The sequence below is a fragment of the Loxodonta africana genome, chromosome 17 (assembly GCF_030014295.1).
Source record: "Loxodonta africana isolate mLoxAfr1 chromosome 17, mLoxAfr1.hap2, whole genome shotgun sequence".
Lineage (NCBI taxonomy): Eukaryota > Metazoa > Chordata > Mammalia > Proboscidea > Elephantidae > Loxodonta > Loxodonta africana.
This window is the reverse complement of record NC_087358.1, coordinates 470,439-542,527: the sequence shown is the minus strand read 5'-3', so window position 1 is coordinate 542,527 and position 72,089 is coordinate 470,439. Positions and strand designations below refer to the sequence as shown.

General features: G+C 42.3%; 1 protein-coding gene across 1 annotated transcript; it reads left to right on the top strand.

Annotated features, from left to right (window-relative positions):
* The first annotated feature begins 48,488 nt into the window (after nucleotides 1–48,488).
* CCNA1 (cyclin A1) lies at nucleotides 48,489–61,366 on the top strand. The gene is made up of 8 exons (XM_010589354.2): nucleotides 48,489–48,756; nucleotides 53,290–53,536; nucleotides 53,697–53,821; nucleotides 54,758–54,981; nucleotides 56,644–56,848; nucleotides 58,455–58,568; nucleotides 60,651–60,784; nucleotides 61,315–61,366. The coding sequence occupies exons 1-8, from the start codon at nucleotides 48,592–48,594 to the stop codon at nucleotides 61,364–61,366; spliced, it is 1,266 nt and encodes a 421-aa protein (XP_010587656.1). The 5' UTR covers nucleotides 48,489–48,591.
* Nucleotides 61,367–72,089: the final 10,723 nt, after the last annotated feature.

Below are 72,089 nucleotides of genomic sequence, written 5' to 3'. Positions count from 1 at the left end.
GGCGGCTGCATCCACCTCCAGTGCAGCTGTGTGAAACAGGACAGTACCTGCTGGAAATAAGATTTTAGAGCAGCAGGATCTCCAGGACCTACTGAGCCTGTCCACTTGAAATCTTCTTAAAAAATCGTTTTAAGAAGTCGTTTAATCAACCTCAGGACAGGCATGCTCATAAGCCAAGGAGTAACCGAAAAGTTGTCCGAGCCCAGAGAGGTTGTGTACCTAGACAACTGAAAAAGTAAAACTTCCGTCTGTAGCCGTGAACTTGGAAAAAGGATTTCTCGGCCACATAATTTTGCCAAGGCTCTTGCCTCCTCTTAAACCCCAAAACCAAACCCAGTGCCCTCGAGTCGATTCGGACTCATAGCGACCCTATAGGACAGAGCGGAACTGCCCCGTAGAGTTTCCAAGGAGCGCCTGGCAGATTCAAACTGCCAACCCTTTGGTTAGCAGCCGTAGCACTTAACCACCGCGCCACCAGGGTTTCCTGCTTCCTCTTAGAAGAGTACAATTTATTAGAAGACCTACCTCACTACGGGGAATCTTTGAAAGAATATTGATCTACACACAGCCTTGATTCCTGTAGCATTGTAGTGAATTTTTATTATTTTCTTCCTTTTGTTTTCTCCGAGTTTAGTTTCATTTTCTTTTTCTGGTTTCATCAGGTGGAAGGTTATGCTATTGATTTGAGATGTTTCTTCATTTGTAATACAGGTGTTTAAAACTCTAGATTTTCATTTACATGTGTCTTTAGTTGAGTCCTAAACACTTTGATATTTTGTGTTTTTGTTTTAATTCAGTTCAAAGTATTTTCTAATTTGCCTTGTAATTTCTTCTTTGAACAATGGATTATTTAGAAGCGTATTGTTTAATTTCCAAATATTAGAAACAATAAGACTTTGACAATTAAAGAGATCAACTATTAAGAGTGAGAGAGAATGAGCGATTTGCAAACGGGCAGTCAGTTCTGGAGAGACTTCAGCAAATATCGCAAATGGGTTTTTTTGCTTCTATGCTATTCACAATCTCGAGATAAAAGAAAGAATGGCTGGTTGCTTCTTTGAGGTAGTACAGTCAGTCCTGCAGAAGAAGTCACATGGAATATGCAAAACCCTAGAGATACAGGTCTTGGGAAAGAAACTTTTAGGTTAAACATCTACCGTCTGCTACTTCAAGGTGAGTAAGATTCTTGGGAAACAAGGGGCATTCCTGAGGGATTATGGGAAACAAGGGGCATTCCTAAGGGATTAATGAGGGTGGTTTGCAGGCGTAAGTTTAACGATAAGATCCTGAGAAGTCTCAGAGCGTTGTCCAGGCTTCTGGGGAGCTGTTTAATTTTAACCAAATATTTGGGGATTCCCCAAATTTCTTTCTGATGTTGATTTCTAATTTAATTCCCTTGGGGTTAGAGAATATACTTTGTGTGAGTTCAGTCTTTTTAGATATTTTGAGACTTGTTTTCTAACCCATAACATGGCCTATCCTGGTAAACGTTCTGTATGTAGGTGAGAAGAACATGTATTCTGCAGCTGCTTCCTGCTGGGCTCCCTCAGAACTCTATCCTGTAGGTGTCCTGGTGACTTTGCCCACATCTGTGTAGGCCACCTTGAACAGGCCTGAGTCTTGGCAGAACGCCTGGTTACTCTCCCTGTGAGGTGTGGGTCCAGGTTGGTCTCTCACTCTGCTCCCTGCCCAGGAGGCTGTCATGCTGATATGTTCAAATATCCCAGGACAACTGTGGTTCTCAGCGTTTCAATATGGCAACCATTGTAAAATTAGCAGCAGCTGACCCAGTTTGAAAGTCTGAGTGTAGACGTAACAGAGTGGGGCAAAGGGCGTGAAGGTAAGTGAGGGAGCCTTGGAAATTGTGTGTGGGCTGGGAAGAAGTTAAAGAGTATGGACCAGACCAACTCTGCAGCTGATGGTTGCTAATTAATGCGGTATCTGTGAAATAAGAAAAGAAAGAATGTAAGAGGAAGGATGTTAGTGATTATTCTAGGAAAAAAGACTATTACTGGTAAGATTATTTGTTTTACGTATAGGTTATTACAGAATCATACTCATTAACAACTTTAAAAAAATAACAAGATTCGTGAACAGTCTGAAGCTGGTCTTGGGAAACCCTGGTGACATAGTGGTTAAGAGCTACGGCTACCAACCAAAAGCTCAGCAGTTTGAATCCACCAGGCACTCCTTGGAAACTCTGTGGGGCAGTTCTACTCTGTCCTATAGGGTTGCTATCAATGGGTTTTGGCTTTTTTTTTTTTTTAATAGATCTTGAAGCCCTGGTGGTGCAGTGGTTAAGTGTTCCGCTGCTAACCAAAAGGTTGGCAGTTCGAATTTGCCAGCTGCTCCTCAGAAACCCTATGGGGTGGTTCTACTCTGTCCCATAGGGTCGCTATGAGTCAGAATCGGCTCGACAAGCAACAGGTTTGGTTTATAGAGATCTTGTAATATAAGTGAAAAGAAGTGTGGAGTTAGCTATAGAAATGTAATTACATACAAAGGTTACAACTTCTTTTGGGAGATTGACTGATGGGCTTTGAAATGCTTCCAATTAGTTTTTTAAAATCTGCTTTTTGATACAATATGAGACTTTCAGAATATTTAAAATTAAATATTTAAGTTTTTGAAAGTATAAACCCATTGCTGTGAGTCAATTCCAACTCATAGTGACCCTATAGGACAGAGCAGAACTGCCCCAAAGGGTTTCCAAGGAGTGGCTGGTGGATTTGAACTGGCGACCTTTTGGTTTGCCGTGTAGCTCTTAACCACTGCACCATCATGGTTCCTTTGAAAGTATAGGTCAATGGAAATTTCAAAACTGCTTCGTAAACATTCTGTTGAAATCTACTGACTGCTAAGTTACACTGTCTCAGACAATGACTAGTGAATAGAGATTATGGAGGTGAACCTGGTTCTAATTTATTTTAAAAAAGCCCTCAGCTCAAATCTGTTATCTGTAAAAAGCTCCTAGTGAGTAACAAAACATAGACATTGGTTGGTTGGGGAAAACAACTAGCTGTTCAACCAATCAGAATTTGAGCACAAAACTTCAGGTGTAGATGTTCAAAGATCTACCACTTAGCTCTTTTTGTTGCATTGTTAGGTACACAGCCTGGAGGACCTCAGATTAGTCAAGCTGTTTCCGAGGATAGTTAGATGAGCAATGCCAAGGAGACATTCAATGGCAGGTGGGCATTGTCTTCGATGAAACCACAGTGTAGGATTTGGTCTCAGCTTTGTTAGGCTCAGAAAAAAAATATTACCAGTTCATCTGAAATTGATGAAATTCTGTGGGCTGATTTATTCAAACCAAGTGAGATAGTAATTAACAAACCAGAAAATCAATTTACTAATTTATAATGCTGGCAAAAACTGGAAAAATAATTTGGTATCTGCCATTTGCTTGGGCACTCTGTCCTGGAATTTGCTCAGAAGGCTCCATCACAAGCCAAGCCGAGTCAGAATCTAGGGAGAGAGATGTTGATCAATGGTGAATCTTCTGGAAGCATACTAACCTAAACCCACTGCTGTTGATTCCCACTCAGGAGACCTGTGTGTTGCAGAATAGTACAGTGCCCCATAGGGTTTTCTTGGCTGTAATGTTTTTTTTTTTTTTTTTTAATAATTTTTATTTTGCTTTAAGTGAAAGTTTACAAATCAAGTCAGTCTCTCACACAAAACCCCATATACACCTTGCTACACACTCCCAGTTACTCTCCCCCTAATGAGACAGTCTGCTCTCACCCTCCACTCTCTCTTTTTGTCCTTTTCGCCAGCTTCTAGCCCTCTCTGCCCTCTCATCTCCCCTCCAGGGAGGAGATACCAACATAGTCTCAAGTGTCCTCCTGATCCAAGAAGCTCACTCCTCACCAGCATCCCTCTCCAACCCATTGTCCAGTCCAATCTATGTCTGAAGAGTTGGCTTTGGGAATGGTTCCTGTCCTGGGCCAACAGAAGGCCTGGGGGCCATGACCACCGGGGTCCTTTCAGTCTCAGTCAGACCATTAAATCTGGTCTTATGAGAATTTGGGATCTGCATCCCACTGCTCTCCTGCTCCCTCAGGGGTTCTCTGTTGTGTTCCCTGTCAGGGCAGTCATCGGTTGTAGCCAGGCACCATCTAGTTCTTCTGGTCTCAGGATGATGTAGTCTCTGGTTCATGTGGTCCTTTCTGTCTCTTGGGCTCGTAATCGCCATGTGTGTCCTTGGTGTTCTTCATTCTCCTTTGATCCAGGTGGGTTGAGACCAATTGATGCATCTTAGATGGCTGCTTGCTAGCATTTAAGACCCCAGACACCACTCTTCAAAGTGGGATGCAGAATGTTTTGTTACTAGATTTTATTATGCCAGTTGACTTAGATGTCCCCTGAAACCATGGTCCCCAGACCCCTGCCCCTGCTACGATGGCCTTCGAAGCATTCAGTTTATTCAGGAAACTTCTTTGCTTTTAGTTTAGTCCAATTATGCTGACCTCCCCTGTATTGTGTGCTGTCTTTTCCTTCACCTAAAGTAGTTCTTATCTACTATCTAATTAGTGAATACACCTTTCTCACCCTTCCTTCCCTCCCCCTCCATAACCACAAAAGAATGTTTTCTTCTCAGTTTAAACTATTTCTCAAGTTCGTATAATAGTGGTCTCATACAATATTTGTCCTTTTGCAACTGACGAATTTCACTCAGCATCATGCCTTCCAGGTTTCTCCATGTTATGAAATGTTTCACAGATTCCTCACTGTTCTTTATTGATGCGTAGTATTCCATTGTGTGAATACACCATAATTTATCCATTCATCCATTGATGGGCACCTTGGTTGCTTCCATCTTTTTGCTATTGTAAACAGTGCTGCAATAAACATGGGTGTGCATATATCTGTTCGTGTAAAGGCTCTTGTTTCTCTAGGATATATTCCAAGGAGTGGGATTGCTGGATCAAATGGTAGTTCTATTTCTAGCTTTTTAAGGAAGAGCCAAATTGATTTCCAAAGTGGTTGTACCATTTGACATTCCCACCAGCAGTGTATAAGTGTTCCAATCTCTCCACAGCCTCTCTAGCATTTATTATTTTGTGTTTTTTGGATTAATGCCAGCCTTGTTGGAGTGAGATGAAATCTCATTGTACTTTTGATCTGCATTTCTCTAATGGCTAATGGTCATGAACATTTCCTCATGTATCTGTTAGCTACCTGAATGTCTTCTTTAGTGAAGTGTCTATTCATATCTTTTGCCCATTTTTTAATTAGGTTATTTGTCTTTTTATAGTTGTTTTTGCAGTATCATGTAGATTTTAGAGATCAGGCGCTGATCAGAAATGTCATAGCTAAAAACTTTTTCCCAGTCTGTAGGTAGTCTTTTTACTGTTTTGGTGAAATCTTTGGATGAGCATAAGTGTTCGATTTTTAGGAGCTCCCAGTTATCTGGTTTTTCTTCTACGTTCTTTATAATGTTTTGTATACTGTTTATGCCATGTATTAGGGCTCCTAACGTTGTCCCTTTTTTTTCTTCCATGATCTTAATCGTTTTAGATTTTATATTTAGGTCTTTGATCCATTTCGAGTTAGTTTTTGTGCATGGAGTGAGGTATGGGTCTTGTTTCATTTTTTTGCAGATGGTTATCCAGTTATGCCAGCATCATTTGTTAAAAAAGACTGTCTTTTCCCCATTTAACTGTTTTGGGGCCTTTGTCGAATATCAACTGCTCATATGTGGATGGATTTATATCTGGATTCACAATTCTGTTCCATTGGTCCATGTAACTGTTGTTGTACCAGTACCAGGCTGTTTTGACTACTGTGGTGGTATAATAGGTTCTAAAATCAGGTGAAGTAAGACTCCCACTTTGTTCTTCTTTTTCAGTAATGCCTTATTTATCCGGGGCCTCTTTCCCTTCCATATGAAATTGGTGATTTGTTTCTCCATCTCTTTAAAGAACGTCCTTGGGATTTGGATCGGAATTGCATTAAATGTGTAGATCGCTTTTGGTAGAATAGACATTTCTGTAATGTTAAGTCTTCCTATCCATGAGCAAGGTATGTTCTTCCACTTATGTAAGTCTCTTTTGGTTTCTTGCAGAAGTGTACTGTAGTTTTCTTTGTATAAGTCTTTTACATCTCTGGTAAGATTTATTCCTAAGTATTTTGTCTTCTTGGGGGCTACTGTAAATGGCATTGATTTGGTGATTTCCTCTTTGATGTTCTTTTTGTTGGTGTAGAGGAATCCAACTGATTTTTATATGGTTATCTTGTATCCCGGTACTCTGCTGAACTCTTCTATTAGTTTCAGTAGTTTTCTGAAGGATTCCTTAGGGTTTTCTGTGTATAAGATCATGTTATCTGCAAATAGAGATACTTTTACTTCTTCCTTGCCAATATGGATGCCCTTTATTTCTTTATCTAGCCTAATTGCTCTGGCTAGGACCTCCAGCAGAATGTTGAATAAGAGTGGTGATAAAGGGCATCCTTGTCTGGTTCCCGATCTCAATGGGAATGTTTTCAGGCTCTCTCCATTTAGGGTGATGTTGGCTGTTGCCTTGGTATAAATGCCCTTTATTATGTTGAGACATTTTCCTACTATTCCTATTTTGCTGAGAGTTTTTATCACAAATGAGTGTTGAACTTCGTCAAATACCTTTTCTGCATCAATTGATATAATCATGCAATTCTTGTCTTTTGTTTTATTTATGTGGTGGATTACACTAATTGTTTTTCTTATGTTGAACCATCCCTGCATAACTGGTATGAATCCCACTTGGTCATGATGAATTATTTTTTTGATATGTTGTTGAATTCTATTGGCTAGAATTTTGTTGAGGATTTTTACATCTACGTTCATGAGGGATATAGGTCTATAATTTTCTTTTCTTGGGGTGTCTTTACCGTGTTTTGGTATCAGGGACATGGTGGCTTCATAGAATGAGTTTGGTAGTATTCCAACCTTTTCTATGCTCTGAAATACCTTTAGTAGTAGTGGTGTTAACTCTTCTCTGAAAGTTTGGTAGAACTCTGCAGTGAAGCTGTCCCGACCACGGCTTTTTTTGGTTGGGACCTTTTTGATTACCTTTTCAATCTCTTCTTTTGTTATGGGTCTATTTAGTTGTTCTACCTCTGTTTGGGTTAGTTTAGGTAGGTAGTGTGTTTCCAGGAATTCATCCCTCTCTTCTAGGTTTTTAGATTTGTTAGAGTACAATTTTTCATAGTAATCTGATATGATTCTTTTAATTTCAGTTGGGTCTGTTGTAATATCGCCCATCTCATTTCTTATTCAGGTTATTTGCTTCCTCTCCTGTTTTTCTTTTGTCAGTTTGGCCAATGATTTATCAATTATGTTGAGTTTTTCAAAAAACCAGCTTTTGGTCTTGTTAATTCTTTCAATTGTTTTTCTGTTTCCTATTTCATTTAGTTCAGCTCTAATTTTTATTATTTGTTTTCTTCTGGTGCCTGTAGGTTTCTTTTGTTGCTCTCTTTCTATTTGTTCAAGTTGTAGGGATAGTTCTTTGATTCTGGCCCTTTCTTCTTTTTGTATGTGTACATTTATTGACATAAATTGCCCTCTGAGCACAGCTTTTGCTGTGTCCCAAAGGTTCTGATGGGAAGTGTTTTCATTCTCATTGGATTCTCTGAGTTTCTTTGTTCCATCCTTAGTATCTTCTATAATCCAGTCTTTTTTGAGCAGGGTATTGTTCAGTTTCCAAGTGTTTGGTTTCTTTTCCCTGCTTATCCCGTTATTGATTTCCACTTTTATGGCCTTATGGTCAGAGTAGATGCTTTGTAATATTTCAATGTTTTGGATTCTGCTAAGGCTTGCTTTATAACCTAATATGTGGTCTATTCTAGAGAATGTTCCATGTGCACTAGAAAAGAAAGTATAGTTGGTTGCTGTTGGGTGGAGTGTTCTGTATATGTCTATGAGGTCAAGTTGGTTGATTGTGGCATTTAGATCTTCCATGTCTTTATTGAGCTTCTTTGTTGATGTCCTGTCCTTCACCGAAAGTGGTGTGTTGAAGTCTCCTACTATTATTGTGGAGCTGCCTATCTCACTTTTCAATGCTGATAGAGTTTGTTTTATGTATCTTGCAGCCCTGTCATTGGGTGTATAAATATTTAATATGGTTATATCTTCTTGGTGTATTGTCCCTTTAATCATTATGTAGTGTCCTTCCTTATCCTTTCTGATGGATTTAACTTTAAAGTCTATTTTGTCAGAAATTAATATTGCCACTCCTGCTCTTTTTTGATTGCTGTTTGTTTGATATATTTTTTTCCATCCTCTGAGTTTTAGTTTGTGTCTCTAAGTCTAAGGCGTGTCTCTTGTAGGCGGCATATAGATGGATCTTATTTTTTAATCCATTCTGCCACTCTCTGTCTCTTTATTGGTGCATTTAGTCCATTTACATTCAGGGTAATTATGGATAGGTATGAATTTAGTGCTATCATTTTGATGTCTTTTTTTTGTGTGTTGACAGCTCCTTTTTCCCACTTGATTTTATGTGCTGAGTAGATTTTCTTTATATATTGTCCTTTCCTCATATTTGTTGTTGTTGATTTTGTTTCTGCTGAGTCTGTGTTTTTCCCTTGTATTTTATTTTGATGAGTAGGATAGTTTGTTTCCTTTGTGGTTACCTTATTATTTACCCCTATTTTTCTAAATTTATAACTAATTTTTATTTCTTTATATCACCGTATCTTCCTCTCCAAGGTGTATGATTACATTTCTTAAAAAAAAAAAATTTTTTTTTTTTAACTTTTCTTAGTCCTTCTTTATTATTTTAATGTCTTCTTTTATGTAATAACATTGCTGTTACCCTGTGTTGGGCTTTTTTTTTTTTTAATCTTGCTTTGTGTTTATTTTTTGGATTTCCCTGTCTGGGTTGACTTCTGGTCGCTCTGCCCAGTGTTCTAGTCTTGGGTTGATACCTGATATTATTGATTTTCTAACCAAAGAACTCCCTTTCTTGTAGTTTTGGTTTGGTTTTTATGAATTCCCTCAACTTGTGTTTATCTGGAAATGTCTTAATTTCACCTTCATGTTTAAGAGACAGTTTTGATGGATATATGATTCTTGACAGGCAATTTTTTTCCTTCAATTTTTTAAAATTTGTCATCCCATTGCCTTCTTCCCTGCGTGGTTTCTGCCGAGTAATCCGAGCTTATTCTCATTGGCTGTCCCTTGTAGGTGACTGTTCTTTTATCCCTCGCTGCTCTTACAATTCTCTCTTTATCTTTGGTTTTGGCAAGCTTGATTATAATATGTTTTGGTGACTTTCTTTTAAGATCTACCTTATGTGGAGTTTAATGAGCATCTTGGATAGATATCTTCTCATCTTTCACAATATCAGGCAAGTTTTCTGCCAACAAATCCTCAACAATTTTCTCTGTGTTTTCTGTTATCCCTCCCTGTTCTTGGACTCCAGTCACTCGTAGGTTATTTCTCTTGATAGAGTCTCACATGATTCTTAAGGTTTCTTCATTTTTTTAAATTCTTTTGTCAGATATTTCTTCAAATATATTAGTGCCAAGTGATTTATCTTCGAGTTCAGAAATTCATGAATAGAAGTCACTGTACTTCTTCCTTTACAATTTGGATAATTTTATTTCTTTTTCTTGCCCTGTTGCTCTGACTACGACTTCCAGTACAATATTAAATAGGAGTGACAAGAATGGGCATCCTTGTCTTGCTCCTCGTTTCAAGGGGAAAGCTCTCAATCTCTCCATTGAATGTGATGTTAACTGCTGGGTTTTCATAAATGACCTTAATCATATTGAGGAACTTCCCTTCTATTCCCTTCTTGTCAGGGTTTTTAACCAAGAAAGGGTGTTGGATTTTATCAAATGCCTTTTCTGTATCAATAGATATGATCGTGTGGTTGTTTCCCTTTGTTCTATTAATGTGGTGTATTACACTGATTGATTTTCTTTCATTACTGAAATAAATGCCAGTTGGTCATGGTGTATGATTCTTTTAATATGCTGGTGGATTCAGTTTGCTAGAACTTTGTTGAGAATTTTCACAAGGGATATTGATCTGTAGTTTTCTTTTCTTATTGTGTTTTTCTCTGGTTTTGGTATCAGGGTAATGTTAGCTTCATAAAAAGAGTCTTCTGGTTCTACTGCTGCCGTTTCTCTTCTGCTGGTGCTTGCTGTCTGTGCCATTTCCAATGTTACAGCTCTCCTCACTTCCGTCTGAGTCCTCACCAGAATTTCCTTAGATGTCCATAATTCCACCAACAGTATCTTGAAGACAATCTCGGCTTCTACTATTAGGCACTTTAAAACTCTTCCAGCCTCTATCCATTCACAGTTTCAAATCTGCTTCCACATTTTAGGTATCTGTTAGAACAGCACCCCACTCTACTGGTACCAACTTCTTAATTATCTAGTGCTGCTAAACAGAAATACCACAAGTGGGTGGCTTTAACAAGCAGAAGTTTAGGAGGCTAGAAGTCCAAATTCAGGGTGCCAGCTCTAGGGGAAGGCTTTCTTTCCCTGTCAGCTCTGGAGGAAAGTCCTTGTCATCAATCTTCCTCTGGTCTAGGAGTTTCTCAGTGCAATGACCCCCCAGGACACACCCCCCTCCTGGTTCTTCATTCTTGGTGGTAGAAGGTCCCTCTCTTCTCTGCTGGATTCTCTCTTTTATATCTCAAAAGAGATTGACTCAAGATACAACCTAATTCTGTAGATTAAGTCATGCCTCATTAGCATAACTCCCTCTAATCCTGTCTCATTAACATTATAAAAAAACAAACCAAGTCTGTTGCTGTTGAGGCAATTGCGACTCATAGCAACCCTAAAGGGCCAAGTAGAACTGCCCCATAGGATTTCTAAGGAACAACTGGTGAATTTGAACTGCTGGTTAGCTTCCAAGCTCTTAACCACTGCACCACCAGGGATCCCATTAACATAATAAAGGTTAGGATTTACAACACATAGGTAAATCACATCAGATCACAAAATGGTGGACAACCACACAATACTGGGAATCGTGGCAATGCCAAGTTGACACACATTTTGGGAGTTCACAATTTAATCTATTACATAGAGTTAGATTTTTGCGCTCATATTGTCCTTTTTTAGTGTAGGCATTTATTGCTATAAATTTTCCTTTGAGGACTGCCTTTGCTTCATCCAATAGGTTTTGATATGTTTTCATTTTTGTTCAATTCTAAGTTTTTAAAAATTTCTGTCTTGATTTCTTCCTTAACCCATTGTTTGTTTAGCAATGTGTTGTTTAATTTCTATGTATTTGTCTGTTTTACTTATGCTATTAATTTCTAGTATTATTTCTTTGTGGTCAGAGAAGGTACTTTGTATGATTTTGATCTTTTTAAACTTACTGAGACTTGTTTTGTGACCTAGCATATGGTCAGTCCTGGAGAATGACCCGTGTTCACTGGAGAAAAAATGTGAGTTGTTCTGTTGTTGAGTGGAGCGTTCTATATACTGTATTTTTATGCAAATAATGCATGCCTTCTATGTTTGTTTGCCAACTGCTCCCTCCACCTGTGAGGTATTTTCATAAGCACTGCTATGCCTTAAAAAAAATTTTTTTTTGCATGTTGCTTGATGTCACACAATTCCATTTGGCTTTACTTATTTTTCTTCTTTTCCCTGTTTCTCATGGGACTGTGTAAGTTCAAATATCTTGTCCTCTAGATCACTTATTATATCTTCTGCCTGCTTAAATCTGTTGTTGAATCCCTCTCTTGCATTTTCCAGTTCAGTTATTGAATTCCTTAGTTCCAATACTTTCATTTGGTTCTTTTTTATGCTTTGTCTCATTCTTGAGCATCTTTTTGTTTTCCTATTTCTTTTAGTTTGTTACCTGTATGTTCTTTAAATTCTTTGAGTATATTTAATGTTGTTTGGCAATCCTCTATTTTGCCTGTTAGCTGGACTTCATAGGACTGATTTCTGTTCCTCTGTATTGTTCTTTCTGTTGATCACCATTTCTTGCTTCCTTGTGTGCCTTGTAATTTTTTGTTGAATCTGAGGCATTTGAGTGTTTTACTATGGTATCTCTGGAACTCAGAATCTTTTCTTTCCCAAAGAATTGTGATTGTGTATGTTTCTCTCACTGTTTTTTTCTCTTTCCTCTCTCCCTAATTTCCACTAGAGGGTGCTCTAACCCCTTGATTCTGCTGCAACTGACTAAGAGCTATGAAGAGACCTTATCATGCAAATTGTCTTGGCACCTAAGGGTGTCACTGGACCAAGCCTTTTTTCTTTCTTCTTTTTTATTTTTTTTACAAACTGTGCAACCCCCAAGCCTTAGGAGAGAAGGCCCCCATTGCCTGTTCCCATTGAAAAAAGGTGTCAAGTGGCTGTTCTGGGAACAGGCCACTGTTCCCACCTCCGTGGCAAGGATGAAGAGTGCAGGGTGCTGGTTGATTGGTGTACTACCTCACTTAAGCAAGGTGAGCAGCTATTTTCTCTCCCTCTGGCATTTTCCTGTTTAGTGTTCACTGTGCTTCCTGGACCCTTTAAAAGGCAGAATAGGCCTTTCTTAGACTTCAGGTGAATCTTAACTCGCTTCTAATCCACCTGTGTGTTTCAAGAGCTTTAGGTTTTCAGAGGTGAGTTTTTCTCAGTGCCCTTGGATATCTATTATTATGCAGTTGTTACGTTTAAATCAGTCTACCTTGTTTCAAATCTGTTGCTGTTGAGTCAGTTGAGACTCCTAGTGAACACATGTGACAGAGTAGAACTGCCCTGTAGGGTTTTCTTGGCTATAATCTTGACAGGAGCAGATTGCCAGGTCTTTCTCCTGTGGAACCACTGTGTGGGTTAGAACCAGTGACCTTTCAATTAGCAGCTTAACACTTAATTATTGTGCCAACAGTAACAACAACCTTGTTGCATGGAGGCTGGAGGCAGAAGCAGTTGTTTTTGTTTGTTTTTTCCTTGGTCCTGCCTGGAAGTGGGCTTGACTGGTTACGCTGCAGTTTTGTTTTTTTTTTTTTTGCTGCTCCCTGGCATATATGAATTATCTGACTCTATAGCAGCCCTGTCAGCAAAAGGTAAGTTATTTTGCCAGTCTTTTGGACCACAAGAGAGCAGTTCAAAGTTTATAGTTTGCAGTTCACAGACTATTTCTGGAAAATTCAGCCTCACTGTTTGGGGGCTGGGCAGGAGAAATTCCCTTACAACAAAGAGAGATTTTTCCTACCTTGTCAGCCAGCTTGCTCTTTCTTCTGCTTTTGTCCAATGTTTTGTCTCTTGAGCTGGTTTCCAGAGTTCAGAATCCATTCATCCCACCACATTATTTGTTCTTCTTGCTCCTTTTTTCTTTAGCTGTTCTCAGCGGTTAGAGGCCCTGCACTGCTTCTGCTGCCATCTTGGAGAGGAGCTGCTTCTGTTCTGTCTTTGACTGTGATAAATCTCTCCTCAGCTGTGTCTATTCTGCTATTTAACTCATTCACTGAATTGATTTCAATGATAATATTTTAAATTTTTAGAAGTTATATTTGGTTCTTTTCCAAAATCTCCTGGTTATTTGTGGTTTTGTTCCTTTTGGTACCTTTAGAGAAGCCACAATGAAATAGACAGCCAGCTTCTTTAAATAGTTATTTTATATTATCTATTTGATGATATCAGTATCTGAAATCTTTTAGTGTTTTATTCAGCCATTTTAGCTTCCGATGACTTTTGGTCACGGTGGCTTATTTCCTAATATGCTTTGCCATTTTACGTTAGGATCACATATTTGGCTTCTCTGAGGAGTCCTGAGGTCTGGGTTAAGGGTATGTTTCTCCATAGAGGACCTGTATTTGCTTCTCCCGTGTACTCTAAGACACTGCCAATCTGGTACTCCTTTAAATGTTGGGGTTTCTGAATGCTGCAGGTAGTGTAGTTTGAACTACAAATTCAAGTTACATGGTGTTATGGTTACAGATTCTCAAATGAGAACTTCAAATTTTTATTTTACTTTCCTACCCAGACTAGAGGTCAGAATAGAAAGTTTCCTGTTGTTCTCCCTTTGCTCAGGTGCAATATTTTTCTTTTTTAATGATTGTGTACCACTGCTTGCTGGGGCCTTGATTCTCTCCACTTTGCCTAGGCCTAAGTGGCTGCAACAATGGGATCAAACAAAGCAACAATTATGAAGATGGTGCAGGACTGGGCAGTGTTTCATTCTGTTGTAACTAGTGTTGCTATGAGTTGAAGCCAATTTGATGGCACCTAACAACAACATCAAGGTTTTTTTTTTCTTACTCCAGAATAGTCATAAAACTCAAGGCTCTTTTTAATGTTTTTTTTTTTGTAAATTTTGCCCTGTATTTCATATCACTGAAAGGAATTAATGTCTGTGATAGTGTACATAGCTGCTGGACCATTTCATATTAAATATATAGAGAAATCAGGAATTCTATCTTTAAAACCATAAAGCATGGTTATAGTTTTAGCTTTTTTTTTTTTTTTTGGTAAAGAATGAAAATATAAACTAGTTGATATATGATAAAAGTAATGAAATTCTGACAAGAGTTGTATCTTTAGGATAATACAAATATGTGGCGTATATTCCAGTATGATAGTTATAAGACCAATAGTGCAGTTTGATCTTTGCTGTTAAATATTATTACTTAACTTGAAAGGTACATTAAAAAAAAGAAAAAGTTGCCGTCAAGTCAATTCCAACTAATGGTGACCCCAAGTGTGTCAGAGTAGAGATGTGCTCCGGAGGGTTTTCAGAAGTAGATCACTGGGTCTTTCTTCCAAGGTGCCTCTCTGTGTACGTGAACCTCCAACCTTTTGGTTAGCACATGAGCATATTAATCATTTCCACCACCCAGGGACTCCTGAAATGTGTATTAAAAACCAAAACCAAAAGCTGTTGAGTCAATTCTGACTCATAGTGACCCCATAGGACAAAGTAGAACTGCCCCATAGGGTTTCCAAGGAGTGGCTGGTGGATTTGAACTGCCGACCTTTTGGTTAGCAGCCAAAGGGTTAACCACTGCAGTGCCAGGGCCCCTAAAAATGTATCATTTTTATATATTGTTAAAGAAAAGTGGCTCCTGGTGCAGTCATCTTTACGTGTGTGCTGAGAATAGTACACATCGGAGCTGTTAGTTTAATATATTGTTAAAGGAAAGTGACTTCTGGTACGTAACTCTTTACGTGCGCGCTGAGAATAGTACATACCAGAGCTGTGAGTTTAATATATTTGAAGTAGTGAGAATGCTTTGTCTTTAGTGTTTTAATATTAGGGAGAATATATTTTCTCATTTGTTTTAATATAGCTGTATAAAAAAATCTCTAGTCCTTAGAAAATGGTGCAGGCCCTGTCCAAAATATAGCTGAGCAGCCTGTTCCGCTCTTAAACATAACAAACACCCTAATGCCTTACAATATATTTTCCCCTATTCGAAATAGGTGATTGAGAGCTTGACAAGACTAATGCCATAATGATGCTCTAAGTAATCTCTAAACATTTTTTTAATTGCACCAGCTGCACCAGTCTCTTCCAAAGGGGTGTGGAGCTATCTCAGCTCCTGTGTCCTTGGTGTCTCTTCTCCTTTCTTTGTTCTCTTGAGAAACGGCCTTCAGCCTGCAAACTGACAAGGTTTTCTTTTTTGCTCCCTATCTCAGCCACAGTGGACTTGGCAAAACAGCCCCATGAGTCGAGAGATTCTTATTAGAGTTTTTCAGCCTGTTATAAATATGCCGATTAGTCCAAGGTGCCTCACATGTTTATCTTTAGTTTAATAAAGAGTTTTTGTAGTTGTTTTGTGATGTATAAGACCGTCTGGGGACCACGTGTTCAAAACATTAGGTAACCGTTATCTTTCCCATATAAAACCCTTCCATCAACACTTTAGGGCAGACAGAATTTGGGAGAAATTTAACCCCCTCTGTTTCTTGAATACCGATGTTCAATAAAGCCTTCTCACTGCTTACCTCCTCCTGTCTCAGTATTGGCTTTGTGGCAGGTGGCTCGAACCTGCAATTTGCGTTAACATATTCTTAAAAGAAAGTGACTTCTGGTATGGGACTCTTTACATGTGCGCTGAGAATACTACACATCAGAGCTGTTAGTTTAATATACTGTTAAAGGAAAGTGGCTCCTGGTGCGCGATTCTTTACATGTGCGCTGAGAATAGTACGCATTAGAGCTGTTAGTTTAAGCCATATGTAGCCAATACCTATCTCCCTTAAAAATAAATTCAGCGAAAAAACAAGGTGACTTTTCCTTAAAGGCATTTAGTACAAGCTCCATCTAATATCTGATTTGTGATCTTTCATATGAATTTAGTTTTCCCTAGTAGATTGTTGAAGGACATGTCACTTTTAGACAGCAGTGCTTATTTCTTGCAGATTGCTATTAAATGAAAGAAACTGGCAAATTTTATATAAACATTCAGGTAAAGATTTATAGCTCTCTCTTGGACTCCTTCCACAGTTCCCAGGACAGTCTAGCAATGAATTTATCAGAAAATGTCCCGAGGACACCTTGTTAAAATTTACTTTGGTATACCACTAACTCATTCATATGGGGCCAAAGAGAAGCTATGCAGAGAGTTCCACGAGCCAGCTTCCGTGGTTCAGTATCTGTAGAACTCGTGGGAAATCCTAACACATCCTGGTGCAAGGCTCCTTTCTGTAAATATGAGCACTGAAACAAATGTAGATTTTTCAGTGTGTTTATTAATAAATTAATCACCATCGTAAAAAGGGTAAATGAACAAGGCTCTAGTTCTTTGGTGATCAGAGGCCCCGAGGTCAGCTAAGGCTTCAGAGCTAGATCAGCATTCAGATATTTGTTGCTGTCGTAGGGTGCCATTAAGTTCATTTCAACTCACAGCAAACCCATGTGACAGAGTAGAACTGCCCTATAGGGTTTCTTAGACAGTAACCTTTACGAGAGCAGATCTCCTGTGGAGCTGCTGGGTAGGTCTGAACTGCCGGCCTTTTGGTTAACAGTCGAGTGCTTAACCACTGTGTCACCAGGGCTCCTTATTCAGATATTAACTCACTCTTATAAGATTGCTAAGTGTTCTCTTACTTTTGTATGATCTCAGCTGTACCCTGAAAGCAATTTTAGTGAAATTTATCCAGCATCTAAGAGTTCTGTTGCAGGAGGATTTTTGGAAAAAGCGTCTTCTCTATTGCCAGAAATAGTCTATCTTAGCCATCCTTTTATCCCTAATTCCTGATACTTAGTAGGCAACTGTGATATTTATGTTAAATCTAGTAATAACGATGTTTATCAAATCATTTTAAGAACAATGAGAGAAAAATACTGTAGTGGGTTCTGTCAACTTCGTTAGGTGCTGTGTGGGTGCCCTCCATTTTGTGATTTTCCTATGTGTTATAAATCGTAATCTCTGCCCGTGGTTAAAGAGGATTCGGGTGGGATGTAACACCCTTGCTCAGGCCGCACACCTGATCCAATGTGAAGGGAGTTTCTTTGGGGTGTGGCCTGCACCACCTTTTATCTTACAAGAGATGAAAGGGGGCCAAGCAGAGAATGGGGGACCTCATACCACCAAGAAGGAAGCACCAGGAGCAGAGCGCGTCCTTTGGACCCAAGGTTCCTACACAGAGAAGCTCCTAGTCCAGGGGAAGATGACAAGAAGTTTCTTTCTCCAGGGCCAACAGAGAGAGAAAGCCTTCCCCTGGAGCTGACGCCCCGAATTTGGACTTATAGCCTACTAGACTGTGAGAAAATAAATTTGTCTTTGTTAAAGCCATCCACTTGTGGTATTTCGTTATAGCAGTGCTAGATGACTAAGACAGATACTATCAGCTTCATTTCTGTTTTATCAGCTGGATCTTCCCCCCTCTCCCCACATTATATGGCTTTGGAATTTCAAGAAAACCACATAAGAGAAATGACATCGAGATAGCTCTGCATTCCCTCTTCATTTTCTTTCTGATGTATATTTAGATGATATATTTCTGTCTTTAATTCAGTCACAAGGGTATAGAATGCTTTTCTTTGTCCTAGCAAACAAATAAACAATAACAATGAAGTCTCTGAAGACTCCAAATACCTGGAGCTTATGCTATAGAAGTATTTCCTTAGTAAGTGGGCCTCAAGAGCTTTTGCACACAGGTGTTTGAAAATGAATTTTATATCACTTCTAAATTCTGGCCAGGGAAATCATCTCTAAAGAGATCAATTCCATTTTCTTGGAAGTTTGATTAAACTTTAATCATCTTTTTTAATATTTTTGTTGTTGAGAAGCCACCTACAGCTTGAAAGATAAATATACAATTTTTGCAAAGGTCTTACAATCCTTAGATACTGGTTGAGTGATAAAAAGACAATTAAACAGCTCTGCCAGCACTGGGCCTGTCAGTGAGGCCAACAAGAATCACAACTCATAGCATATTTCAGCCCACCAGCGGACTACCACAAACACTGATATGGAATAGTTGGGAAGACTAAGATTCACATGTAATTAATCTTGCAATATTAATTACTCCAGTCAACTGTCACACTAGTTCATGTTTCTCCAATCACAGGAGAAGGAAGCAGATATTTAAGAGATCTTAATCTGGCCTGTTAAAATCATCCTCAGTCACGATAGGGATTCACCCTTGATTTCTCTACTTCAAAGAGGAATAATGATGTCTAAGTTTGTTAGGGTTTTAATGATGTTGAAAAGTAAATTGTTGTGTACAGTTTTCTAAGTGAAAATCATCAGTATATTTATCAGACACATTTAACTACAAAAGAAAACATACATCCCTCTCTTTTTAGAAATAAGCAATTGTGTGTGTTGCCCACAGAGAGCTACTGAGCATCTTCCCTTCCTCACACTCCAGGCACGAAGGAGAATAATGAAGTAGAATAATAATGCATTAGTGATGGCCCTAGATCCTGAGAAATCAAGTATTGGACAAATGAAATATAAACATAACCACATCCTATAGGCCAAAAGATATATTTTTCTTTAAATTATAACATTATGATAAATAAGAAGAAAAACTATATTTCCCTTAGTTTCATTACAACAAATATATAGTCATATTAAAATGCATAAAAAAGCATAATGATGTATTTCATCTAGCCTAAGAAAAATGCCAGAGCTGGGGCCAAGATGGCAGGCTAGTCAGATGCTTCTTGTTGTTCCTCTTACAATAAAGACCCCCAAAAAGCAAGTGAACTGGATATACATAACAACCTAGGAACCCTAATCATTACAGACAAAGCTGAAGAAGCAGTCTGAGCGACAAGTGGAAGGAGAGACAATTTGAAAACCATGGAAATGAAGAATTATGGATTGTGGGATCGCAGGTGTCCTGCTAACTTAATATGCACATGCACACAGGCTGAGGCAAGCAGCAACATCCCAAGCCAAAACCCACCCCACCTGGTGCAGCCAAGCAGCAGCGAATCTGCACACACCTCCAGAACCAAACAGGAGTGACACCAGACCTACAAAAGTTAAGTGCAAGCTCCCAAACTACTACGCACGTACCATAATCCTTCTCAACACCAGAGCTCCACAGCTGAGGAGCATTCTCTTCTCCTCATCCACCCCCTCCCCACTCCCACACCTGTCCTGGAGCATTCAACAACACTATACCCCTTGAGCCAAGAACTCATGGCTGGGTCCAGAGGCACCAGTTCCTTTGCAGAGTCACCGGTATCGGGGGTCCATGGGCTTGCAGCACCCTTCACCCTTGCTCTTCACCCCTGCCCCAGTGCCTTTCAGGCAGATCTGACACTGCACGCCTTCATTTGGACAAAATGGGCAGGGCGTTCACCTGAAGCCCATTTTTTACTTCAGCAGCCAAGTGGGAGCTGCGATTTATGACATTTACAATAGCCCCCAAGGAGATAAAATGCTTAGGAATAAATCTAACCAGGGCTGTAAAAGACCTATACAAGGAAAACTATAAGACACTACTGTGAGAAACCAAAAGAGACCTACTTAAGTGAAAAAACATACCATGCTCATGGATAGGAAGACTCAACATTCTGAAAATGTCAGTTCTATCCAAAGCAATCTACAGATACAATGCAATTCTGATCCAAATTCCAACAGCATTCTTTAATGAGATGGAGAAACAAATCACCAGCTTTATATGGAAAGGGAAGAGGTCCCAGATGAGTAAACCATTACTAAAGTAAAACAAAGTGGGTAGTCTCACGCTACTTGATTTTAGAACCTATTATATAGCCACAATAGTCAAAACAGTCTGGTACTAGTATACCAACAGACACATAGACCAGTGGAACAGAATTGAGAACCCAGATGTAAATCCATCCATCTCTGAGGAGTTGATATTTGACAAAGGGCCGAAGTCCATTAAATGAGGAAAAGACTGTCTCTTTAACAAATGGCCCTCGTATAACTAGATGTCCATTTGTAAAAAAACAAAACAAGATCCATACCTTACACCATACACAAAAACTAACTTAAAATGGATCAAAGACCTAAATATAAAATCTAAAATGATAAAAATCATGGAAGAAAAAATACAAACAATGCTAGAGGCCCTAATACATAGCATAAATAGGATACAAGCCATAGCTAACAATGCACAAACATCAGAAAAGAAACTAGATAACTGAGAGCTCCTAAAAAATTAAACACTTATGCTCATCAAAAGACTTCACCAAAGTAGTAAAAAGAGAACCTACAGACTAGAAAAAAGTTTTTGGCTACGACATATCTGACAAAGTCTAATCTCTAAAATATACAAGATACTGCAAAACATCAACAACAAAAAGAAAAAACATGGTTAAAAATGGGCAAAGGATATGAACAGACACTTCACCAAAGAAGACATTCAGTGGCTAACAGACACATGAGGAAATGCTCGCAATCACTAGTTATTTGAGAAATACAAATCAAAACTACAATGATCCTGAACACGACCAAACATTTTGAGGGACAGAGTAGCAGGGGCGGGGGTCTGAGTACCATGGTTTTAGAGGACATCTAGGTCAATTGGCATAACAAAATTTCTTAAGAATATGTTCTGAATCCCACTTTGGTGAGTGGCGTATGGGATCGTAAAAGTTTGTGAGTAGCCATCTAAGGTGCATCAGTTGGTCCTAACCCACCTGGAGCAAAGGAGAATGAAAAACATCAAAGACACAAGGAAAATAATAGCCCAAGAACAATAGGGCTATATAAACCAGAGACTCCTTTAGCCTGAGACCAGAGGAACTAGATGGTGCCTGGCTACCACCAATGACCACCCTGACAGGGAACACAACAGAGAGTCCTTAACAGAGTAGGAGAAAAGTGAGGTGCAGAACTCAAATTATAGTAAAAAGGCCAGACTTAATGGTCTGACTGAGACTAGAGGAACGCCAGAAGACACGGCCCCCGGACTCTGTTAACTCAGAACTAAAACCATTCCCAAAGTCAACTCTTCTGACAAAGATTTGACTGGACTATAAAACTTAAAAACAAAAACAAAAACTCATGAAGAGTGTGCTTCTTAGTTCAAGAAGATACACAAGACTAAATGGGCAGCTCCTGTCTGGAGGAGGGATGAGAAGGCAGAAAGGGATAGGAGCTGTTTGAATGGACATTGGAAACTCAGGGTGGAAAAGGGGAGTGTGCTGTCACATTACAGGGATTGCATCTAGGGTCACATAACAATATGTGCATAAATTTTTGTTTGCAAATTTAACTTGGGCTGTAAACTTTCACCTAAAGCACAATTAAAAAAAAAAAAAAAAAACACCACAATGGATAGACAATAGTGGCACTAATCCAAAAAACACAAAATAACAAATGTTGGAGAGGTGGTGGGAAGATTGGAATACTTATGCACTGCAAGTGGGAATGTAAAATGATACAATCACTTTGGAAAACAATATGGTGCTTCCTCAAGAAGCTAGAAATAGAAATACCATACGATCCAGCAATCCCACTCCTAGGAATATACCCTAGAGAAATAAGAGCTGTCACATGAACAGTCACACGCACATCCATGTTCATCACAGCGCTGTTCACAATAGCAAAAAGATGGAAACAACCTAAATACCCATCAACAGATGAATGGATAAACAAATTATGTTACATACACATAATGGAATACTGTACAATGATAAAGAACAATGGTGAATGTGCAAAACATCTCACAACATGGATGAATCTGGAGGGCATTATGCTGAGTGAAATAAGTCAGTCACAAAAGGACAAATATGTATGAAACCACTATAATATGAACACAAGGAAAGGTTTACACAGACACAGACACACACACACAAATTATTTGATGGTTACAAGGGTGGGAAGGGAAGAGAAGGAAAATCACTAACTAGATAGTAGACAAGTGTCAAATTCCTTGAAGAGGAGGGCAACACAGAATATAGGGTAAGTCAGCAGAACTGGACCAAAGCAAAAGTTAGGAAATTTGCTAGACACACCCAAACACTTCGAGGGGCCAAGTAGCTGGGGCTGGGGGCTGGGGACCATGGTCTTGGGGGACATCTGGTTCAACTGGCATACCACAGTTGATAAAGAAAATGTTTTACATCCCCTTTTGGTGAGTAGTGTCTGGGGTCTTAAAATCTTGTGAGTGGCCATCTAAAGTACACTTATAGGACCCATCCCATCTGGAGCAAAGGAGAATGCAGAAAACCAAAAAACACAAGGAAAATATTAGCTCAAAGGACTAAAGGACCACATGAACCAGAGAATCCACCAGCCTGAGACCAGAAAAACTAGATAGTGCCAGCCTACCACCAACAACTGCTCTGACAGGCATCACAACAGAGTCCCAGAGAGAGCAGTAGAAAAATGTACAACAGAATTCAAATTCAAGAAAAAAGACCAAACTTGCTGGTCTGGCAGAGACTGGGGGAACCCCCAAGACTATGGCCCCCAGACACTCTGCTAACCCAGAACTGAACCATTCCCAACACCCACTTTTCAGACAAAGATTAGACAGTCCTGTAAAACAAAAAGTAACACACGTGAGGAACGTGTTTCTTAGTTCTATCAAATATACGAATGAGACCAAATGGGTAGCTCCCGTCCAAAAGAAAAATGAGAAGGCAGGAAGGGACAGGAACTGGGGTGGAAAGGCAGAGCATGCTGTCATATTGTGGGGATTGTAACCAATGTCACAAAACCATATGTATATAAATTTTTAACAAGAAATTAACTTGAGCTGTAAACTTTCACCTAAAATAAAATAAAAGAAAGAAAAATGCTAGTCTACACAGAAGAGCTTATGGTGTTACCCGAGTTTGCACAGGTGTGTGAGCTGTAGTTCTTTTCCAACCAGGGAAAGCAGAACACAGATAACAATAGTGTGTGCTTGATCTGAGCCTTTTCTCAATAGCTGCCTGCAGCATCCATTGCCAGAATGCCTGCCTTCTCACGGACTAGGAAGGGGGCTTTCTCTGCTAAGAACTCATCATTTCTTTGTGCTACACATTGGAATCATCTAAATTGGACTTCCAGAATTACTTCAGTGAAATGTTTGTTGAATAGGTCTTTGAGCATGCAGTCCTGTATTGGATTGCTTGTGTTCAAAGACTAATCAAATTGATAATATGTATACTCACTTTATAAAAATCTACATTAGCAAAAAAGTCTGCATTAGCTGATATACGATGATATAAATTGAAATAAAATCAACTTAGCACAAACATAGATTATGTTATATGCATTTGAAGCCAAGGATAATGAATTAATGAGAGATGATATTTTAAAATATTGTATATGCTGATTAAAAGATAACCTAAATATGAGCTAATCTCTATTTTCATAATGAAAACATACAAAAAAGCCTTTTTGTCAATATGACTATATAAACATTTATGGATGTTAATAAAATAGTCAATGTTTACTTGAACTATTTAGTTATATAATCATATTTAAAATCATATCATAAAAATATGTTAATTTAGAAATAGTTCTTATTCTATGAAACAATTTTACTCAGATTCATAGATCTTGATGTAAGTTTTTTTCAAAATCAGAAGAACTACTTCGCGAGCCATCTAATGGTTTTCCAACTTTAAGTTTTTTGAGATAAAACACCTTTTGAGTTGTTTGAGATAAAACAGCTTGAAATTGTCATACAATGTTGTAATTGGGAATTTTATTCCAAAACAAAATAGCTGATTGTGAAACAGTAAGGCAGTTGTTTCTCATTGTCCTGTAAGACACATGTTTGTAGTCTCCACAACGGCTTCTTCATTGCAAACACCTTTTTCCAACAACACGAATGGCGACTATACACATGGACCTAATTAGATGGAATACACAGGAATCATATTGACTACATCTATGAAAAGAGATGATGGAAAAGCTCAATATCATCAGCCAGAGCAAGGCCAGGGGCCGACTGTGGAACAGACCATCAATTGCTCATGTGCAAGTTCAAGTTGAAACTGAGGAAAATTAGAACAAGTCTGTGAGTGCCAAAGTATAGACCTTGAGTATATCCCACCTGAATTTAGAGACCATATTAAGAATAGATTTGACATGTTGAACACTAGTGATCAAAGACGAGTTGTGGAATGACATCAAGGACATCATCCATGAAGAAAGCAAGAGGTCAGGACAGGAAAGAAAGAAAAGAACAAAATGGATGTCAGATGAGACTCTGGAACTTGCTCTTGATCATCGAGTAGCTAAAGAGAAAGTAAGAAATGATGAAGTAAAAAGCTGAACAGATTTCAAAGGGCAGCTTGGGAAGACAAAGTAAAATATTATAATGACTTATGCAAAGAGCTGGAGATGGAAAACCAAAAGGGAAGGACATGCTCAGCATTTTTCAAGCTGAAAGAATCAAAGAAAAAATTAAAGCCTTGAGTCGGAATATTAAAGGACTCCATGGGGAAAATATTAAATGACTCAGGAAGCATCAAAAGAAGATGGAAGGAATACACAGAGTCACTATACCAAAAATAATTGGCTGACATTCAACCATTTCAGGAGGTAGCATATGATCAAGAACCGATGGTAGCAAAGGAAGAAGTTCAAGCTGCATTGACAGCGTTGGCAAAAAACAAGGCTTCGGGAATTGACAGAATACCCACTGAGATGTCTCAACAAATGGATGCAGTGCTGGAAGTGCTCGCTCATCTACGTCAAGAAACTTGGAAGACAGCTACCTGGCCAAGTGACAAGAACAGATCCATATTTATGCCTATTCCCAAGAAAGGTGACCCAGCTGAATGCAGAAATTATGGAACAACATCATTAATACCACATACAAGTAAAATTTTGCTGAAGATCATTCAAGAGTGGCTCCAGCAGTATATCAACAGAGAACTGCCAGAAATTCAAGCTGGGATCAGACGAGGACTCAGAACCAGGAATATCATAGCTGATATCAGCTTGATCCTGACTGAAAGCAGAGAATACCAAAAGATGTTTCTGGTGTTTTATTGACTATGTGAAGGCATTTGACTGTGTGGACCATGACAACTTAGGGATAACATTGTGAAGAATGGGAATTCCAGAACACTTAACCGTGCTCACGAAGAACCTATACATAGACCAAGAGGCAGAACAAGGGCTAACTGTGTGGTTTAAAGTAAGAAAAGATGTCTGTTAGGGCTGTATCCTTTCACCATACCTATTCAATCTGTATAGTGAGCAAACAATCTGAGAAGCTGGCCTATATGAAGAACAGGGCATTAGGACTAGAGGAAGACTCATGAACAACATGCAATATACAGATGACACAACCTTGCTTGCTGAAAGTGAAGGGAACTTGAAGTGCTTACTGATGAAGATCAAAGACCACAGCCTTCAGTATAGATTACATTTCAACATAAAGAAAACAAAAATCCTTACAACTGGGCCAATAAGCAACGTCCTGATAAATGGAGAAAAGACTGAAGTTGTCAGGGATTTCATTTTACTTGGCTTTGCAATCAACATCCATGGAAGCAGAAGTCAAGAAATCAAAAGATGCATTGCACTGGGCAAATCTGCTGCAAAAGACCTCCTTAAAGTGTTGAAAAGCAAAGATGTTACCTTGAAGGCTAAGGTGCGCCTGATTCAAGCCATGGTGTTTTCAATCGCCTCATATGCTTGTGAAAAATGGATGATAAATAAGGAAGACTGAAGACAAATTGACACCTTTGAATTTTGGTGTTGGAGGAGAATATTGAATATACCATGGACTGCCAAAAGAACAAACAAATCTGTCTTGGAAGAAGTACAACCAGAATGTTCCTTAGAAGCAAGGATGTTGAGACTTCGAAACACATACTTTGGACATGTTATCAAGAGGGATCAGTCCCCGGAGAAGGACATCATGCTTGATAAAGTAGAAGATCAGTGAAAGAGAGGAAGACCTTCAACGAGATGGAATGATGCAGTGGCTTATGCGTAACAACGATTGTGAGGATGGCGCAGGACTGGGCAGTGTTTAGTTCTGTTGTATGTAGAGTCGCTATGAGTCAGAACTGACTTGATGTCCCCTAATAACAACTTCTCCACGTTGTAAACTACTTACTGGATTTTTTTTTTTTAAGTGATCTTGAAAATCCTGTTTATGTCAGGTCACAACACTTGCAACTGTGAGGTCCTAACTCCAAGAACAATTACTAAATTTGCATTCAAAGTCTGTCTTGAGGATTTCCGATTTCCAGCCCAACATTTACAGGGCTTGGAAGTCATCACTCCCATTGTCACAACAAGAAAAAAGCTGAACAAACAGAAAATCGACAAGCCTTCTTAGCTCTGTCAGAGAGTTGAGGCCACAGGGCAAACTACTGCCCTGAAAACTGGAGAAACAGGTAACTACAAAGAATCACTGCTTACTGGAACAGAAGCCTCCCTGGAGCCACAGCTAGTAGGAACACCTAAACAGTATTTGGCTAATTCTGAAGAATGAGGCTGGACCAGCTTGAGAGAGAAAAGTCTCTGGAGGCCCAGCCCTGGGGAGGTGCACTTTCCAAAGTTTGGCCTCTAGGAGCCCCATCAAGTTCTCAGTGTGAAGATCTGAGAAAAATCCCCTTGTGATCCCAGCAGAGGAGAGGAAAGGTAACCATATGAAATGTGCCCAGGCAATTCTGTTCCCTTTAACAAAGGCCTACCCTCAAAGAGAGACTATTTTATCAGAGACTGACGGATGTAGGTTTTATCAGAAGCTAAATCCACTATTCTAATGGAGATTTCAACACCCCTCTATCACTAATTGACAGACCAGGAGGCAGAAAATCAGTAAAAATATAAGTGAACTGAGAAACACCATCAATCAACTGGATCTAAGTGACATTTATAGAATACTTGATCCAACCACAGCAGAGTTCTTTGCCATTGGAAAGCACTTTCCTTTCAAGTTCACGTGAAATTCTCCCCAAGATAGACCATATTCTGGGCCATAAAACACACCTTAGCAAGTTTTAAAAAGTAGAAAGTAAACAGAGTGTGCTTTCAGACTACAATGGACTTGAACTATAAATAAGAAACAGAAAGATAGCTGGAAAATCCCAAAATATTTGGAGATTAAACAACACACTTTTAAATAACACATGGGTCGGAGAAGAAATCTCAAGAGAAAGTAAAAAAATAAATGAAAATGAAAATACACCTGATCGAACTTTGTGTGATGCTGCAGAAATAGTACTTAGAGGGAAATTTATAGCATTAAATGCATATATTAGAAAAGAAGAAAGATCTAAAATAAATAAAGTTTCCAATTCAGGAAACTAGGAAAAGAAGAGCAAATTAAATCCAAAAGAAATAATAAAAATTAGACCAGAAGTCAATTAAATTGAAGACAGAATATCAATAGAGAAAATCAACAAAACCAAAAGCTGGTTTTTTGAAAAGATTAATAAAATTGATAAACCTCTAGCCAGACTAGTCAAATAAAAACGAGATGAGAGACAAATTACTAATATCAGGCATGAAAGAAGAGCCATCACTACTGAACCCATGGACATTAAAAGGATAATAAAGGAATATTATGAACAAATATTATGCCACAAATTTGATAACTTTGATGAAATGTACCAATTTCTTGAAATATACTATTTACCAAAACTCACATTTTAAAAAATGTAATCTCAGTAGCTCTATATTTCTTAAAGAAATCAAATCAATAATTAATAACCTTCTAGAAGAGAAGAGAAAGCAGCAGGCCCAGACGGTTTCCCTGGTGGATTTTACCAAATATTTAAGGAAGAAATGATACCAATTTTCTACAAGCTCTTCTAGAAAATAGAAGCAGAGGGAATACTTCGTAACTCCTCCTACGAAGTCAACATTACGCTCATATCAAAATCAGACAAACACGTTACAAGGAAGGAAAACTACAGACCAGTATTTCTCATAAACATGGGTGTAAAAATCCTCAAGAAAAACATTAGCGAACTGTTTTCAACAATGTATAAAAAGAGCTATAAACTATGACCAAGTGGGACTTATTCCAGGTATGCAAGTCTGATTCAACATTTGAAAATTTATGTGATGCATCCTGCCAACACACTAAAGAAGGAAAACCATACCATAAAAATAGATGCAGAAAAAGCATTTGACAAATCCATCATCCATTAGTGATGAACATCTACAAAAAACCTACAGCTAACGTCCTACTCAGTGGTGAGAAACTAAATGTTTTCCTCCTAACATAGGGAACAAGGGAAGAATGTTCCTCTAACCATTCCTATGCAGCCTTGTACTGAAGTCCTAGCTAACACGACAAAACAAGAGAATGTAATGAAAGGCATGCAGATTGAGAAGAATGAAACAAAAAACTGTCTTTATTCACAATGACATGATTGTCTTGTAGAAAATCCAAAAGAATCAACAAAAGTCTGTAATGTGATAATAGTAGAGTTACAGGGTACAAGATAAGTATACAAACGTCAATTGCTTTCCAATACACCAGCAATGAACAATTGGAATTTGAAGTTAAAAACACAGTACCAATTACATTAGCACTAAAAAATTAAGAATGGAAAAAGAAATATTAGGTATAAATCTATAAAAGGAAGTACAAGATCTATGAGGAAGACTACAAAACTCTGATGAAAGAAACCAAAGAAGAGCTAAATAAATGGAGAGATATTCCGTGTTCATGGATAAAGAAGACTCAATATTGCTAAGATGTTATTTCTTGCCAACATGATCTATAGATTCAACACAGTTCCAAACAAAATGCTAGCAAGTTATTTTGTGGATATCAAAATGTGATTCTCAATTTTATATAGAAAGGCAAAAGACCCAGAATAGCCAACACGTTATTGAAGAAGAAAAAAGTCAGAGAACTGACATTATACAACATCAGGATTTACTATAAAGCTATAGTAATGAAGATGGTATGGCAGTGGCAAAAGAACAGACAGCTAGGTTAATGGAACAGAATAGAAATTCCAGAAACAGACCCACACAAATATAGGCAACTGATCTTTGACAAAGAAGCAAAGGCAATTCAATGGAGAAAGAATAGTCTTTTCAACAAATGGTGCTGGGACAACTGAACATCCACATGCGCACAAAAAAACTATGGATAGACCTTACACCTTTTACGTAAATTAACTCAAAATAGATCCTAGAAGTAAATGTAAAATGCAAAACTATGAAACTTCTAGAAGATTACAGGAGAAAATCTATGTGACCTTGGGTTTGGCAAAGACTTTTTAGATACAACACCAAAAGTACAATCCATGAAAGAAAAAATTGATAAGCTGAACTTCACTAAAAAAAAAAAAAAAAACTCTGAGAAAGACATTGTTAAGGGAATGAAAAGATAATCTAGAGACTGGGAGAAAATATTTGCAAAACACATATTTGAAAAAGGGTTTGTTTCCAACATGTACAAAGAACTCTTAAAACTCAAAAATAAGAAAACAACTCAATGAAAAAGTGGGCAACAGATGTGAACGAACCCTTCACCAAAGAAGGTATACGGGTGGCAAATAAACATATGAAAAGATGCTTACCATCATATATCAGTAGAGAATTGGGAATTAAAGCAAGGAGACAGCACATTAGAATGGCTAAAACCCACAACACTGACTCCACCACATGCTGGTGGGGATACAAAATGGCGCAAGCACTTCAGAAGACAGCTTGGTAGCTTCTTAAAAAGCTGAGCGCAGTCTTACCATACAATCCAGCAATCATTCTTCTAGGTTTTTATACAAATGAGTTGAAAATTATGTCCACAGAAAACATGCACATGATGTTTGTTGTTGTTGTTAGGTGCCATGGAGTTGGTTCTGACCCATAGCGACCCTATGTACAACAGAACGAAACACTGCCGGGTCCTGTACCATCCTCACAATTGTTGCTATTCTTGAGTCCATTGTTGCGGCCACTGTGTCAGTCCACCTTGTTGAGGGTCTTCCTCTTTCTGGCTGACTCTCTACTTTACCAAGTATGACGTCCTTCTCCAGGGACTGATTCCTTCTGATAACATGTCCAAAGCGTGTGAGATGAAGTCTCACCATCCTTGCTGCTAAAGAGCATTCTGGCTGTACTTCTTCCAAGACAGATTTGTTCATTCTTTTGGCACTCCATGGTATATTCAATAATCTTCACCAACACCACAGTTCAAAGGCATCAATTCTCTGGTCTTCCTTATTCATTGTCCAGCTTTCACATTCACTGAGGTGACTGATCAACTTTGGTGTCCACACACTTGCCTATCCTAGATATTTCATGTAAGTTTATCAGGGTCACTGGGGACAAGTGGGAGGGAGAGGAAAAGGGGAGTCCCTGCTTAGGGCACACTGAGCTATTAAAGGTGATGGGAAAATTTGGAAACGGATAATGTTGATGGTTAAACAACATGATAAATGTAACGAATGTCACTGAATTATACATGCAAAGTGTTGAAATGGCAAATAATTTGTCACATATGTATGTGCCACACGCACAAAAAAAGATATAGCTTTATATAGTTCTGACTCCCCGCCTAAAGATAGCCCATAAATTGAAATTCTAATGTATGTACAGCTTAACAATAGAAGTAGTCTGAGCGAGTGTTAGAAAATGGCAGCCATTATTTCTCTTTCCTCCTAAATGATTTTTTTTTTTTTTAATTTTTATTAAGCTTCAAGTGAACATTTACCATTCCAATCAGTTTGTCACATGTAGGTTTACATACATCTTACTCCCTTCTCCCACTTGCTCTCCCCCTATTGAGTCAGACCTTACAGTCTCTCGTTTCGTGCCAATTTTACCTTCTTCCCTCTCTCTCTATCTTCCCATCCCCCCTCCAGTCAAGAGTTGCCAACACACTCTCCCGTGTCCACCTGATTTAATTAGCTCACTCTTCATCAGTATCTCTCTCCCCCCCACTGACCAGTCCTTTTCATGCCTGATGATTTGTCTTCGGGGATGGTTCTTGTCCTGTGCCATCAGAAGTTCTGGGGAGCATTGTCTCTGGGATTCCTCTAGTCGCAATCATACCATTAGGTGTGGTCTTTTAATGAGAATTTGGGGTCTGCATCCCATTGGTCTCCTGCTCCCTCAGGAGTTGTCTGTTGTGTTCCCTGACAGGGCAGACATCGATTGTGGCCGGGCACCAACTAGTTCTTCTGGTCTCAGGATATTGTAGGTCTCTGGTTCAAGTGGCCCTTTCTGTCTCTTGGGTTCTTAGTTGTCGTGTGACCTTGGTGTTCTTCCTTTGCCTTTGCTCCCGGTGGGTTGAGACCAATTAATGTATTTTAGATGGCTGCTTGTTGGAATTTAGGACCCCAGGTGCCACAATTCAAAGTGGGATGCAGAGTGTTTTCATAATAGAATTGTTTTGCCCATTGATTTAGAAGTCCTCTCAAACCAAGTTCCCCAGACCCCAGCCCCTGCTTCGCTATCCTTTGAAGCTTTCATTTTATCTCGGAAACCTCTTTACTTTTAATCCTGTCCAATTAGGCTGACCTTCCTTGTTTTGAGTGTTGTCTTTCCCTTCACCCAAAGCAGTTCCCATCTACAGATTGATCAATAAAAAGCCCTCTCCCTCCCTCCCTCCCTCCCTCCCCCCACCTTTGTAACCACAAAAGTATGTGTTCTTTTCCGTTTTTTCTATTTCTCAAGATCTTATAATAGTGGTCTTATACAATATTTGTCCTTTTGCAACTGACTCATTTCGCTCAGCATAATGCCTTCCAGATTCCTCCATGTTATGAAATGTTTCAGAGATTCGTCACTGTTCTTTATCGATGCGTAGTATTCCATTGTGTGAATATACCACAATTTATTTACCCATTCGTCCGTTGATGGACACCTTGGTTGCTTCCAGCTTTTTGCTATTGTAAACAGAGCTGCAATAAACATGGGTGTGCATATATCTGTTTGTGTGAAGGGTCTTGTATTTTTAGGGTATATTCCGAGGAGTGGGATTTCTGGGTTGTATGGTAGTTCTATTTCTAACTGTTTAAGATAACGCCAGATGGATTTCCAAAGTGGTTGTACCATTTTACAATCCCACCAGCAGTGTATGAGAGTTCCAGTCTCTCCGCAGCCTCTCCAACATTTATTATTTTGTGTTTTTTGAATTAATGCCAGTCTAGTTGGTGTCAGATGGAATCTCATCGTAGTTTTAATTTGCATTTCTCTAATGGCTAATGATCGAGAGCATTTTCTCATGTATCTGTTGGCTGCCTGAATATCTTCCTTAGTGAAATGTGTGTTCATATCCTTTGCCCACTTCTTGATTGGGTTGTTTGTCTTTTTGTGGTTGAGTTTTGACAGAATCATGTAGATTTTAGAGATCAGGCGCTGGTCTGAGATGTCATAGCTGAATATTCTTTCCCAGTCTGTAGGTGGTCTTTTTACTCTTTTGGTGAAGTCTTTAGATGAGCATAGGTGTTTGATTTTTAGGAGCTCCCAGTTATCTGGTTTCTCTTCATCATTTTTGGTAATGTTTTGTATTCTGTTTATGCCCTGTATTAGGGCTCCTAGGGTAGATCCTATTTTTTCTTCCATGATTTTTATCGTTTTAGTCTTTATGTTTAGGTCTTTGATCCACTTGGAGTTAGTTTTTGTGCATGGTGTGAGGTATGGGTCCTGTTTCATTCTTTTGCAAATGGATATCCAGTTATACCAGCACCATTTGTTAAAAAGACTATTATTTCCCCAATTGACTGACACTGGTCCTTTGTCAAATATCAGCTGCTCATAAATGGATGGATTTATATCTGGATTCTCAATTCTGTTCCATTGGTCTATGTGCCTGTTGTTGTACCAGTACCAGGCTGTTTTGACTACTGTAGCTATATAATAGGTTCTGAAATCAGGTAGGGTGAGGCCTCCCACTTTCTTCTTCTTTTTCAGTAATGTTTTGCTTATCCGGGGGTTCTTTCCTTTCCATATGAAATTAGTGATTTGTTTCTCTATTCCCTTAAAGTATGACATTGGTATTTGGATTGGAAGTGCGTTGTATGTATAAATGGCTTTTGGTAGAATAGACATTTTTACTATGTTAAGTCTTCCTATCCATGAGCAGGGTATGTTTTTCCATTTAAGTATGTCCTTTTGAATTTCTTGTAGCAGAGTTTTATAGTTTTCTTTGTATAGGTCTTTTACATCCTTGGTAAGATTTATTCCTAAGTATTTTATCTTCTTGGGGGCTACTGTGAATGGTATTGATTTGGTTATTTCCTCTTCGGTGTTCTTTTTGTTGATGTAGAGGAATCCAAGTGATTTTTGTATGTTTATTTTATATCCTGAGACTCTTCCAAACTCTTCTATTAGTTTCAGTAGTTTTCTGGAGGATTTCTTAGGGTTTTCCATGTATACGATCATGTCATCTGCAAATAGTGATAGCTTTACTTCCTCCTTACCAATCTGGATACCCTTTATTTCTTTGTCTAGCCTAATTGCCCTGGCTAGGACTTCAAGTATGATGTTGAATAAGAGCGGTGATAAAGGGCATCCTTGTCTGGTTCCCGTTCTCAAGGGAAATGCTTTCAGGTTCTCTCCATTTAGAGTGATATTGGCCGTTGGCTTTGCATATATGCCCTTTATTATGTTGAGGAATTTTCCTTCAATTCCTATTTTGGTGAGAGTTTTTATCATAAATCGGTGTTGGACTTTGTCAAATGCCTTTTCTGCATCAATTGATAAGATCATGTGGTTTTTGTCTTTTGTTTTATTTATGTGATGGATTACATTAATGGTTTTTCTGATATTAAACCAGCCTTGCATACCTGGTATAAATCCCACTTGATCAGGGTGAATTATTTTTTTGATGTGTTGTTGGATTCTATTGGCTAGAATTTTGTTAAGGATTTTTGCATCTATGTTCATGAGGGATATAGGTCTAAAATTTTCTTTTTTTGTAATGTCTTTACCTGGTTTTGGTATCAGGGAGATGGTAGCTTCATAGAATGAGTTGGGTAGTATTCCGTCTTTTTCTATACTTTGAAATACCTTCAATAGTAATGGTGTTAAGTCTTCTCTGAAGGTTTGGTAGAACTCTGCAGTGAAGCCATCTGGGCCAGGACTTTTTTTTGTTAGGAGTTTTTTGATTACCGTTTCAATCTCTTTTTTTGTTATGGGTCTATTTAGTTGTTCTACTTCTGAATGTGTTAGTTTAGGTAAGTAGTATTGTTCCAAGAATTTATCCATTTCTTCTAGGTTTTCAAATTTGTTAGAGTACAATTTTATGTAGTAATCTGATATGATTCTTTTGATTTCATTTGGTTCTGTTGTGATGTGGTCCTTCTCGTTTCTTATTCGGGTTATTTGTTTCCTTTCCTGTTTTTCTTTAGTCAGTCTAGCCAATGGTTTATCAATTTTGTTAATTTTTTCAAAGAACCAGCTTTTGGCTTTGTTAATTCTTTCAATTGTTTTTCTGTTCTCTAATTCATTTAGTTCAGCTCTAATTTTTATTATTTGTTTTCTTCGGGTGCCTGATGGATTCTTTTGTTGCTCACTTTCTATTTGTTCAAGTTGTCGGGACAGTTCTCTGATTTTGGCTCTTTCTTCTTTTTGTATGTGTGCATTTATCGATATAAATTGGCCTCTGAGCACTGCTTTTGCTGTGTCCCAGAGGTTTTGATAGGAAGTATTTTCATTCTCGTTGCTTTCTAAGAATTTCCTTATTCCCTCCTTAATGTCTTCTATAACCCAGTCTTTTTTCAGGAGGGTATTGTTCATTTTTCCAAGTATTTGATTTCTTTTCCCTAGTTTTTCTGTTATTGATTTCTAGCTTCATTGCCTTGTGGTCTGAGAAGATGCTTTGTAATATTTCGATGTTTTGGATTCTGGAAAGATTTGTTTTGTGCCCTAATATGTGGTCTATTCTAGAGAATGTTCCATGTGCGCTAGAAAAAAAAGTATATTTTGCAGCAGTTGGGTGGAGAGTTCTGTATAAGTCAATGAGGTCAAGTTGGTTGATTGTTGTAAGTAGGTCTTCCGTGTCTCTATTGAGCTTCTTACTGGATGTCCTGTCCTTCTCCGAAAGTGGTGTGTTGAAGTCTCCTACTATATATGTGGAGGTGTCTATCTCACTTTTCAATTCTGTTAAAATTTGATTTATGTATCTTGCAGCCCTGTCATTAGGTGCGTAAATATTTAATATGGTTATGTCTTCCTGATCAATTGTCCCTTTTATCATTATATAGTGTCCTTCTTTATCCTTTGTGGTGGATTTAAGTCTAAAGTCTATTTTGTCAGAAATTAATATTGCTACTCCTCTTCTTTTTTGCTTATTGTTTGCTTGATATATTTTTTTCCATCCTTTGAGTTTTAGTTTGTTTGTGTCTCTAAGTCTAAGGTGTGTCTCTTGTAGGCAGCATATAGATGGATCGTGTTTTTTTATCCAGTCCGTGACTCTCTGTCTCTTTATTGGTGCATTTAGTCCATTTACATTCAGCGTAATTATAGATAAGTAAGTTTTTAGAGCTGTCATTTTGATGCCTTTTCATGTGTGTTGTTGGCCATTTCATTTTTCCACATGCTTTTTTGTGCTGAGACGTTTTTCTTAGTAGCTTGTGAGATCCTCATTTTCATAATGTTTAACTTTGTGTTTATTGAGTCGTTACGTTTTTCTTGGTTTTTTTCTTGAGTTATGGAATTGATATTCCTTTTTGTGGTTACCTTTTTATTTACCCCTATTTTTCTAAGTAAAAACCTAACTTGTATCCTTCTATTTCGCCTTGTATCACTCTCCATCTGGCAGTTCAATGCCTCCTATATTTAGTCCCTCTTTTTGATTATTTTGATCGTTTATCTATTGATTTCCATGATTTCCTGTTGTGTGTATTATTTTGTTTATTTATTTATTTTTTAGAATTAGTCCTAATTTGTTTTTGTGCTTTCCCTGTTTGAGTTGCGTTGATATCAGGACGTTCTGTTTTGTGACCTTGTATTGTGCTGGTACCTGATATTATTGGTCATCCAGCCAAACAATCTCCTTTAGCATTTCTTGCAGTCTTGGTTTAGTTTTTGCAAATTCTCTAAACTTGTGTTTATCTGTAAATATCTTAATTTCTCCTTCATATTTCAGAGAGAGTTTTGCTGGATATATGATCCTTGGTTGGCAGTTTTTCTCGTTTAGTGCTCTGTATATGTCGTTCCATTCCCTTCTTGCCTGCATGGTTTCTGCTGAGTAGTCTGAACTTATTCTTATTGATTCTCCCTTGAAGGAAACCTTTCTTTTCTCCCTGGCTGCTTTTAAAATTTTCTGTTTGTCTTTGGTTTTGGCAAGTTTGATGATGATATGTCTTGGTGTTTTTCTTTTTGGATCAATCTTAAATGGGGTTCGATGAGCATCTTGGATAGATATCCTTTCTTCTTTCATGATATCAGGAAAGTTTTGTGTCAGGAGTTCTTCAACTATTTTCTCTGTGTTTTCTGTCCCCCCTCCCTGTTCTGGGACTCCAATCACTCGCAAGTTATCCTTCTTGATAGAGTCCCACATGATTCTTAGGGTTTCTTCATTTTTTTTAATTCTTTTATCTGATTTTTTTTCAGCTATGTTGGTGTTGTTTCCCTGGTCCTTCAGTAGTCCCAGTCTGCATTCTAATTGCTCGAGTCTGCTCCTCTGACTTTCTATTGCGTTGTCAAATTCTGTAATTTTATTGTTAATCTTTTGGATTTCTACATGCTGTCCCTCTATGGATTCTTGCAACTTGTTAATTTTTCCACTATGTTCTTGAATAATCTTTTTGAGTTCTTCAACAGTTTTATCAGTGTGTTCCTTGGCTTTTTCTGCATTTATCCTAATTTCATTTGTGATATCTTTAAGCATTCTGTAAATTAGTTTTTTATATTCTGTATCTGATAATTCCAGGATTGTATCTTCATTTGGGAAAGATTTTGATTCTTTTGTTTGGGGGGTTGGAGAAGCTGTCATGGTCTGTTTCTTTATGTGGTTTGATATGGACTGCTGTCTCCGAGCCATCACTGGGAAGCTAGATTTTCCAAGTAGTCAGCTAAAAAAAAATGCAGTCAGATCCCTATCTGAATTCTCTCTCTGGCTCCGGGTATTCGGATGTTAATGGGGTCGCCTGGGGAGGGTGGGGGAGGGATCTGAGAGCTAGGAGTGTAGCACCACAGAATATAGAGCTGAACACCACGTTCACGCTCCGCCCCCGTTCGCCAAAATCCAGGCTGGACGGGTCCCTGGCTAGGACACTGCTTTCCTTGCTTGGAAACCAGTCACTTCCTCCTGGGGACTTCCTCCGGTGCGCGGCACCGCTCGTGGGCACTGGGTGGGCGTTTCCCGCACAAACGGGTGGGCCCGCCCCCAGGGTCTATTCAGGCGATTATAATTAGGTCCCGCGGTCACGCCCCGCCTGTGCGCGAGCCCAAATCCCAGCGGGATGACTTCCGGGTTGAGACGCTGCTTTCCCCGTTCGGGAACCAGTCACTTCCTCCCGGGGACTTTTCCTTCCAGAGCGCCACACCTCTCCCGCGAACTGGTTTGGCGTCACCTGCACGGCCAGGTGGGCCCGCCCCCTGGGTCAATTCAGGGTAATAAAAATGGACCCCGTGCTCACGCCCCGCCCGTGCGCGCGCCCAAATCCCAGCGGGATGACTTCCGGGTTGAGACGCTGCTTTCCCCGTTCCGGAACCAGTCACTTCCTCCCGGGGACTTCTCCTTCCGGAGCACCACACCTCTCGCGCGAACTGGTTTGGCGTCATCTGCACGGCCAGGTGGGCCTGCCCCCTGGGTCAATTCAGGGCAATAAAAATGGACTCCGCGCTCACGCCCCGCTCGTGCGTGCGCCCAAGCCCCGGCAGGACGGCACCCCGTCTGGGACGCTACTTTCTGCGCTTCGGGACCAATCACTTCCTCCCGGGGACTTCTCCTTCTGGTGTGCCACACCTCTCGCGCAAACTGGGAGGGCGTCACTCGCACGACCAGGTGGTCCCGCCCCCTGGGTCAATTCAGGGTAATAAAAATGGACCCCGCGCTCATGCCCCGCCCACGCGCGCGCGCGCCCAGATCCCAGCAGAATGGCTCCCCGTCTGGGATGCTGCTTCCCCTGTTTTGAGACCAGACACTTCCGGGGATTTCTCCCTCTGGTGTGCCGTGCCACACGCGCGGACTGGGTGTGCGTCCTCCCGCACGAACGTGTGGGCCCCGCCCTGGGGTCACTTTAGGGAAATATAGTTGACCCCCCCCCCGCTCGCGCCCCGTCGGCTTCTCGCCTAACTCCCGGCGGGACGGCACCCCAGCTGGACGCTGTTCTCCCCCCTCCCAGATCAGTCACTGCCTCCCGGGTGCTTCTCCCTCTGGCTGCGCCCCTACGCCGCCCGCGCCAACCTGCTAGGCTTCCTCCCGGGATGGGTTCGGGGGGGGAGGGGTGGGCCCCCTTTCTGTGCCGTCTGCCCCCCTGGGCTCTGCCCCAGATAGGGCTCCGAAGGTCACCTGCCTGGTACGCTGGCTCCTAGTTCTGAAAACGGTCACTGTCTGCCCGTATTTGGTCGTTTTCCGTCTCTAAGTCTGTGCTTGTTGTTCAGAGTTCGTAGATTGTTATGTATGTGATCGATTCCCTTGTTTTTCCGAGTCTTTGTTGCAAGAGGGATCCGCGGTAGCGTCCACCTAGTCCGCCATCTTGGCCCCCGCCCCCTAAATGATTTTAAAAACTGACCGTACATAGACATGTAGACACCCTAACAAGTGTAAATATGAGGTTAGTTTTTAAAAATCAGATGTAAATTTGAAAATGAAAGCATTTGGTAACATCTATTATTTTGTGAAATAATTTATAAGTCATATCTCAAGCTCATTATGGTAAGGTATTAAGTTATACAAACTGTCATAATTCTACAAATAAGTTAAACAGATCAGAGTTAATATTAGGGACCAAGTTTGGGGGCAATTTAGAGGCCTATCTAGAAAGCCATTTGGGAAATAAAAAATTTGAGGGGTTATGTGTGTATTTCTGTTCTGAACAACAGTTAGCATTTAATCATAGCAACAGCAACAACAAAAAGCCCTGTTTACTATTTTACTATACATCTAGAAGATAATGGATTTTTATTCTTAAATTACATTTTTTTATCCTAAAGACAACATGCAGGGTCTAGCTTTTCCCCAAAGGTACATAACACTGTTCAGAGAAAAATTGTTGGACAATTAATTTATTTTTACACAATTCAGAACCTTATCTCTCTTGAAAAGTGCAATGTTTCAAAGAGGAAACTGAAGAGGGTGATACAGAGCTTGTAGGAAAAACATGAAGCTAAGTCTTCTGGATTGATTGTTTGAATCAAAATTTCAGTGGAAATGTTTAAATCAGTCCTACCCTGAAACACCCTTGGAATACATTGCTACAGGTTAATAATTTACCCAAATGTATTAGAATTTGCATTTTACTTATCACACAGAAATCATTACTATTGTTGAACTGACAGATGGTTAGCCCTGAACAGATTGCAAATCATTAACATCTAGGGAATCGCCAAGCTTGAATCCCAATCCCAGCCCTGTCCTTCCAACTTCAGAAGGTCCAGCTTTTATCTCTCCCAGTGGGGTTCAATTCTTCCACAGTGTTTCTCCCCCTCTATTGCTGTAGTCTTGGTTTGAAATCAATAGAAACTTTAATCAGGATTTCAAAAGTTCACATATTGGATATTCCTGTTAGCTTACCAACAAAACACATTTCTACTTTGTTTTTTCAATATTTCTTCAGGAAAGGGATCAAAGGCCAGCTTCCTACAAAACAGACAACATGGTTCAGTATCTGCTTCCAGAAGGGTAAAGTATTGACTGGGAATTCAAAGTGAGCAAACAGAAACAAAGAAATATCTTTTAATCACCTCAGATATTACTCAGAGTATTCCCTTATTTCCAAACCTCATTTATAAAGCACACATTACTTCATCACTGTTTGTAGCAACAGCTGTTAAACCAATCTGTCTTACTAGCTTCCTCTTTCCCTCCAGCCTCAATTAGGAACGCTCCATCTCTCTCTTCTCTTTCCAGCATCTCTTCCTCTCAGCTCCAGTAAAGGTTTGTAACTTGCTCTAAGTAAGTTATCTTGGATTTGAAAGCCAAAATAAGTCATAATTCTATCCATATATCTTCTATAGTCATTTAAGCTCTATTGTAATTGTGAAGATCTCTCCCAGAAACTTCTCCTTGAAAATTTATTATCTTAATTTTGTGCGTGATATTATTCTGAGCACAACTCCAGAGAAATTTCTAAATCACAATATACTGTGCTTGCTTTATCATGTAAATTCATATGTGAAGGAAGCCACTATTAAACCTCTCACAAAGTTCTTGTTGTTAGATGCCGTTGAGTCAGCTCTGACTCATAGCTACCCTGTGTACAACAGAATGAAATTTTGCCGGGTCTTTTGCCTCCTCACAATAGTAGGTATTTCTGAGCCTATTATTGCAGCCACTGTGTCAATCCATCTTGTTGAGGGTCTTCCTCTTTTTCACTGACCCTCTACTTTACCAAACATGATGTCCTTCTCCAGGGATTGATCCCTCCTGATGACATGTCCAAAATAAGTGAAACAAAGCCTCACCATCCCTGCTTCTAAGCTTCTAAGGAGCATTCTGGCTGCACTTCTTCCAAGATAGATCTGTTTGTTCTTCTGGCAGTCCATGGTATATTCAGTATTCTTCACCAACACCACAATTCAAAGGCATCAATTCTTCTTCAGTCTTCCTTATTCATTGTTCAGCTTTCATAAGCATGTTAAAAACTCATTGCTGTCAAGTCGATCCTGACTCATAGTGACCCTATAGAACAGAGTAGAACAGCCCCATAGGGTTTCCAAGGAGCAGCTGGTAGATTTGAACTCCTGATCTTTTGATTAGCAGCTGTAGCTCTTAACCACTGTGCCACATTTTAGGTAACTGAAAATGCCATGGCTGGGTCAGGAGCACCTTAGTCATCAAATAGACATCTTTGCTTTTTAACACTTTAAAGAGGTCTTTTGCAGCAGATTTACCCGATGCAATATGTGAAAACGTAACCCTACTCAATTATGGCAACAGTGGTAGGAGTTGCTTGCATTCAACAACACCAAGCAGCAGAATTGTGAGCACACTGCGACGTAAATTTACATCTTACTTTCTGGAAAGCAAGTAAGCAGCTCACTGTATTCCTGTAATATTCAGCCCTACAGATAACATGTCCCTTGAAAGCAATGTGTCCCGAATAAGGGCTGACTTGGGTGCTGGTGAAGCACTGGCTGAGAGGTGAGGGTTTCACAAGCGCTACACTAGGTTGCTAACCAAAAGGTTGGTGTTTGAAACCCATCCTGAGGCTCCGTGGGAGAAAAGACCTGGCAACCTGCTCCTGTAAAGATTACAGCCTAGGAAACCCTGTGGGGCAGTTCTACTCCGTCACATGGGGTTGCTGTGAGTGGAGTCGACTCATAACAACGACACACAACAACAACGACGACGACAGCGTTTCATACTAGAGTTTGAATTTGATTGGTCATAGAATTCAACTTAAAACTTTAGTATTAACAGAAACGAAGCTTAAGCTGTACTTTATATGAACTATCATATAAACCCAGGATTCAGCAACTCTAACTAAAGAATTGTATCTATAAAATTAAGTGATAAAAGTTTAGTTAATTTCACAAGAATCTAACTTGATCTTTCAGCTGTTCTGATTCTTCCTCTGAACTCTTGTCTGACCCTGGAAAAGAATGAGCATTTCTATTTTTCAGAAAATTCTCATTGTTGTGAAATATATATTGTTGCTGTTATGTGCAGGTGAGTTAGTTCTGACTCATAGGCATCCTGTGTTAACATATACACAGCAAAAAGGTCTCTGTCTGAACCACTTGTAATGTAGACTTCAGCGACATCAGTTACACTCACCATGTTGTGGCTCCTTCACCACTATCCATTTCAAAAAGCTCTACATCACCCCAGAAACTCAGCTCCCTTTTGTAATAACTCCCCGTTCCCTCCTCCCTGCAGCCCCTGGTAACCACTCATAAGTTTTGTTCATTTGTCTGCTGTAGGTGCTTCATGTAAGTGGGATCATACAGTGTTTGTCCTCTATGCCTGGCTTATTTCACTCAGCATCATGTTTTCAAGGTTCTTCCACGCTGTATTGTGGGTTAGAACTTCACTCCTCTTCATGGCTGAATGATACCCCATTGTGTGTATATACCACACCTTGTTTACCCATTCATCTGTTGATGGACACCTTGGAGCATTTCTTTTTAACAAGGAAAGTACAATTCCCAGATAAACTTCCTTCTGGCTCATTTATAAACAGGTTTTCTTATGAATTGCATGGTGAACCCACCCTGGATAGACGGTTTCCTGTCATTATTTATTGGTGCACTTAATTGCGAGTTAGGAGAGCCACTCAGGAGGAAGCTAGTCACGATGAGCGCACACACCTGCAGACGCAGCAGCAGAAGAGATGACCGTATGCTGTGACTGCTCTCCACCACCACTGTTCTACTGACCCTGCTGACTTTCACCTGGACACTGTACAGATCCTGGAAAACAGCGATGGTTAAAGGAACTCCCCCACCTTTGCATTCAGAATGGCTCATTGCAAAGAGCCACCCTTCCCACGTGACTTAGCTAAGGCTCACAGACACCCTGTTCACCTAGGACAAGACTGGCCACAGCCTCTCCACATTCCTGGTTCTTGTCTCATAAATGAGTCACTGAGCTGCTTGACCTCAACGGTCAATCAGAAACCAAGTGATTGTTCGTCAGACTTTGGTGAAGCTTCTCTCCTTCCTAAAGTCCCTGAACTTTGCCCTGCTCCTCAGCCTGCGCTAACACGCCACTTTGTGATACATGCTTATAATGTAGGGTTTCCACGTCACATGTGTGTGAAGCGTGGAACGTGTGACTGGAACACTTAAGCCAGGCTGTAAGCTACCTGAAACCGACATGCAACTTCTCCGTTGTGCACAACTTCCAGTTGTAATCGGCTACATTACTATTGGCAGCTGCTTGGCCGTGAGCTGGTGTGGCCCTTAGTGTAGCTGCTGGCCTTGTAGAATGCGTACCCAGTTATGAGCTAAGATGGGGATTACCCTGACACAGTGTGAGCCAGCACCCCTGATAGGACCTTGGTTACACAAGATAGAGGGACTAAACCATAAAAACCTGTCTTGCTCTTCCCTGGGAGCTGGTCTAAGGCGGGAGGACTCTGTCAATCTCTGAACCTCTCTGAAGCTAGCACTCTGCCTGAGGCCCCGCCAGGGACGCTGCCTGCGGTTGCCACCCTCAGACCCCAGCCACGAAGGACCTGAGCTGCCTCCAGCAACTATCTGTTCAAGGTAAATGCGTGAAGGCTGAAGATATGGGCTTTCATTAGTGGGCTACGTTTACCCTACCCTGATTCTCCAGGCCTACAGGAATGTTTTGGGTCTTATTTGTGTGCTGTGATGTGACTACCCTGCAAAAAACTCAGTGAGGTTCTGATGGCAAACCTGAGCATGGCACCTCTCTCTAAAGGGCCTCCTGGAGAATAGGCTGACCTTGGCCTAAACCTTTCTGATTTACTATTTGACAAAGTCACCTACTCACCCCACTTCTTCACACCTGGGCTTTTTCTAGCCTGATTTACCCTCAGTCTACACACACAAAAAAAAAACACTTTTTCCTAACTTGTGAGACCTTTACTGATCTTATATATTACAATAGGCTCCTCCCCCTACTGTAATAGCCCCTTTCCCTTTCTCCTTTTTCTGACTACAGCCTCTTTCTGATAACATCTGGATTTGGTTATTTGACAGGATCCTGTGCTCACCAATGAGATAGCCCTCAGCTACATGTGACTACATGCATTTAATTAAAAATTCAGTGCTTCGATTGCACTACCTACATTTCTGTGTGAACCCTTCTCAACCAATGTCTGCGAAGCCTAGACAAGAAGCTTCCCCAGTTTCCCCTTTACTAAACACTACGGATCTTAAGGCTTGACTTTCGGATACAGCCGATGTAGCTTCTTAGTGCTGCTTTAACAGCAATGCGACAAGTGGGTGGTTTAGTGAGCAGAAATGTATTTTCTCACAGTTCTGGAGGCTGGAAGTCCCGATTCAGGGAGTCGACCTAGGGGAATGCTCTCTGTCCGCTCTGGGGAAAACGCTCCTCTCAGCTTCTCGGGGTTCCTCTGGGCTTTCCTTGGCCATCTCCAGGTGGCGCTATTTTCTCCCTTCTGCACTGGTTTTCAAGCCGATTCCAACTCACAGTGACCCCAAGTGACAGAGTAGAACTGCTGCATAGGGTTTTCAAGGCTGCAATCTTTACGGGAGCAGACCACCACATCTTTCTCCTGCAGAGCAGCTGGTGGGTTCCAACTGCCGACCTTTTGGTTAGCAGCCGAGTGCTTTAACCACTGTGCAACCAGGGCTCCTAGCATGGAAAAGATTACAGCCCCTATGGGGCAGTTCTACTCTGTCATATGGGGTCCATATGAGTTGAAACTGACTCAATGTCACCCCAAAACAACTGGATTAGGATGCAGCTATTGAAATGAGAGGGTATGAACTAACTAGAGGGTCCCACCTGGTTAGCAGGTATTTTACTTTTTTGAAGGCATTTTTCAGGCTAGAGGCTCTGGAGGACGACTTTGTGGCCTCCCCTTTCTGGTCCTGGCCATGGTTGGAGTGGGGAACACCCAGCTTCAAAAAGCTGCCTCTACAGAAGCCTGGTGCTCCCCTCTTGCTGGAGCTCCGACCCCCCTGAGCTGCCTGTGCAGAAACCTGGTGCTCCCCTACTGCTGGAGCTCCGACCCCCCAGAGCTGCCCCCACAGAAGCCTGGTGCTGCCCTCCTGCTGGAGCTCTGACCCCCCAGAGCTGCCTCCACAGAAGCCTGGTGCCCCCCTTCCCCCCCTCCGCTGGAGCTCCGGCCCCAGAAAATAGAATCCAAATGAGGCTCCCGGAACAAACACCGTGCTGGCTCCTTTGTTTAGAGGAAAGGCAAAGGTGGTGAGGTTTAGGCGATTTTTGTCCCAGGAAATCAGATCAAAAATAGAATCCAAATGAGGCTCCCGGAACAAACACGGTGCTGGCTCCTTTGTTTAGAGGAAAGGCAAAAGTGGTGAGGTTTAGGCGATTTTTGTCCCAGGAAATCAGATCAAAAGGGATGTCACAGGTCAGGGCGCATGAAACAGAGCAAATCTTGTTTCTGGCAAGGTGACCCCGGTCTTTGGAACAAATTGCTCCCAGGACCCTAGGGAGTTAACTACTGAGGCCTCAGCATCCGTCCCCAGAAATCACAACAGTGTTGCCATGTGGGGGAGGGCTTCTGGGAAGATGTCCAAAAGCAGAGAGAGGTGACAGGACAGAAATATTCCCATTTTCCACCAGATAGAACCCCTTGCAAAGCCGAGCCTTCAGGTCCCCTCAGCATCCTAGTCGAAGGCACAAAAATTCAGAGGTGCAAAGGGTTACTGTTTCCTGCCAACGAGAGCCCATGGTAAGCAAACCCACAGACTCATAGTGACCTTATAGGACAGAGTAGAACTATTCTATAGGGTTTCTGAGGCTGTAGATTTTTATGGAAGCAAACTGCCTCATGTTTCTCCCACAGAGCGGCTGGTGGGTTTGAAACACTTAGCTTTTGGTTAGCAACCGAGCACTTAACCACTGCACCACCAGGGCTCAAAGGAGGAGCATACTGAATAATACATTCCCCCTCTTCCTCCAAGCAGAGGGGCTGGTGGGTTCCAACTGCCCACCTTATGGTTAGCTGCTGAGTGCTTTAACCACTGTGCCACCAGGGCTCCTTGGTAAGCATCCCAAACCCAAACCAAACCCATTGCCATCAAGTCGATTCCGGCTCATAGTGACCCTATAGGACAGGGTAGAACTGCCCCACAGAGTTTCCAAGGAGTGCCTGGTGCCTTCAAGCAGCTGACCTTTTGGTTAGCAGCTGAGCTCTTAACCACTGTGCCACCGGGCTCCTTGGTAAGCACAGCAAGATTAATTTCACATTCAACAAGGCCATTTTCGGTGCTTCCTGAGATGCTTTCCAACTTCCCCTCACATCTGACTCACCCACATGGGTTTCATCCACTCTTTCTGTAGAATACTTGTATTTTCCCGTTAAAACAATGCACACCCAGCTCACTGAGGGAAAAAAAGGGCACTTAGATATGTTTTGGGGTAAGATTAACAATCATTTCCTTTCAAAATAAGGAAGACTGCAATAACCAACAGGTCCTTGACCATTTGGATGGCTCTTGGGAAAGCTTTAGAGATTTAGGAACTGGTGTTTTGTATATTTAAAAGCCTTGGTGGTGCAGTGGTTAAAAGCTCAGGCTGCTAACCAAAAGGTTAGCAGTTCAAATCCACCAGCCTCTCCTCGGAAACCCTAGGATGCAGTTCTACTCTGTTCTGTACGGTCACTATGAGTCGGAAAAGACTTGATGGCAACGGGTTTGGTTTGGTTTGGTGGCACAGTGGTTAAGTGCTCTGCTGCTAACCTAGAGGTCGTGGGTTCAAACCCACCAGCCACTCCAAGGAAGAAAGATGCAGCAATCTGCTTCTGTAAAGACTACAACTTTGGAAACCCAATAAGGGAATTCTTCTGACCTATGGGGTCAGTACGAATTGGAAACCACTGAATGGCAACAAGTTTGTTTTTTTTTTTTTTCCTTCCAGGTTTTGCATTTTAACAACAAAACACTCTTGCTCTTAAAACCTGAGTAACAGATAAACATCGCGGCCTAAGAAACCCTGTGGAGCAGTTCTACTGTATCACATCGGGTTGCTATGAGTTGGAATCAACTCCACCGCAAACATGGAGTTTGCCATGATTTTTTTTTTAAATAAGAAAGTTACAGACTTTTTTACTTGACCTGTCAGTCACCGCCTCTGGTGCCCAGGATTCACTGACCTTGTCCTCCCTTCCCAATTGGCCAACGCCCGTCCCCACCCCATCCTGACCCCATCCTTCCCTCCTGGCCAGTGACCTCCGGGTCCAGGGACTGTCCCCCCTCGTGGCCAGGCCACTGCCCAGCCCCCAGTCCCGGACCTCCCAGTGTCCCCTCAACGTCCCAGGCCTCTTATTGCTCCCGTGATCCTTCCTCTTCCCGGGTCGCTCTCTGGGTGTCCCCGCACCGCTGTCCTCCTGGGAAGCCCTCTCAGGGGCCTCGGGCCCTGCGTGCGCTCCCAATCCCACAGCTCCGCCGTCCGCCGGGCCCCATGCTCCGGGCTCGGGGCTTGCCTCTGGGGCGCAGACCCCCCCGATTCCCGCAGCTGCCTCCGCGGACTCGGGCCGGCCACTCCGGAGGACGCGCAGGTGTGTGAGCGGAGCGAGCCAGCGCGCACCCCGACTCTCGGGCCGGCCGTGGGGTTCTCGGGGGCGGGCCGCGCACAGACGTTAGCGGGGGGTTAGCGGCTGTTAGGGGAACCGGCTCTCGGAAGCGGTCCCTTCGGCCCGGTGGTCGCGGGGGGCAGCCTGCCTCCCTCCCCGGCCAGGGCGCCGGCTAGGAGGGAAGCGGGGCGACGCAGGAGGCCGGGGGCCGCTGGGTCCTGACTGCCCCGCCGCGGCAGGGCCTCCGGGAGGCGCCAGGTGAGAGGGTCGCCAGGTGAGGGGTCGCCATGGCGACGCGGCCCGGGCGCGTGCCGCTGCGGTTGGCATGGAAGCGGCCGCGCAAGGCCCGGGACGCCGCCCATTGGCCGCCCCAACAGACGCGAGGCTGGGCGCCCAGTGCCCGCCGGGTGCCGGGTCGATGACCCCCTGGGCGCCCGCCGCCTCCGCCCGGCCTCGGTGCGCTCGGCAGGTGTGCGAGAGAGCCAGCGCCGAGCGGAGCGGGCCCCTGGGTTCCAAGCAGGTGCGGGGCCTCTGTGTGCTGGGAGGGGCCGCGGGAGGAGACAACACCTTCCCGCTCAGGTGTCCTGGGTCTTTTGTCTGGGGCGGGGGAGAAGAGCATCCGAGCGGGGACAGACCGTGGGCTTGTAGGTTTAGACCCCCAATCCGTTGGAGCCTAGCATCCTGGCTTGAAGGTTTGTCGCTCTCCTTCCAGTCCTCAACGGAGACTGGCAAGAAAACCACAGAATTGAAGTCATCGTTTTGGTCCCTTGCGCAGTCACTCGCTCCTTTTCAGCCCTAATATTGTCGGGTGCCGTCGAGTGGATTCCACCTCATAGCGACCCTATAGGGCAGAGCAGAAGTGCCTCAAGGGTTTTCTAGGCTGTGATCTTTAGGGGAACAGATTACAATATAGTGTCTGGGAAAACCATGTTCTGGTGCAGCACCCGGGGAGCCCAGGGCGGAGGGCTTGGCTAACCTGCTTGTCTGTCCCTCGCTCCCCATCGCAGCAGCAGGTGGAGACCGAGGCCATGCGGCGAAGCAGCTCTAAGAGCGGCGTTGTCCTGGCCCCTGCGGCTGGGGTCCATGATGCCTGTCAGATGATCGGCAGAGCCCAGCTGGGCCAGGACCCCCACCAGAGGACCGTGCTGGGGGTGCTTACCGAGAATGGGCAGTACAGGAGGGCCTGCGGCCAGGTAAGGAGGACTCGGAGGCCCGGAGCGCCACTTGTTGGGGTCTCCTCTCCTACTATGTAGGGGGAGCTTTACGGTTGCCGTTTTACCCACAAACTGCCCTTGAGGGTTCCAACACTGGAACCTGGACTATAGGGAAATTGATTTTTTAAGAGCATCTTGATAGATCCCCTTTTCCGATAGAAATTGAATAATTTTCGTTGTTATTTTTCCCAATATCAAGGAAATAAATTCAGAAACTGTTTGGATTAAGTATATGTAAACTTATTTGGGTGCTAGGCTAAAAGTAGGAGCTTGGTGGTGCAATGGTTAAGAGCTCTGCTGCTAACGGATAGGTCGGAGGTTAGAACCCACCCATCAGCTATGTGGGAGAAAGACCTGGCCATCTGGTGGTCTGCTCTGGTAAAGATTACCACCTGGAGAATCCTATGGGGCAGTTCCATACTGTCCTATAGGGTCGTTACGGATCAAAATTGACTCAATGGCACCCAACAACAGGCTAAAAGGAAACACAAATGCCCCATGTTGTTGTTGGGTGTCATCAAGTGGATTTCGACTCATAGTGACCCATGTGACAGGGCAGAACTTCCCCATAGGGTTCTCTAGGCTGTAATCTTTATAGGAGCGGATCATCAGGTCCTTCTCCCAAGGAGCCACTGGGTAGATTTGAACCACCAACCTTTAGGCATAGCAGCTTAGCTTAACAGTTGAGTTTAACCAAGGTCTGAGTGGTAGTCAGACTGATGTAAGAAAGGCTTGAGTGATCCCAGACAGCCTTTGTTATGTTTACCCGGATAGTGTTAGAGTCAGACAGCCCTTCAAACTGTCTCATTCTGGTTCGAACTCCTGCTGAGAATTTGCATTTTCACCCCAGATATACTGAATCACAATCTCCATTTTAACTAGGTCCCCAGGCGATTCTTACGTATAACTTCCTGGAAACTTGTTAGAAGCTCTGGAATCAGGATGGAATCCGGCTTGCCTAGATCAATTCAGAAAGGGTGCTTGGAAAGCAGGCATCTCCCCAACACTGGGCAGACAGGTACTGAGCCCTCTGAGAGAAGCTGTATGTGCTCAGTTGGTCAGAGGTGCTTCCCTTAACCGACTGAAGACAGATTCAGACGCTTAAACGCAAATGTGGAGTTTGGATCCTTCGGAAGGATTTTGAGATGGAAAGCTTTCCCAAGCTTGCTATGAGATGCACCCTTTCATGGTGATGCCTTAAACCTGCATTGCCTGTCTTTAAAGGACCGAGGCTCAAAATGGGCCAGAGAAGTAAGTGCGGCAGGGTACCCGTGTTTTGTTTTGTTTGTTGTTAGTTGCTGTTCAGTCAGCTCTGACTCACAGTGACCTGATGTATAACATCAAAGTGTCTCCCAGTCCTGCGCCACCTTCATGATCATTGTTGCTATGTTTGAATTCATTGTTTTGGCCATTGTGTCAATCCCATTTTATAGATGAGAAAACTTGAGAGGTTTAAGAAAGGCCAAAACAAACAAAAAGAAGTTTTGGCAGAGGCTAGTCTGAAGTCTGCCTACTGACTCGCGCAGCCGCCTGCTTCCTGGGGGTATTTGAGGGGAGAGAGGAGAGGGTATAGCCAGAGTGACCTGGTCAAAACTTTTGGAGAAAACGAAAGTGGCTGTAACAGTTTATGTAGCAAGATTGACTGCTTTAAACTCAGGAGTCGGCAGCGATTCCTGTGCTGACTGGTATCACATTAAATTCATAACCCTTCACGGTTTTTTTTAACCCCTTATGAATGCGCTCAAGCATAACAACAATTGTAAGGATGGCGCGGGACCGGGCAGTGTCTCGTTCTGTTGTGCATAGGGTCGCTATGAGTCGGAACCGACTTGATGGCACCTAACAACAACAACCCCTTATGTGTACTCCATTCCTCCACAGCTTTCTTAGAAATTTATTTAGATTTCTTAGAAATTTATACCTTCTGTTTTTTTTAAAAATAATTTTTTGTTGTTGTTGAAAATATGCAAAGCAGAAGATACACCAACAGTTTCCACATGTATAATTCAGTGACCTCGATTGCGTTCTTCAGGTTGTGCGATCATTCTCACCCCCCTTTCCCTAATTGCTCCTCCCCTATTAACATAAACTCACTGCCCCCTAAGCTTCCTGTCTAATCCTTTGAGTTGCTGTTGTCAATTTCATCCCATGTTCAAACAAACCCGTTGCCGTGAGTCAGTTCCGACTCATAGTGACCTATAGGACGCAGGAGAGCTGCACCGTCTTTATGGGAGCAGATCGCCAGGTCTTTCTCCCATGGCGCCACTAGGTGGGTGAATAGTCAAGCGCTGAACTGTTGAACCATCAGGGCTCCTCCTTAGTCTCCCAGTTCCTCCTTATTTCCCCAGTCTCTAAAGGCTAGTGTGCCTCAGGGCCATGTCTTTGGCCCCCTGAATTTGAATTCACTCCCTAATGATCTCTTGAAGTCTTCTGGGTTAGACGCCATTTGGTGGGTGTGGGAAGGCCGTGGTGGCTCAGGGGTACAGCCTCCCACGAGGGAGACCCGGGTTCTGTTCCTGGCCAGTGCACTTCAAGTGGAGCCACACCTGTCTGTCAGCAGAGGCTTGTGTGTTGCTCTGATGCTGAACAGGCTTCCGTGGGCCTTCCAGACTAAGAGAGTAGGAAGAAAGGCCTGGAGATCTACTTCTGAAAAGCAGCCAGTGAAAACCCATGGACCACAAGGGTCTGGTCCTGTTGTGCATGGGGTCGCCATGAGTTGGAGCTCAGGGGTAGAATTCTCACCTTCTGTGCAGGAGACCCAGGTTCAGTTCTCAGCCAGTGTACCTCATGCAAAGCCACCATCTGTCCTTGGAGACTTGAGTGTTGCTATGATGCCGAACAGGTTTTAGCAGAGCTCCCAGATTAAGAGAGTAGGAAGAAAGGCCTCGTGATCTACTTCCAGAAATCAGTCAGTGAAAACCCTGTGGATCACAACGGTCTGATCAGGGGTAGCACAGGACCAGGCTGCGTTGCTACCTGACGGCAGCTAACAACACCTGTGGACGACTGTCAGAGTTTGATCTCCAGGCCCAGACCTCTTAGCTGTATCGCAGACTCACATACTCAGCGGGCTACTTGATATTTCCACATGGTTCATGGAACAGATGTCTCAAATCTGTGCAAAACAAACTACCCATCTCTTCCTTACCCCCAACCTGCTCTTTCCAAAGTGTTCCTCATCTCAGTAAACGGAGTATTCATCCTTCCTGTTGTTCAGCCCCAAAGCCTTGGTCATCCCTAACTCTTCTTTCTCTCCCATCCCACATCTAACCTGCTGAGAAAATACTGCTGGTTCTATCTTTCAGAGCACCTAGAGCCTCTTTACGTCCCATCCTTTCTTGTTGCCATTCTGCTCCAAACCCCTGTTATGTCTGACCTGGAATTTGCAAGATTCATGACTGATCTTCTGCTCCAATTTTGCTCTCTTCCCCTACACACAGCATGAGCAATCCTTTTCAAACATAAGTCAGGTCATACCGCTCCTCTGCCCCAAACCCTCCAGCAGCTGCCCAGCTCCAGGCATGTCCTTGATGCCCTTGGAAAGGCCCACCCTATCTGGCCTCTTTTCTTTCTGGCCTTTCTGTCCCTCTATTCCATCCACATGGCCTCCTTGCCTGATCTCTAAGACACCTGGCACAATCCAACTCCAGGGCCCTTGCCCACGCTGTTCCCTCTGCCTGGGATGCTCCACGCCCCGCCCCGTATCCGCATCACTCTCTCACCTCCTTCAGACCCTGCCAAACCTCTCCTCTCCAGAGGGTCTTCCCTGGCCACCCCATCTGAAACGGCAACGACCGTCGTTTCCCAGCATGATCCTTCTCCACAGCACTTGTCACCTGACGTAGTCCGTCTTTGCTTGCTTGTCTTTGCCCAGCTAAAGTAGGAGCTGCACCAGGACAGTTATTTTTGAATGTTTGTGCTAAATTCTGGGAGCTGGGACAGCATCTGGCACACGGTAGGCGCTCGGTAAATATTTGTTTGACTGTATGCTCCAGCCCGTGTACGTGTGTCGGTGTACCAAAAGCCAAACTTGGTGGTAACTTGGAGGCCTGGTTATGGTAACTTGCAGTTTATACGCCGTATGATTTTTTTCCAGTGTTGTCATAAAGAGTGTTTTCTTACTAGACATGAGCCACATATATTTAGCTTGTCATGTGGAAACACATGCTAACTGTGAAGTGTTGTTGGGTGCTGTTGAGTTCGTTTTCAGTTCACAGCAACCCCATGTGACAGTCAAATGGCTCCATAAGGGTTTTCTAGGCTGTAATCTTTACAGGAACAGATTGCCAGGTCTTTTTCCTGCAGAGCAGCTGGGTGGGTTCAAACCGCCAACCTTTTGGTTAGCAGCCGAGTACTTAACCACTGAGCCACCAGGGCTCCTCAGTACTGGCATAGATATTTTGATTTAGGATTCAGCTTACCTTCCCAGTCCACTGGTTTGAGTCACACAGGTCCACTTTGCCCATCTGGCCTTTGGGGTGGCCTCTAACAAAACACTCAACCCTGTTCTAGGGGACCACAACTGTCAGGTATTTCTCGGGATCAGAAAATGCCTTCCCTCCAGCTGGGAAAAAGGCGCTGTCTGCCTTCGGAGTCCGTGTGCCACCCAAGCAAGGATTTGACATCTACATGGATGAGGCTGAGCAGGGGGACAGAGACAGCTGTTCAGGGAGAGAGGAAATGGCGTTTGAGGAGGTGTGCGAGGTGGATTCCAGCACTCACAAGTCGGACCTCCACTTCCTGCTGGATTTCAGCACAGGTAATCCAACTAACTCACCGTGGCTGATGGGCCCGGCGGCGGCGTTCAATAGCGTGTAACTAGCCACGTACAAAGCAGTGACCGTGTCAGCAGCCGCCTGTGGAGGGTGGCGGTGGACGGTGTTTTACATGACTTACCTGGCTGTGTTGAACCTCTGCAGTTTCCCCGATGCTGGTCGACGCCTCTCTCCACCCCCGGTCTGAAGATGCCTCTGACTCTGGTTCCGATGTGATAAATGTGACTGAATATGCTGAAGAAATTCATCAGTACCTCAGAGAAGCTGAAGTAAGTTGTCCCAGCTTCGACTTCAACTTGTAGCACCCTATCACGTAATGTCGTTACTGTTGGGTGCCGTCAAGTCAATTCTGACTCACAGCGACCCCATGTGACGGAGCAGAACTGCCCCGTAGGGTTGTCCAGGCTGTAATCTTTATGGGAGCAGGTCACCAGGTCTTTCTTCCACAGAGCTGCTGGGTGGGTTTGAACTGCTGACCTTTTGGTCAGCAGCTGAGTGCTTAACTGTTGTGCTTACCAGTGCTCCTTATAAGTTCTTTGCCATAACCACCAATGAGTGGCTTTCTTATGGCATCTAAACATAGAAAGAAGAAAAATAGCCGCTGGGATGGTGAAGAGCATTTACTTGAATTAGGTCTGTGTGACTCAGAGGCTTGATGTTTTAAGTATTTCGTGATTAGGAATAACTCATATTGCCATTTCTTCTTCCTTTGAGTCGTTACCTAATTTTATTGTTGTCGTTGTTGTAGTGTCTGTCAAGTCAGCCCTGACTCACGGTGACCCCACACACAAGAGACGAAACCCTGCCCAGTCCTGCACCAGCTCCATGATTGGCTGTGGACTGAGCCATTGTGCCCCACAGGGTTTTCCTCGGCTGGTTTTCAGAAGTAGACCATCAGGCCTTTCCTCCTAGTCTGTCTTAGTCTGAAAGCTCCTCTGAGACCTTTTCAGCATCACATAAGCCTCTACTGACAGACGGGTGGTGGCTGCACATGATGGGTGTTGGTGGAAACAAGCCCGAGCCTCCCAGGCGAACTCCTAGCACCTCATTACTTATCCAGAACAAGAATTTCAGACCTTCCTTCCTATCACGATAAAGATGTATCTGACTCTTAATCAGAATTATGACATTTTAAAAACACAGCTGTACTTTGATACGCTTTTTCTAGAAAGCGACTATTTAAAATGGAAACTCCTCCCAAACAGGTCAGACACAGGCCCAAAGCACACTACCTGAGGAAGCAGCCGGACATCACGGAGGGCATGCGCGCCATCCTGGTGGACTGGCTGGTGGAGGTCGGGGAGGAGTACAAGCTCCGCACGGAGACCCTGTACCTGGCCGTCAACTTCCTGGACAGGTTCCTCTCCTGCATGTCAGTTCTGAGGGGGAAACTGCAGCTTGTGGGGACAGCAGCTATTCTTCTGGCCTCGTAAGTGGTTGTTCGGCTTGGGTAACGGAAACTGCAGCCTGCCAAAGCCCTGGCTTTTTGTTTTCATTTCTTGAAGAAATGCAATGCTTGGTAATTAAAATGTGTTCAGGTCTCCTTTGATAAAAGATCACCACGTTTACGGGATTTACTGAGATGGTGAATCTTACCACACGTTCAATCTTCAGATGTTTAAGATCTAGAGAGAGCAACAAGTCCATGTGATGACTAAGGCGGCCGCCAGCCCCAGATCCAGGATCTAATTTAACTGTTAGGCAGTGTAGTCTTTTGGCTATATTCTTTTCTTTTTTTAAAATAATTGAAATGATGTATACATGTATATAACAAAAAAAATCTCCATCTCAGTGTTATTTTACGTTTACAGTTCACTGACGTTAATTACCTTCATTATGTTGTACAACCACTGCCACTCTCTGTTTTCAGGATTTTCCATTGCCCTTAACAGAAGCCCCGGCTGTATTCCATCTAATTCAAGTAAAAGCCTTATTTGTGAAGATTTTAGTTACACAAAACCATCTTCATGATCTAGCGAATAACCCATAATAGTACAGTTTGTTGCTTGGTGACAGTGGAGAGAGTATTTTAGCTGGCCTTTTACTCTCCATTACTCTCTGTCACTCATAACAAGACCTAACTGTGTGGGAAGAGATGGCTGGCTTGAGGCTGAGCTGCCTTTAAGTGCACCGTGGTACCCTGTATTTCCTTTCTGTTCTTCCAATCTCTGGCATTCTAGTTATCTGTGCCTAAAAAGTTGCCCCTCGCCTCCACCCAAAGGAAATAGAAAAAAAGCAGAAAAGAAGACTGTAGAGTAGTGGAATTCTATCATTCTGTTTCTTTTGGATATATATAGCATCATTTGGTAATTCTACAGAGAAAGTTGAACATGATCTTTTTAAAATCTAAGGCCTAAGGCATTTTTTCTATCATTGTGTTTATCATAGTGTTCTTTTCCACAAAACGGTTTGAGCTATCTAGAATTAAGAAGATTTTACCTGTACCGTTGTTCAGAATCTTGTTCAGCACGTCAGAGGCCAAAACCTAAACCTCTCAGTTGGAAATTGTTTCTGTTACTACTCATGGTAATAAGCACAACATTGCTGTTGTTGTCGGGTGCCATCGAGTTAATTCCAACTTATAGTGACCCCATGTGACAGAGTAGAATTGCCGCATAGGGTTTCCTAGTCTGTAGTCTTTAGAGAAGCAGATTGCCAGGTCTTTCTCCTACAGAGCAGCTGGTGGATTCGAACCGCCCACCTTTTGGTTAGCAGCCGAGCACTTGACCATTTTACTACCAGGGCTTCTTAAGTACAATATGTCCTTGTGAGGCTCATGCTCTTGGTCTGGAAACAAGCTCCCAGCACATTCGCTGTGCTGTGCTACTTTGTGATATTTAAGTGGATATGTCTGGAAGCCCTGGGGATCTACTTCCAAAAATCAGCCAATGAAAGCCTTATGGAACACAATGGTCCAACCCCATTGTACGTGGGGTCACCATGAGTTGGGGGCCAACTCAACAGGAGCTAACAACAACAAGTGGGTATGTGGGCACAAAATAAAGAACTCTACAGGCACCGAGGCATGGATTGCACAGCACGTGGAGCCAGACATTCCAAACTTTCCTCCTGAAACTCTTTACCTTCACAGGAAATACGAAGAGATCTATCCCCCTGAAGTAGACGAGTTTGTCTACATAACTGATGATACGTACACCAAGCGACAACTGCTGAGAATGGAACATCTGCTCCTGAAAGTCCTGGCCTTTGACCTGACTGTGCCAACCACCAACCAGTTCCTCCTTCAGTACTTAAGGAGGCAAGAAGTGTGCATCCGGACAGAGAACCTGGCCAAGGTATGCCACACGGCCTCCCGATCACCCTGGAGTTCTTCCTTCCTTTTCGAATCTTTGACTTGGGCCTAGAAAACATCTCAGCCTTTGAAGAGAGCTGATCTTAAGAAATGACTTCTGGATAGAGACCTTGCTACTGCTTGAATTTGGCGGGCGCAGGTTTTAATCACCCTGTTAAAGAGATTGAAGCTGGAAACGGTTCCTTTATTGGATTCAGACCACGTGCAAGCAATACCTCTTAGGTTTAATTTGGCTCTAATCTCATCCTAAGGAGCCCTGGTGGTGCAAAGGTTAAGTGCTCAGCTTCTAACAGGAAGGTTGGGGTTTGAAGTCACCAGCCACTCCGAGGGAGAAAGATCCGGTGATCTGCTCCCATACGGATTACAGTCTAGGAAACCCTATGGGGAAGTTCTACTCTGTCACATGGGGTTGCCGTGAGTTGGAATTAACTCCGCAGCATCTAACAACAACAGTCTCATCCTAACATATTAAGCCATGAAGCATTATTTGGTTATTTGGAATTACAGAAATTTACTTGAAGGCACTAAAGTATTGGTTTGGTCAATTGGTTTCCAACTACTATGATCTAGGATAGCTGGTATTTTATAATGTATGCAAAAAAAGTAATGTGGATATCTATATAAATTCCCCAATGTTTCTTCTAATCTTCTAGTCTGTTCCCACCGGTACCTTTCTAGCCTCTGACCTACACGCATTGGCCTGACAGATTAATGGCTTTATTATGGTCATATTTTTGCCTTTTGGCTGAAGGCTGTTCTGTTCCAGTTGCCAGCGCAAGACTGTTTCTCTGTCTAGCATAATTCTACCACTAGCATAAGCTCAGAGAAGTAACTTATTCCAAGTTCTAAGCAGGTTGGCCAAGTACTTCTGTATTGAAATTTTATTACAACATTTATTACAACATACTCTGGTTACAAACAGGCATGCCAGTATTACCCCAGTGAGTAATTTTGAGTACTTCTATCATCTTAGTTATCTAGTGCTGCTGTAACAGAGATACTACAAGTAGGTGGCTTTCACAAACAAATTATTTTCTCATAGTTGAGGAGGCTAGAAGTCAGAGTTCAGGGCACCAGCTCTAGGGCAAGGCTTTTTCTCTCTGTGGGCTCTGGGGGATGGTCCTTGTCTCTTTTCAGCTTCTATTTCTTGGTCCCTTGGTGATATTCCTGTGGTGTGGTGTCTATCTTCCCCCATCTGTGCTTGCTTGTTTCCTTGCTTAATCTGCAATTTTGTATCTCAAAGAGATTGATTTAAGAACACCCTATACTAATACTGCCTCATTAACATAGCAAAGAAAACCCTATTCCCAAATGAGATTATAACCACAGGTATAGTAGGATTTATAAGCCATGTTTTGGGGGTCACAGTTCAGTCCATAACACCTAAGGAGCACAGTTCTCTGACACTCGTGAGATTGCCTTGAGTCAGAATTGACTCTATAGTAACTGTTTTTTTTTTTTTAATGATGAAGGTATTTATCACTAGATGCTAGTTGTACAAAGATAAGATACAATTCCCTTGACATTAACAATTTTTACTTGTAACCCAAGTCATTGCTAATTCCAATGAGATCTTCTCTTGTGCTTAGTATGTAGCAGAACTGAGTCTACTTGAAGCTGATCCGTTCTTGAAATATCTTCCTTCATTGATAGCCGCAGCAGCTTATTGTCTGGCAAACTATACTGTAAACAGGCACTTCTGGGTAAGTTTCTAGTTTTCCTTTTTCCAGATGAAATTTGAGGCCTATCTGAAGTCTGTTCAGGAACTCTCAAACTCAGAAGGGGCCCACCTATTATAATAGAGAGCTGGTTTAATAATGAGCTGGTAATCTTGGCAGCAGGAGCCCGGTGGTGCAGTGGCTAAGCACTTGTCTACTAACTGAAAGGTTGGCGGTTCAAGACCACCAGTTGCTCCTCGGAAGAAAGATGTGGCAGTCTGCTTCCATAAAGGTTACAGCCTTAGGAACCCTATGGGGAAGTTCTACTTTGCTCTATAGGGTCGATATGAGTCGGAATCTACTCGTCAGCAATGGTTTGGGTTTGATTTTGGTGTGTTGGCAGCAGACTACAGCATGCGGCTGAGACTTCTGGGCCAGCTGGCATGGCATTGAGACAATAGTGATAGCAAGGAGTCAAGGAGATTGTGTCGACCTGACTGTTGAACAGGAGGAGGCCTGGATACCACCTGTGGCCACACATGGAGGGCCCGGGTAGCAAAATCATTGACCACATGAGAAAAAGCAGCTGACCTTCTCCCCATCGGTGTAAAAATAAAAACCTGGTCCACCTGAGACCAGAAGAACTAGATGGTGCCTGGCTACCACTTCCCACTGTTCTGATCAGGGCCACAATGGGTAGACCCTGATAGAATGGGACAAAAAGGTGGAACAGAACCTCAGATTCCTAAAATGAACAAACCAAACCTACTGGACTGGTTGAGACTGGAGGACTCCCTGAGACTACTGCCTCGAGATACTCTTCAAACCAGGGCTTCAAACTGGTTTGAACCCGTTCAGTCGTGGCCAATGAAGTGAAACCGGAAAGGATGCAAATTTTTACGTTTTGGGTGAACTGGAATGATAACAGTATGGGAAACGGAAGAGGCGTCATGAGCCCTTTCAGGAGCCTGATGCATGAGATTGGATTATTGGCAGGACTGTGGAGAGCGACACATTCAGAGTGGCAAGGCTGGCCACCATCTTTGAGCGGGGCTCCACAGATTCTGACTCTTCAATATCTGATGGGCGAGACAGCTGGTTGCTATTGAATGTGTACGCTGCCCTTGTTTTCTAAGAGGGAGATTAGGTTTTTTGCAAGGCTTTGACCCATGGTTTCCCCATTCAGATTATCTTCCGGATCATCACTAAATTTTTAGAATTCAAGTCTGTTCCAGTTTTTCTTTCTCGGCCATGCCTACACTGAGAAGAACCAGTTCGATGTCCTGCTTCAGACCTTTAACTGAAACTAACCCCTGAGTCACCATGTAGCTAAATAACAAACTGGCTCAGAACATAATGAATATCACCCGTAAGTACTGTGGTCCTTTAAAAAATCACCTATATGACAACAAATGGTCAACAATTACTTTAAAACAAAGATGAAGATGTAAGGGGCCAGAGAAACTAGATTAATGGAAATAAAAATGTTGAGAGTGTTCACACATTGTGAAGAACATAACCGGTGTCACTGAGCAGCTTGTGCAGAAATTGTTGAACAGGAACCTAAACTGCTGTATAAACCTTCATCGAAAACACAGTAAAATATTATCTAAACAACAACAACAACAACAACCTGGCCCAGTTAGGATGACCAGAAGGCGAAGCAGGCTTTTAAGAGGGCACGCAGGCAGTGTTGCCTCCTGCCTGAGAAAATGGCAAGATGGGAAATGAGCCCTCTGAGACTTGGTTCTAAAGAAGGTGAAGTGTCTCCCCTTCTTCCCTGGAGTACTTACTCATATCACTTATTACTAATGCCAACTGATACCATGATAGGCTGTGTTTTGATTAAGCATCTGTTATGTCATACAAACGGTGTGGTCAGGCAAGTAGAGGCTGTTCAGGACAGTAAAAATCCTGTTCATTATGGAACCGACCATTATAAAAACACAAGGTAAGCAAAATCAGCACTCAGCCTGTTCTTCCCACTGTTTCATTTGTAAAAGTCTGTGAGGAAGATGGTGGTTTTTGTTTTTAGTGTCTCATTCCCTTTTTCACAGTTTCATGTTTGAATGTCTAATATCTCATAAAGTTATGCAAAACATTTTTTTTTCGTTTTGTCTTGATTAGCCAGAAACCCTGGCTGCCTTTACAGGCTACTCACTGAGTGAGATTGTGCCTTGCCTAAGTGAGCTACACAAAGCCTGCCTGGACATGCCCCATCGGCCGCAGCAAGCAATCAGGGAGAAGTACAAGGCTTCAAAGTAAGTCACTTAGAGTGTCTCACCTGGGCTCACTATTGAGAGCTTGGTAGGTTATAGTGGTGTCAGAACTGGAAACAGAGCAAACTGCATGTCTGGTGCTAGGCTGGAAATTAAAGTTACACCTAAAATCAAGAAAACCAGTTTGGAGAGGCCTAGATTTGCAGTTTGTCAGTTTGTAGTACTTATAGTCAGGGAGTCCTGGTGGTATAACAGTTAAGCGCTCAGTTGCCAACTAAAAAGTTGGCAGTTCCAACCTGCCCAGCGGCTCTGTGGGAGAAAGGTGTCGCAGTCTGCTTCCGTAAAGATTACAGCCTTGGAAACCCTATGAGCAAGCTCTACTCTGTCACGTGGGGTTGCTGTGAGTCAGAATCAACTCAATGGCACCTAGCAACAACAACAGCAGTACTTGTAGTCAGGTAGCTTCCTTCCTTTCTACTGAAACCACTAGAAAGTTTCCTGTGGCCTAAGTGATACTTTTAACAAAACTGAGGTCCTGGAATCCTGCTGAACTTGCTCTGGTCTTGTTTCAGGTACATGCACGTGTCTCTCATGGAAGCCCCTGCAGTTCTTTCTCTGCAATGAATTTCTTTACCTGAAGCCCATTTGGGGCATCGAACCTCCAGATCATCAGAACTGGCCATCGTTTTTATAGGTTACCGTAGGTGGGGCCAACAAGTGTTGCTACAACATAGAGACAGATTTTTTAAAATGTAGATTTATTTCAGGTTTCTTAGATTTAGCTTGTAATATAATCTGACATTTTAGAAATAATAAACAGCTTGATTTCGGACCATGTGTTAAGCATGTTTACTGGTTAACATGGCTGACGCTTGGAATTTTAGTTGAAAGTATCCAAGATACCATCTCCCCATCAAGAATGCTTCTAATTGGTTGTATACCCAGCGTGCTGTCAGGATGATCTTCTAACTGCTTGTATACCCAGTTCACTGTTAGCATGACCTTCTAACTGCTTATAGACCCAGCGTACTGTTAGGATGAACTTCTAACTTGTTGAATACCCAGCATGCTGTCAGGATGACCTTCTAACTGGTTGTATACCCAGTGGACTGTTAGGATGACCTTCTAACTGCTTGTATACCCAGGGTACTGTTAAGATAACCTTCTAACTGGTTGTATACCCAGTGTGTTGTCAGGATGACCTTCTAACTGATTGTATACCCAGAGCGTGGTCAGGATGAACTTCTAACTGGTTGTATATCCAGTGTGCTGTCAGGATGACCTTCTAACTGGTTGTATACCCAGCATACTGTCAGGATGACCTTCTAACTGGTTGTTTATGCAGCATACTGTCAGGATGATCTTCTAATTGGTAGTTTACCCATTGTACTGTTAGGACAACCTTCTAACTGGTTGTTTACCTAGCGTACTGTCAGGATGACCTTCTAACTGGTCGTATACCCAGCATACTGTCAGGATGAGCTTCTAGCTGGTTGTATACCCAGTGTACTGTCAAGATGACCTAACTTGTTGTTAACCCAGCGTACTGTCAGGATGACCTTCTAACTGGTTGTTTACCCAGTGTACTGTCAGGATGACCTTCTAACTGGTCGTATACCCAGCGTGCTGTCAGGATGACCTTCTAACTGGTTGTTTACCTAGCGTACTGTCAGGATGACCTTCTAACTGGTCGTATACCCAGCGTGCTGTCAGGATGACCTTCTAACTGGTCGTATACCCAGCGTACTGTCAGGATGACCTTCTAACTGGTCGTATACCCAGCATACTGTCAGGATGACCTTCTAACTGGTTGTATACCCAGCATGCTGTCAGGATGAGCTTCTAGCTGGTTGTTTACCTATCATACCATTAGGAAGACCTTCTAACTGGTTGTATACCCAGTGTACTGTTAGGATAATCTTCTGTTTTTTTTACCCAGCGTACTGTCAGAATGACCTTCTAATTGGTCGTATACCCAGCATACAGTCAGGATGACCTTCTAACTGGTTGTATACCCGGCATACATGTTGGAGAAATGGATACCCTGAGACTTTTTCCTTCCTGTGTCTTTATGTCCACACACCTAAAACCAAAGCGGTTGTCGTCACATCAATTCCAACTACTTGTGACCCCACGTGTGTCAGGGTAGAATTGTGCTCCATAAGGTTTTCAGTGGCTAAATTTTCGGAAGTAGATCGCTAGGCCTTCCTTCTGAGGCACCTCTGGGTGGACTCAAATTCCAACCTTTCTGTTACCGGAGGAGCACATTGAGCGATTGTACCACCCAGGGACTTCTAGTGTCTACAAAACTCTCCATAAATTGGCAAGGGAAGGAACTGCCAGCATAGAGAGATGGTGGAGGGGCATAAGCAGCATTGCCTAGCCTAGCGTCCCTCCAGGAACCTGGTCAGTGAAGACTGTGGCTGAGGACTAAATGTGGTGAAGTACCACGTGGGGTGATTTTAATTTAATTCAGAGCTGCCATGCTTACTTGTAAAAGGATGTCATTCGATTTGTGATCAGTTTCAACTTACTCAACCACCAAGTGTGTATTTCAGCCTTAGAAGATGCTCTGAGAGGTAGAAAAGTCAAGCTTCACCGTGGGATGGGATTTTGGAATGATCAAGCCAAGCCCTCAGACCAGTCCCTTAGGAGAGGGTCTCTCCTAAGCTTTGCTGCGGCTTGAATTTTCCACGATTCTACAGTTTACTTTTCTACACATTTGTACGTGGCTCCTGTCAGTGGTCCTTAAGTAGGCTACAAGATGGGGAAAATTGAAAAGAACATTTGTTTTAACTTCTTTTTAAAGATTGGAAGGAGCCCTGGTAGGGCAATGGTTAAAGCGCTCAGCTGCTAACCAAAAGGTCGGCAGTTTGAACCACCGGCCACTCTGCAGGAGAAAGATGTGGCGGTCTCCTTCCGTAAGGATTTAACAGCCTTGGAAACCCTATGGGACAGTTCTTCTCCATCCTATGCGGTCACTGTGAGTTGGAATCCACTCAGTGGGTTTGGTTTTTGGTTTTAAAGATTGGAGGAGCCCTTGGGTGGCACAAACAGTTAATGTGCTTGGCTGCCAACCAAAATGTTGGAGTTTGAGTCCACCCAGAGGTGCCTCAGAAGAAAGGCCTGGCAATCTACTTCTGAAAAATAAGCCATTGAAAACCCTGCAGAGCCCAGTTCTCCTCTGACACACGTAGGGTCACCATGAGTCAGAGTAGCCTCTACAGCAACTGGGTTTCAAGGTTGGGAGGGTAACATAGTCGTGACCCGTCCTGAGGGAGGGGCGCGCAGACCGGAGGCCGAACGTGGGCCTCGTGTTTGTGCGACTCGTCGCCCCGATTAGCAGTCCTGGGCCAGCGGTGCTCGGAGACGTAGGAGCCCCGTCAGCTGTCTCCCTCTCGGGGGGCCAGGGGTGTCCCTGGGCCTGCCCTGTGGAGGCAAGAATGACACAGGTCCATTCGCTAGGTCCCTTCCATTAGAGAAGATTAGATCCAGGCAGGTTTTGATAAAACGGGAACAGAGGTTTTCTGATACTGTTAAATGAAGGGCTGTATTGTATTATACACAACATGACAAAACGTTTCTGTTGTTACCATGGGCAAAATGAAAGTGGCTCCAAGTTTTGCTCTTGTTTCAAGATCTAAGGAAACTGTAAGTATAAAAATACAGCTACATTTTATGTTGTGAAGACTTTTTTTCCTACTTTTAAAGTACAAGTTCTGAAAAGGTTTTAGCATTGTGTTTTTTTCCCCCTTGCAGATAAACATTCTCAAAGTGTCCCCATTGAAGAAATCAACATTTCCCTAAATGCTTTGTCATTTACTGTGTCAAAAAGTTAACTGCTCAGAGAAACACCGAAAAATAGCGTAACAGAATATATTTACTGTGAGAGGGCAGGTTACGCAGGCGGGGTCTGGGCAGGGTGGTCTCCTGAGTGTCCTTGACATTCTCCAAAAGAGCCCAATGCTTAGGGCAAAACGGTCTCTGCTAAGCTGCTTACAGGCTATAGTTTGACTTGAAGTGACTTTAGGAGAACTAGTTCCTTCACGGCTCAAGGCTCAAAAGGACATTTAAGGGCAAAATGGCCTGGTGGGTCACCCCAATTCCATGGACCCAGAAATCTGGATTCCAGGAGAACTAAAACGCTTCTCGGTTGCTTAAGTTTCACAAAGGAGATACAGGTCTTCCGTCAATACTGAATTCTCTGTTTTTATGTTATGTAATCAGCAACCTGTAATCTCTCATTCTGATTTATTACTGGGCATATTGCTGTTAAGTAATAGGAGTCCTGGTGGGACAACGGTTAAGTGCTCAGCTGCTAACTAAAAGGTCAGTGGTTTGAACCCACCCAGCGGCTCTGTGCGAGAAAGGCCTGGTGGTCTGCTCCCATGGATCACCCGTGGAGCAGTTCTACTCTGTAACCACACGGGGTCGCCATGAGTCAGAATGGACTCAATGGCACCCAACAACAACAACAACATTGCTATTTGCTGCACGTGCAGGTGGGCCCCAAGGATGTATTTCAATTACAACCAACTGCACTTTTTTTGTTAGTCTTATCGTTGGTAATAAGGATTACATACAGTGTTGTAGTGCGTTATTTGCTGATGTGATCATTCTCAGATGTTCAGTGTTATGATTTATAAAGATAATGATACTAAAAAGGCAATACTAATGAAAACTAAAAGAAAATGAGGTATTCGAGTTAGGTCAGAACCGACTTAAGTCCTATCGTAAGTCAGGGACAACCTGTGTGTGTTTAACTTTCCAGCTACCCTTTCACGCCTGGCAATAGTAGATGGGCGTGAGGTAGGTGGACCATAAAAGTGCCCAGTTTTGGCCGAGATCTTGGTGGTAGAATTGCCTCTTTTGCTGCTTTCAGGCCTTAAAGATTTGATGGAGGTGGGGAGGGGGCGTTTCTAACTCTCCACCTATTTATACTGGCTGACCACCTCCTCAGGGAAGGGTGTGTCTGTCTTAAACCACAGCAGCTTGGACCCAGACGCAATAGTATTTCCTTTTACTAGTGTTGAAGAGGAAAATTAATAACAGACATTTTACTTTGATTTTAAGGTTTTTCTTATCCACGAAACCCCAATGTTAACCATAAAGAGCCTGACCCACACTGCAAAACCTGCTAGAAACTGCTGTACACCCATGTAAATTTCTTATTCAACAAACCACCTAATTTAATGAAAAAGACTCTAAGCAAAAAACAAACCAAAGTCCATTGCCCTGGAGTTGATTCCGACTCATAGCAACTCTACAGGACAGAGTAGAGGTTAACTGACCCATAGATGGAAAGAGATTTCCACATTTTCTTCCTGTGGAGCGGCGGATGGGTTTGAACTGCTGATTTTTCGGTTAGCAGCCAAGGGTTTAATGGCTTTTTTTACAGCTGGGCCTCTTGAAAAAGACTCTAGGTTCTCCTAATTTAAATCTCAAAAAGTCTCATGGCTGCGGGTGGGTGGAGGGCCAAATTATTAGCATCTAGGCCAGAAGTAACCTGATATCAGTTGATCCCAGTAAAGGGGGAATGCAGGGATCCGTCAGTCATGATAGGATCAGCTGATGGTTGATATTCTGTTATTCTCCTTCCTCTTCTCTTTATAAGCCCCATTTGTGTTTTTCTGGAATTAGAACGATGTTCCAATACGCTTAGAGAATAACTGATTGGAATAAACCTTATGCTTCAATTTATTTATTTATTTGACACTAGTATCATTCTTGTTTTAGAATGTTTTGCTTCAGTTAGAGGAGACCTTGTAGAAATAGGTCTTCGGTTGTGAATTATTTTGCAAGGGCAGCTTCTGTTTATAAAATCTGGTCCAAAATTTAGCTTTGTCTAAGATTGGTTTTCTGGGTTTGAAAGCTTCGGACCGTAGTTTAATGGGAAAACTCAGTCAATTGACATATAACATAGTTCACAAAAATCATGATCTGTATCCTATTGAAGTGAGTAGTGTCTGGGGTCTTAAGAACTCGCACGCGACCATCTAAGACACAACTATGGGCCCCTACTCACCGGGGCAGAGCAGGAAGAAGATAACCTAAACCTCAGAGAAGAAGCAAGTCTCCGTGAGCTACAACCTTGTCTACCCTGAGACCAGAAGAACGAGATGGTGCCTGGCTACCCCACTGACTGTTCTGACTCAGGTCACCACAGATGTCCTGGGTAGCATGGGAGAAAAATGTGGAGCAAAACTCAAATTCTCATACAAAAAAAAAAAAAGCCAGACAAACTGGAACAGTAGAGAACAGAGGACTTGCTGAGGCTATCACCCTGAGATGCTATTTAAACTCAGCAGTGAGCCCTTTTCCTGAGACCACCTTTTATCCAAATAGCAGAGTGGCACACAAAATAAAGTATATCACTGGTAAGATCAGTGCCCTAGTTAAAATCCATCAGTGTGAGACCAAAAGGTCAACAATTACTCAAAAGCAAAGATGAGAAGATAAAGGGGGGCAGGGAAACTAGAGTAGTGGGAATGGAACAAACAGAACACAGTTAAAGAGAAAGTTGACACATCGTGTTAAATGTATCTAATGTCACTGAATAATTTGTGTGAAAACTGTCAAATAGGAACCTAACTTGCTGTGTAAACTTTCACCAATAAAATTAAAAAAAATTTTTTTAGCTTTGACTTTAAGTCACAAAACCACATTATATTACAGGACCTAGAAGTCTGAACATATAACTCTCACATTCTTTGCTGCCGGTGACTTACGCATACACTCTGTCTCTGGGTTCTCCAAACATATACACCCCGCTGACTGCAAACAGCTGGCCCTCTGCTTTGATTTCCTTTTCTTATTACCTTTTCTTGTCCCTGAAATACCTCATTTAACAATAGAAATACAAGCGTCCGCTGTGTACCTTCCACCCAGTTTGACCGTCTTTCTCCTGTTCTTTCTCTTCCCTCATTCAACGTTGGTCAAGTCCACACCTGGTTTTGTACTGCACAAGATAGAAAGAGGTTCCAGGTGACTCAGGTCACAGTTAAAAACAGGGTCTGTGGATGGAATGTCTTTGGTGAAGATGCCATTTTGAAAGGCAGGTCAGCTGGCCGACTGAGCCTATGGTCCTAAACACCTTGGGGCCTGTGCTCCCCAGGTCACTGGGCAGCTTCTGCTCAGCGTCTTCCTTCTCTGACTGGACACCCTGCTAAGTGTGGCCTCGTTCACTCACCTCAGTCAAACCGGTTTTATAAGCATCAACTTGTTGGCACTGTTAGGGGTTGAATTGTGTCCCCCAAAATATGTGTTGTAGACCTTAACCCCCATACCCGTGGTTGTAATCCTATTTAGGAATAGATTTTCTTTGTAATGTTAATGTGGCAGGATTAGTGTAGGGTGTGTTTTAAATCAGTCTCTTGAGATATGAAAAGAGCAGAGTAAGCAAGGAGGCAAGCAAGCAGGGATGGGGAAAGATCACCAAGGAACAGCAGCTGAAAGGAGACAAGGACCTTCCCCCAGAGCCAACAGACAGAGAAAGCCTTCCCCTAAAGCCAGCACCCTGAATTCAGACTTCTGGCCTCCTGAACTGTAAGAGAATAAAATTCTGTTTGTTAAAGCCACCCACTTGAGATGTTTTTGTAATAGAACACTAGATAACTAAGACAGCTTCCTAAAAACTCAGCTGGCCAGGTCACTGGTGGAGGGGAAGGGTATTCCCACACCGTGGAAAACACACAGGATCCAGAATGCTTGCTGGAGATTAGGTGGTTCCGCCCGCACACTGTGGATACAGAAATGTTCTGAACTGATTCACAGTCGTGACAAAACTTTCCCGAAAAGTCCTTCCCACCGCTCCGCATTTACTCTTCACAGGGGCTGCTCTTTCCTGGCCTAGTCAAGACTTACCTGCAGGAGGAGGGGCTTACTGCCACAACTGACATCCCATCTCCACGCTCGACACCTGGGCTATCACTTCAAAGACAAAGCCAACTCTCCGCTTTTCCCTCTCAGCTGAAAGCAAAGAGAGAAAGAAGATACTAAAAAACCCAGTCCTAGTAGGGAGCCTGCTGTTGGGCTGCGGTTGTGATATGTTGTTATTACGTGCTCTCGAGTCGATTCTGATGCATAGCGACCCCACGTGACAGAGTTGAACAGCGCCATAGGGTTTTCTTGGCTGTAATCTTTATAGGAGCAGGTCACCAGGACTTCTCTCCTGCTGAGCTGCTGGGTGAGTTTGAGCCACCAGCCCTTCTGTTAGCAGCTGAATGCTTAACCATTGAACCACCGGGGCAGCATACATACATACATGCATACATATATTTACACACACACATACACACACACACACACACGTATATGTACTCCAGGCATCTGTGGTTTTGTCATCTGTGGTGGCTTACATGTTGCTGTGATGCTGGAAGCTATCCCACTGGCATTTCAAATACCTGCAGCGTCACCCATGGTAGACAGGTTTCAGTGGAGCTCCCAGACTAAGACAGACTAGGAAGAAGGACCTGGCAATCTACTTATGAAAAAAACTGGCTATGAAAACCTTATGAATAGCAGCAGAACATTTACACAGTGCTGGAAGATGAGTCCCCCGCAGTCTGGGAGGCAGTCAAAAGACGACCGGGAAGAGCTGCCTCCTCCAAGTGGAGGTGGATGGAGTAAAGCTTTCTGGACCTTCTTTTGCTGATGTAGCACAACTCAAAATGAGAAGAAACAGCTGAAAACATCCATTAATGATCTGAACATGGAATGTATGAAGTATGAACCTAGGAAAATTGAAAATCATCAAAAACGAAAAGGAATGCATAAAGATCAATATCCTAGGCATTAGTGAGCTGAAGTGGACTGGTATTGGCCATTTGAATCAGACAATCCTGTGGTCTACTCCGCCGGGAATGACAGTAAAGAGGAATGGCATCACATTCATCAAAAAGAACATTTCAAGATCTATCCTGAAGTACAATGCTGTCAGTGATAGGATCATATCCATACACCGACCAGTTAATATGACCATTATTCAAATTTACGAACCAACCACTGATGACATAGATGAGGAAACTGAAGATTTTTTACCAGCTTCTGCAGTCTGAAATTGATCAAACACGCAGTCAGGATGCATTGGTAATTATTGGTGGTTGGAATGTGAAAGTTGAAAACAAAGATGGACCTATAGTTGGAAATTGTGGCCTCAATGATAGAAACGGCACCTGAGATTGAACGATAGAATTTTGTAAGACCAACGACTTCATTGCAAATACCTTTTTTCAACAATATAAATGGCAACTATACACTTGGACCTCACTAGATGGAACACACAGAAATCAAATCGACTACATTTGTGGAAAGAGATGATGGAAAAGTTCAATATCATCAGTCAGAACAAGGCCAGGGGCTGACTGCAGACCATCAATTGGTCATATGCAAGTTCAAGCTGAAGCTGAAGAAAATTAGAGCAAGTCCACAAGAGCTAAATACCACCTTGAGCATATCCCACCTGAATTCGGAGGCCACCTCAAGAACAAATTTGATCTAGTGAACACTAATCACCGAAGATCAGAGGAGTTGTGGAATGACATCAAGGACGTCATACATGAAGAAAGCAAAAGGTCATTAAAAAGACAGGAAAGAAAGAAAAGACCAAAATGAATAACAAAAGAGACTCCGAAAGTTGCTTTTGAGCGTAGAGTAGCTAAAGTGAATGGAAGAAATGATGAAGTGAAAGAGCCAAACAGAAGATTTCAAAGGGCAGCTCCAGAAGACAAAGTAAAGTATTATAATGAAATGTGCGAAGACTTGGAGTTAGAAAACCGAAAGGGAAGAACAAGCTCTGCATTTCTCAAGCTGAAAGAACTGAATAAAAAATTCAAGCCTCGAGTTGCAATATTGAAGGATTCTACGTGCAAAATGGAAACCCTGGTGCGCAGTGGTTAAGTGCTATGGCTGCTAACCAAGAAGTCAGCAGTTCGAATCCACCAGGCGTTCCTTGGAAACTCTATGGAGCAGTTCTACTCTGCCTATAGGGTCGTTATGAGTCAGAATCGACTCGATGGCAGTAGGTATGTGCAAAATACTGGACAATGCAAGAAGCATCAAAAGAAGAATACATGGAGTCACCATACCAAAAAGAATTGGTCAACATTCAACCATTTCAGGAGGTAGCATATGATCAGGAACCGATGGTACTGAAAGAAGAGATCCAAGTTGCACTGAAGGGAATGGTGACAGGAATTGACAGCATACCAGTTGAGATCCTTTCAACAAACAGAGGAAGCACTGGAGGTGCTCACTCACCTATGTCAAGAAACTTGGAAGACAGCTTCTTGGCCAACTGACTAGAAGAGATCCATATTTGTGCTCATTCCAAAGAAAGGTGATCCAACAGAATGTGGAAATTATTTAAAAATATCATTAATTTCACACATAAGTAAAATTTTGCTGAAGATCATTCAAAAGGGGTTGCAGTAGTACATTGACAGGGAACTGCCAGAAATTCAAACTGGATTCAGAAAGGGACATGGAACCAGGGGTATTGTTGCTGATGTCAAATGGATCCCGGCTGAAAGCAGAGAATACCAGAAAGATGTTTACCTGCGTTTTATTGACTATGCAAAGGCATTTGACCATGTGGATCATAAATTATGAATAACATTGTGAAGGATGGAACACTTAATTGCGCTCGTGAGGAACCTGTACATAGATCAAGAGGCAGTCATTCAAATAGAACAAGGGGATACTGCCTGGTTTAAAGGCAGAAAATGTGTGTATCAGGGTTATATCCTTTCACCGTACTTATTTAATCTGTATGCTGAGCAAATAATCCAAGAAACTGGATTATAGGAAGAAGAATGGGGCATCTGGATTGTAGGAAGACTCGTAACAACCTGCATTATGCAGATGACACAACCTTGCTTGCTGAAAGTGAAGAGGACTTGAAGCACTAGCTGATAAAGACCAAAGACTACAGCCTTCAGTATGGGTTACACCTCAACATAAAGAAAACAAAAATCCTCACACTGGACCAATAAGCAACATCATGATAAACAGAGAAAATATTGAAGTCGCCAAGGATTTCATTTTACTTGGATCTACAATCAGCTCCCATGGAAACAGCGGTCAAGAAACCAAAGGACACATTGGATTGGGCAAATCTAATGCAAAAAATCTCTTTACAGTGTTCAAAAGCAGTGATGTCGCTTTCAGGACTAAGGTACTCCTGACACAAGCCATGGTATTTTCAGTCGCCTGATATGCATGTAAAAACTGGACAATGAATAAGGAAGACCGAAGAGGAATTGACACCTTTGGTGAAGAATATTGAACTGCCAGAAGAACAAACAAATCTGTCTTGGAAGAAGTGTAGTCAGAATGCTCCTTAGAAGCA

Excerpts from the sequence above, each read along its gene's own strand:
- CCNA1 (XM_010589354.2), top strand. The coding sequence starts at position 48,592 with ATGCGGCGAAGCAGCTCTAAGAGCGGCGTTGTCCTGGCCCCTGCGGCT. Across the intron at positions 48,757-53,289 it reads ACAGGAGGGCCTGCGGCCAG|GGGACCACAACTGTCAGGTA; the intron begins GTAAGGAGGACT and ends ACCCTGTTCTAG. Across the intron at positions 60,785-61,314 it reads GAGAAGTACAAGGCTTCAAA|GTACATGCACGTGTCTCTCA; the intron begins GTAAGTCACTTA and ends GTCTTGTTTCAG.